The sequence below is a fragment of the Ixodes scapularis genome, unplaced genomic scaffold (genome assembly GCF_016920785.2).
Source record: "Ixodes scapularis isolate PalLabHiFi unplaced genomic scaffold, ASM1692078v2 PGA_scaffold9__187_contigs__length_104089568, whole genome shotgun sequence".
Taxonomy (NCBI): domain Eukaryota; kingdom Metazoa; phylum Arthropoda; class Arachnida; order Ixodida; family Ixodidae; genus Ixodes; species Ixodes scapularis.
In genome coordinates, this window is record NW_024609884.1 from 101,940,096 (window position 1) to 102,012,004 (window position 71,909).

Genomic DNA, 71,909 nt, shown 5'->3' on the forward strand with positions numbered 1-71,909 from the left:
CAACCTCATCTCGCAATGAATGCGAGCTGTGGCGGGACACGCAGCACGGCTGCAATGGTTACAAAACGACAGGAGGTATATTCCAGTCCAGTGATGTAGTAGTGTACAACAAACATGAATACCGATAAATAACTCAATATTTTTATCTCTCAATTTATTATTTGAAAATAAATAAAGCTGAACATTGTTTCAACTTTTTTGCATAGCTACCGTGACGCTCTGTTCCTCATGCTGCTTAGGGTGTCGCGTGATCATTTGACACGGTCCTAAGAACACTATTTATAAAATGCAGAAGCAATATGTTCATGATAGGGAAAACAGCTCACAAAACACGGACTACGAAGAGGAACAGACACGACAGGACAATGCTGTACTCGCAACTGAAGAATTTTAATAAAGGAAACAAAGACAGAAAAAAACATACACAGTATCTTAAAAGATTGCACAAAAACAAAAAAACAGTCTCGCCAACCGTGAAGCGTGTCAATAAACTACCCGTTCACTACGTGACTCATTTTTTGCCGCAGGAAAGAAATCTCTTTGGCTCACAGCGCCAATGACGGTTCGCTAACACATGAATGACCATGACACAAAATGTGGAAGGCCTCAATGATCTCTCTCGCCACCCTATCCTTGTGCGCGCCCAGAACGGTGACTCCGCCAAAGTCAGGCCGACACTTGCACGATGCAATGAATGGGCAAAGGCCCCCCAGCCATAGCTCTGAGCGAATATGAATGCTTTCGTAATTTATCATTCAGACATCTTCCTGTTTGCCCCACATAGCACCTGTTACATGACAAAGGTATCTTATATACCACACACGAAACACTAGGCACGTAGCCGGGGGGGGGGGTCCATAAGGCCTGGACCCCCCCCCCGAAATCTTCCATTTTGCTGGGACCTCCTCTCCCCCCTCCCCCTCATACAGCATCTTGTCACGGGCAAAAACAAAATCCTGGCTACGTGCCTGTGAAGCACGTACAAGTGACAAAAGGTTTTCTGTGCGCCTTGGTGCTCTTAAGAAAGCTAAGGGGGTGGAGAGGACGGGGCCGGAAAGGGAAAAGAAGCGTGTGGTAGTGTTTTCGGCGCCCCAAAAAATGGGCCAGATATGTTCCAGGATTGGTGCGGGGGTAGTTGGTCGTTCCAGCGCAAAGTGCACCAAGGCGCACAGAAAACCGTTTGTCACTTGTGTTTCGTGTGTGGTATATAAGATACCTTTGTCATGTAACAGGTGCTACGTGGGGCAAACAGGAAGATGTCTGAATGACAGATTACGAGAGCATTCATATTCGCTCGGAGCTACGGCTGGGGGGCCTTTGCCCATTCATTGCAGAGTGCAAGTGTCTGCCTGACTTTGGCAGAGTCACCGTTCTGGGCGCGCACAAGGATAGGGCGACGAGAGAGAACATTGAGGCCTTCCACATTTTGTGTCATGTTCATTCATGTTTTAGCAAACCGTCATTGGCGCTATGAGCCAAAAGATTTCCTTCCTGCGGCAAAAAATGGGTCACGTAGTGAACGGGTAGTTTATTGACACGCTTCATGGTTGGCGAGAGTGGTCTTTTGGTTTTGTGAAATCTTTTAAGATGATGTGTATGTTTTTTTCTGTCTTTGTTTCCTTTATTAAAATTCTTCAGTTGAGAGTACAGCATTGTCCTGTCGTGTCTGTTCCTCTTCATAGTCCGTGTTTTCTGAGTCGTTTTCCCTATCACGTATAACGTCAACCAACTGGCCCAGTTCACCACCTTATTACAACATTTTCCCTTCAATGCTTGAGAATAAATGCTTTGTTGTTTAAAGGACACATGCAAAGGAAAATAAATTTGTTTTTAAACAGCATAGATCGAAAAAGTGTCAGAAAACAAATTTACAACGAAGAAAAAAAGTTCTATAGCTATATTTTCGGTGCGAAACTAATTTGTAGAGTGCACTCGCGGGAGCCGCCGCTGGTCACTAGTAGACCTGTGTGCTGCCGCTGCACACCAAGTGTGCTGCACCACCAGTTGAATGAGTGTCTCCGCGCCACCGCCAGAAGGGAAGACTTCGGCGTGCCGCCGCCATCGATTTCTGATTACAGCACAGTATTACGTGGTGCTTGCGCTCTTTCAGGAGCTTCCTTTGAGCTCTAGAAGTTCTTATTAATCTTTTTTTTTTTGTTGCACTTCAAACGAAGATGAATAAGTGACTTTTAGAGACAATAGGAAGCTTCCGAAAGAGCACAAGCACCATGTGATAAATAGCGGCAAATCACATGATAAATAGCGACGACTTTTCCACGGGCGCCAACTACAAATTCGTTTCGCTTCGTAAATATAGCTCTAAAAAGCTTTTTTGTTCATTGTAAATTTGTTTTACAACTTTTCCCATCCAAGTTAAAAAAAAAAAAAATTCCCTTTGCTTTTGTTGCATGTGTACTTTACATGAATATAAGAAAATTTAACTGGCAGATACATTTTTTTTTTTACCCCATTAATATTTTGAGCCCTTCAGCAATGTCCAAGTACTTCAACAAAAACTAGTAAATTCCAATTTCCCAGAAATTCCCGAAAGATGATACCAATATTTTTTTTTTCACATTGTTGAAAATTTTTTTTCTAAAGGTCAAGTTCAAGCTTTTTTATGTAACAACAAAACAAAGCTATCTTCTAGTTACACCTTATCCCAATCTGTTTCCAGGACACCATTCACAACAGCATAAATACACGCACTAGCAAACGGGTGCAACTTTTAAGTTCAGCTCTGAATGTTAAAAAGTATAAACTTATAAATTCTTACGACTGGGATCCTCACTGGCCTCCTGGTTGTCCTGGGGCTGGTTCACTTCCTGCGCTTGCAGGGTCTCTGCCAGGTCATCCTCGTAACCTATGGCTGACGAATGGGAACTTGATGCAGCTGAATAGCATTAAGACAGTCTTACTACGGCTCTGTTGATGCAATCTTCAAGTTGTTCAACTCTGAATGTTTAAAATTACAAGCAGACTCACAGGTGACCCCCTCATTTTCCTCCTGGCTGTGCTGAGGTTGCAGCTGAGGTTGGCGTCTGCCTGCCTGGCTGGTCTTGTGCTGACCCCCCACCGAGCGGGAGCTCAATGCAGCTGAATAGCATAAAGACAGTGTCCACACCAAGCAAACATGGTTAGGCACTACAATGGTTTATCAGCACACCAATTACATTGTTTGCATAGGTGATTTATAATTTACTTAATAAAATTTTATTGAGGTGGATGGCTAGCAAAGCTGCCTAGTTTGAACCATGCAGAGCGCCTCAACCTAAGAAATATTAATAGTAACATTATATTTTTAGAGAGGTACCCTAATATCTATCATAAAGATATCCTGAGAGAACTACATTTCATAGGTCATTGAGACTGAAAGTAACTAACAGATTTCACCTCTCAAATACCCAGCACCTCCAATGAGCTTCTGAATGGCAGAGAGCCATTCAGAAGCTTATTACTTGCCACAAGCCACGTAAATGCCCAAAGCATGTTGTTCACTGAAGAAGTGTGAATAATACTGTACACAGCCTATCATTTAAATACAGATAATGGTTACTATAACTGAATGCTTACGTGGTGAAGGCATTCTGAGGGGGGGATGCGATTCGACTGCTTCCACTCCCGGCAAGGCCTCATTTGCTAGGAAAAAAAAACAATGTATCAGAACATCCCATTATTTTACCCCAAGGTATTTTCACAAAGCCTTGGAACTCAGTAATCACCCGAAAAATCTGACGTCTCTACGGTGGAGGTCCAGACGTACTGGCGAACTTTCTTGGCAGCCTTTTTGTAGGTCCCTGTAAATAAAATTTGTGTTTGAAGTATGGAGACTGAAATTGAAGAATTTCAGCTGAATATAGTTCTGCAAGACACATTTCAGCGGAAAAAAATAACTGAGTTGATAAACAAACTACGCTGACTTTACATAACAGATTTGGATAGCAAATTCTGTCACGCGTGTGTGAAACGTTCCAGCATCACAAACGTTTAGCAATACACTCACGGTGCTCTTTATCGGATATTTTTATGCATACTCTCGATAGTTAATTGTTTTAATTGTTCAAGTTTCAGATACGTTATCCAAATTTGTCTATTGGGAGCAAACTACACCTCGTGACTGCACCGATATGCAATCGGTGCTACACAATGTTAAATTCCTACTAAATTTAGCGGGGAAGCTGAATTGGTGTATACATTACATGACAAATTTTTTTTTTCTTTTTGCTAGAGAAAAATGGACTTGTGTATGTGCTGAGAAGGTGAGGGAGAGGAGGAGGCGAGAGCGTGAGGGGACGTCAAAACGCCGAGCTTTAATTCGAAGGATTAGTATGTAGAAACAAAGCTAGCTGCCTGTGTCTCCACTGCACTCGTCAGTGTAGTTTGTTTTATCATAACGAGTACTGGCTTCTGGACCATTCTTGCAATATGCCGTAGCTTGAAACAGTTATTCAGGAGCCAATGAAGTTTGTCTGCAAGCATTCACATCTTTCTAGCAGAGAATAAAATATAGTTGCAGCTTTCAAACCTAGTAGCTGCAGATAACGGCATATTTTCTCAAATTAGCTACCAAGCGAAATTGTTTCATACAACTCTGCCTGCACACCAGTACAGGTTATAAAGAAAAATACAAACTGAGTATGTGATATAAATAACATAGGAATCAGGCAAACTGATGACCTTTAAACATAAAAACCCGAATCTGGAGAAAAAAAAATAATAGGACACATGTGTTTTCTCTTTTGGTTTCGACGGTATTGAGTACCCGAGCTTGACCAAGAACTTTCAAAACTTTACACCTTAGAAATGCCTAAAAAATGTTTAAAATCACTTTAAAACTTACTAAAAAGTATTTTAGGTCCCATTGACAGTATCATGTGCTTGATGTTTAGATTCTCTTCTGGAAAAATAATGACCCACAATCACACACCTCAAAAAAAAAAAAAAAAAAGGAAAAGGCAATGGGTCTGTAAACAAATTACTTACAGTAGGTCTTAATTACAATGACAGGGAAGACCTCCCAGCCTTTGCCGACAACGCCAGGTGGAGCCTGCGCTTCAACCAGGCTTATGAGTTGGCACCCTTTCACGTGCATGGGCCAAGTGCAAAACAACTCGTCCTCCGACAGCCATCCGACTGGCACAGCTGCGAGACTGTCCTTCTCTTCAGGGAACTTCACTACTGCGAAGGGCTTGACCATCCTGTATGCAGAAGCAGCAGTTTGAAAGGGGTCAATGTTTGCTAGCTCACACATCCTATGATAATGGTACTGGAATCCAGAATAGCAAAACACCCCAAATTCTGGAGAGCTTCCTTCGAAGATGAGGGCATTACAAATACATGATGTCCTAAACTTATGGTGTTTTAACCTTTTCTTTCTGCAGAGCAGATAAGAAATTCTGGACGCAAGTAAATACCTATCTGAACAAGTTATCTTCATTATTTGCTTGTATTTAAACTTGCGACAAAGCAGCTAACCATACAAAACACCTGCTGTTAATTGTGACTTTGCCAACACCAGTGGTGGTCGAACATTATTTCTCATAATGCGTCACTTCAAGCAAAGTGTTTCTTCAGTTTACCTAGTGATAGAAAATTTCGACCACTTCGATGAGCACCTGTTTTGAGTGTAATCTGAAGTCCTCCTGAATAAGAGTCATGTAGATTGCAGAGACCTAACCTGTCACTTAAAATTTATCGGCAATGCCAGCGTTTTTCCACTGTGCTTGCCCCATCAACCCCCTCGACCTGGCTGAGCTGCAAGAATCTCTTAGTGTTATCATTCTCATATAGCTCAAGAAGCTCATATTAACTTAGGAATGCTCAAAATGCTATAAATAACCCCGCTGACTCTGAGCTAAATCCTGGTTTTGGTCGTTGTATTTTCTTTGCATTTTAAGCTATCCTGCTAAAACAACTATTCACGAGAATGGTTATATTGTAAGAGATTTCTGTAGCTCAGCCAGGTTGAAGGGAAGATTGGATGCATAGTGTAATGAATACCGACGAGAAATTTTAGAAGTGATATGAGAGATCTTTGCAATCTACACGATGCTTACCCAGAATGAGCGGATTACACTAAAAAAATTATGTAAGCATCGAATTGGTCAAAATTACCGATCACTAGGGAACACCATTCCCATGATTCCTCGAGTGCGGGCCGGGGCGCTTGGGTAATATAGCAAATGGTTTATTCCCAACTCCAGCTTGACGGTCGTCTCGCATACAAACTAATAGCGAGTTCGTTTCACAGCACTCGTGTCCACGCGTGCCCACTCGCAGCGTGGAGCGAGTTCTTTTTGGCCGGCACTTCACGAGTGGTTGCACTCTCCCGAGTTTGTTTCAGCGGCGACACCCCACGCGTGCATGCACTCGCTGCACCGAAATGCAATTCTGTCATGCCTCGCTCCGGCGAGGGTTTGTCTGCTACGATGTGTCATTTGTGCAGCAAAACCGAAAGGAAAAAAAAAGTAGATTTTCTGATAGAAATCGTGTCCTGCAGGCAACGGAATCAAACGTGAGCTTGAATTGTGAGCGTCTGCTGTTTCATAAAGGAAGCAATTGACAACCCGTGCTTTATTTACAAGTTTTTAGTCGCCCTGTTGCCGTACAGATGCTGAAATATACCGGTGTGTAAAGAAATGCTCAGAACAAACAAACGCATCAGCGGCCCCCGATATCTTTATCACCATCCATATGCGGGTGAAAAATGAAACATTTGTCGACAAAGCTATCTCAGCAGAAACCTGTCTGCCTAAGAAGCATCCGAGAAAGCTAAACATAGCGACTTTACCCGAGGCTTGGGCAACATCACCTTTAACATTTACTTAAGTTAGCTATCTTGCCCCGGCGTATTATGTTTGGGAAAGTTTTCGACAAGGCTAATATCTGATCCACCTGTACCGACGATCGAGATCGAATGTCCCACCAAATGTTTTGCTGGATATTCCAACAGACTAGTTTTAAGCCGTACCCTTTCAGTGGTTCATGCATAATAGCATGCTAAAACGAACCAAGCTTCTGCGCAGACAGCATGATCAGTTTTCTCCAGTATAAACAGTTATAAGAATTGAAAGATTGCAACCAGCTGCTTTGTAGTTGTTCGCTGATTGCGGAAATTTACGCCGGCTGTTAGCCGAGTTGCTCGAAGTCATCGCATATGTAAACTACAGGTTACAGCCACCAACGTTTACATAAAAACGTTGGCAGCGAATGCACTCTCGCATTCCCATTCATCACGTCGAACAGAAAGACGCTAGTTTCGGTTTGAAGCCTTTACTCCCTCTACAACATACAGGGTGATTCAAGGAGAGGCCAGGCTCTTTAAATCGACCACAAAATTCGGTTTCTTAACATATCGCGCTACGACTTTGTGCAGCGTTGCCCACAGATGGTGCATTTTTTTTGTAAAATTTGCAAAAAGCGAATTTACCCGAGGAAAAAGTAAAGAAAGAAAAAGGCTTAGCTCCTATGGAAATGCAGCGACGCCACCAGTCTTCAAACAACACGGCGCCGTTTCGCACGGGAGACAAGAGATGGCGCAACGAACGAGCCTACGGCGCCGAGAGCTGGCGTCTTTAGCAGACAATCTTTTTGACTCAAAAGCGGCGCACGTTCCGCAGGCGGCGACAGTCGCAGAAACAAAAACAGGTGCGGTAACAACAAGGAACTGCAGTTCCTTGTCTGCTAAAGATGCCGGCTCTCGGCGTCTATGCTCGTTCGTTGGCGGCAGTTGGCGTCGCAACCGCTTGCGCCATCTCTTGTCTCCCGTGCAAAACGCCACCGTGTTGTTTGAAGACTGGTGGCAATGCACCATCTGTGGGCAACGCTGCACAAAGTCGTAGCAAGATAGGTTAAGAAACCGAATTGTGCGGTCGATTTAAAGAGCCTGGCCTCTCCTTGAATCACCCTGTAGATGGCGACAGCATCAGTCTTCTGCACTCGGTGCAATTGGCAAGTTTGTTTGAGGTCAGTTCTCCATGCAACACTCCGCGAGTGCGATGCATTTTGGAAGAGAACTCAAACAGTGCCAATGCGTGTGAAACAAACTCGCTATAAGAACCAGAGGAGCAGGGACGACAGCAGAGATGGTGGCAGAGACTGTCGGCATGTTGGTCCATCATGCACCAACATACGAACACGCCATATTTACCGGAAAACATGAGTCTTAATATAGAAACTGTTGAGCTTGGCTTGGCAATTTTTTAAAAATCAATATTCTGATTTTTCTTGATGTGTGTCAACATCTCCACCTGTGGTAGGCTCCTGCTCTGACCGCTTCGGATTTGTAGCCGAATAACTGTAGTTTGGCTCGCTGATCAGCGAGCAGGTGCAAAGGAAGTCCTGGAAAATTTATTCCTGTCTGTTTGGCCATCTTTGAACTATTGCCCCGCCGTCTACAGTGTGTTGGAGTTGCGAATAGAATAGGCACCGAAACAAAAGCAAGGACGAGACAAGTTGAACAAAAGTTGTATGTCAAGGTTGCTGGCACAAAACAAGAGACAAGCTGAACAAAAGGTGTATGCAAAGGTTGCTTGCACCAAACAAATGCATCACAGAGCTTCACTTTCAGTGTAAATTACAATGTTGCAGCAAGATTGATCTTTACAATTTACAGTGAGACCTCGATAAAAGTGTGGCTCGTCAAAGGGGCCACATAAATTGGAATCTCCATGTATCATGCAATGATGTACTACAAAGACACTGATAAATGGCACATTTCTCAATCAAAGAGATCGTGAACCAAAATTTGGATTTCAGAAAACAATGCAGGAGCTGCAGGCGGGACGCTACAATTCCTACAACACCACTCGTAAGGTGATATACCGAATCAACGGCCATACTTTTGGGGAAAAAAAGGTAGAGATTTAACAAGGCCGACGAGGCGCGTGAGGTCAAGATATCTCGTTTCCTCCTCTCTTTGTTTCGCCCCCTCAAGGCGGCGAGGCGGACAAGGCGCGAGGCCGTTCCCTCTCCTTCTTGGCTCCTCTCGAAGAAACAAGACGTGAACATATATGTCAAATGCACCTCCCTTTTTTTTTTTGAAAAACACTGTCATCCATTTTATATATCGCTTATTAGTGATGTTTTGGTGTTTGTAGCATCCCGTTGCACACTTTTGCCGTCGTGCTTTGTGGAATCCAGATTTCTGTTCAGCATCCCTTTAAGAGTTTTAAAATATTAGCTCACCTGGGTCAAAAGAAAAATAAGATGAAATTTTTTCCTAGGGACAAACGTTCAACTAAGCTTTTTTCTGCGAAATCAAACAGAGTTGTGGGCCATATTATAGCAGAATAGATCCAGAAGAAAGGAAACAAGACAAGCTTCTCTCTCATCTCTCTCATCTTTCTTTTGCCAAAATAAACGCCAGAGTGGCTCATCATGCCATTTAATGGCTGCACTCAAAGTAGGTAAAAAAAAAAAAAAATAAAACAGTGGCCCATTGCGATGTTTGATTGCCGCACGCACACCAAGTAGTAGTTAAAAAAAACATAGCTTTGCTTTAAAATGGTTTTCATTTCAGCGTTTTTTTTTTTTTTTTTTATTTATACTTTGTTTTATACTTAGTGTGCAACGCTGTCAAAGCTACTGGCGCGAGCTTGGGGCTTGATCTCGTTGAACATTTGCACGCGTTCTCGCGCAAACAAAACCATTGACGAAGCCACGCGCTCGCGCCAGCAGCTTTGACAGCGTTGCACGCTAAGTATGAAACAGAATAGTGCAGGTGAACTGCTGCGTAATAGTCATTGTTTCAACCCTGAGACAGGGAAAGAAACGGGAAGACAAAGTAAAAGGGAGAGAATAAAGTGGACAGACAAACTCATCCTTCGATATTTAATTTAAAAGATATATATAATACTCTGAGGTCAATTAGAACTGAATCTATTACGAAACCGGTGTATGCAGTCCTTTCGAATAATCACGCAAGAAGTAGGCCTAGGACCCGCGTGTTGCATCCCGCCGAAAAACAAGCACCAGCAACAAAATAAGAAACGTGCACATACTCACGCAGGGTTCGAGGGTTGGTGCCCGGCGCCACAGCTTCAGCGTTAACGTTGAAAGTGCTATCTGAATGCTTATAAACTACAGCGGTTCGCTGAAGAAGGCAGATTACCGCAATCACTTTCCAAAAAGACAATGGACAGTTTGGACCTGTACTGCCTGTACCACTTGTGCACTGGACCAACTGGACTGCTTCAAAACCTTGCAAACAGAAAAAAAAAAAAAAAAAATAGGAGAAAACAAAAAGAGGAACCAGACCGCTGCGCCCCCTTTGGACATCGGATGCCTACATAATAAAATAAAACTTTTTAATTCCGAAAATAACTTTATATTTTAAAACAATAAAGTTTTACATGTAGAAACAGTTGTAAAATTACGTACAAGCGTGTATGCATCTCTAATTTCGCGTAATCGACACTCGGCATAGGCGCGCAGAGAGCCTAGATTGAAGAGAGGGTCCATCTCATACCATGGGGAGCGTTTTCCCCTCTCCCCGCGCCCGCCTCCCCAACAGACAAAGCTGGACACACTCTGTAATACAGGCTCTTTCAGAGAGAGCATGAGCATTTCTTGTGAGGTTGCTGTTGTCCATGTTGTCTTGACTCTGGAGAGAGAGAGGGCGGGTCGCCGCTGGCCATAGAGATCGTACATACTCCGCTGGCCGAGTGTGTTAGCACACCGCAGCTAGGGACACGGGGGCACGGGTAGCTTGCGCGGCACAGAACGCAGTCGTGTATCGCTGCTAGGCTAGCAGTCGTTTCGTCGAAACTCGTTTCGTGGACAACTTTTCATGGACACACGTTTCGACGACACGATCGTTTCATCGACACTCATTACGCGAATTGCACGCTGTAGGGACATTTCATCACGTGTGTATCACTGTATATTATATGTACTAGCGTTCCGTGTTTTCGGAGCCTTTTTTTTTCTCACAGTTTCATTTTTCTTAGATGCGGTGTTTTTGTTTAAATTGGTTTCAATCATAACCACTGTACACAAAAAACACCAAATCTGTAAAAAAAAAAAAAAAATTAACTTGTAAAAAAAATAATTCCAATTAAAAAAAAAAAAAAAAAATTCAGAAAACACGGAATCCTACTTATACACCAACTCATGTTTGGATGGATGGATGGATGAATACGGCTGAGCCCTTTGGATCGGGCGGTAGCTCCGGTTTGTTTACAAACAAACCGGAGCGCCCCTAGCGGACGTCACCGGCGCCGCGCATGCGCCGTGGATGGTGGGCAAGAAGCCCGCCGTCGCCTATAAACAAACCATTGAATTGCGTTGTTGTCGGCGTCGGTGGGAGTCCCCGTGCTCTTTTTCGCGTTGGAATTGTTGATTCTACGTCCTCCTAACAATGTCTGACTACTTGAGCGGCTTCAGCAAAACTATCGAGGCAAAACTTTGAGTGAATAATGTGACTTGCGGCGATTCATTTCACGTGGACGCCGCAGAATGGGCGCTAAAGCCTGACTCCCACGTCGAGATTCTGCTCGCTATTTTCAGTCGCGACGTCGCTCGGACTGCAAAAGCGTGGACCGTAGCTGAGATGGTGGACATCGATACTGAAAACCTCAAGTAGAATCGGGCATTACAAGTCGGTGATGGCCACTGGCAACAATGATCAACAACTTCTTGTATCTGTTTACACTTAGCCGACTTACCCCAACCAACCTTCAAAAGTGTTTTGAGGCCTGCACTTAGTTCTTATCGCAATTACCGGGTCAATGTTTGGTTTACGAGCCGCTGTCGTTTGAACGAACTGACGACAAAAAGCAGCCAAGTTTGAAAGAGCAGACGACAGTTGGAACGCACGCGCAATGGAGTACGGGCAAGAAGCACCGCGTCCCGCGTCAACAAACCATTCGAATGTCACGCTGTCGGCGTCTGTGTGAGTCTGCATACTCTTTTTCGCGTTGGAGTTGTCGATTCTACGTCCTCATCGCAATGTCTTACCACTTTAATCGCCTGAGCGAAATCATCAAGGCTCGTTACGCTGCTAAACTTTGCATAAATAATTTGACGTGCGGCGATGTATTTGCATGACCGCCGCAGAATGGACATACAAAACCATGATGAGACTCTTCTAGCTATTTTCGGTCGCGACGACCCTCGTGCTGCAAAAGTGTAGAAGGTAGCGGCGATGATCGACGTCGATACTGAAAATCGGAAGCGGGAACAGACAAAGCGTAACAAGTAGGTGATGGCCACCGGTACCAATGATCAACATCTTGTATCTACTGCTTACACCGAGCCTACTTAAGTCTTTTGAGGCCTGCAATTACTTCTTATTGCAATCACTGGGTCAAAGTTTGGTCTACGGGCCGCTTTTGTTTGAACGAGCAGACGACAAAAAGCAGACAACTTTGAGAGAGCAGACGAAAGTTCGAACGATCAGGCGGCCGTGTGAATTTGAAGACGCACTGAATCCGTGGGTGGTCCGGACAACTTGGGGGTTTTCTCTCGGTCATGTTGGAACAAAGCAAATACATCTGGCGACTACAAAGTGTGGGCCGCACACGCAATCGTAGTTCGACAGCGTCAGGTTTGCCCTTTTCACGGCTGCTATCGACGTTCTCGGACGAACGGAGGGTGCAAAAACACATGAAAACTGATCTTCAAACCTTCCCAGACTCTCTTTGTAAAGCCCCCATCGCAGCATCTTGACGAGAAGGCAGGTTTTTTGTCTCGTTCCTTCCAAAGGAACACAGGAATGCATGTCTGGCACGGCGACTTCTGCCCACCGCCCCAGACCGGAAGTGCGTCCGGCGCGCCACCACCGCGGCGTGACGTAGGAGAGTTGAGTTGGTGTATATCATCACTAGACTCGGCACCATGGGCCTCCATGGTATGGGCTGTTGCCTTTCTGCGGTGCCGCGGCTCTCCTGGGTTTATTATCCCACGCTCCCTCCTGCGATCACGCCGCTTTGCGGTGACAGCCTGCGGCAGCTCATTACAAAAATGTTAACCCACCTAACTGACCCGTACACGCTGCTTCACAGCGAGTTAATCTGATACAGCTTATTACAGAAAAAAAGCTAATCTGAGCTGTAGATGAAACATTGCGTGTTGATGAACCGATTGCCAGGGAAACGAAGCAATGAAACCGACTAACCTCCCGCTGTCACATACACAGAGCATGATTACATTCACTTGAGCGACGCTTCTAAACTATGGGTGGCGCTCTTGTAAGTTGTTTGCTCGCCTGAGACAGCTTGAACTGCTTCATGTGTGAACCACACTGCAAAAACATTGTTTAAATCGAGAGTGACAGGTGGTGGAGTCAACTTTCCGAGGGGGAAGGGGCCCGGTCAAGATGGTGACGATTGATGATGGTGTTCGCCCGATGGTAGCCCCCCGGGAAGTCGAATACGAAAAAAAACAACTAAAAGTTGTTCGATCCCGCTGGACACATTACGACGTTGGTAGGTTTACGGTGGCCAGTGTGGCCACGTTTATTTTCAAAACAAAACGACAAGTCAACGGTAATATACAAAACTTCCAAAATTAAAACCCGTACTTTAGTCCCCAGTCTCAAGAGCCGAATCCCCCCCGAGAACCCTCTCGGCAGCCCTTTTCTAGCCTCGTAGATGCCTCCTTTCTCTCCAGAGATGGACCAATCACTTCAAATTTCACCACTCCCACGTGGTACACTGTCGTCCAATGGTCGGCGAGCTGTCATCCTGTCGCTGTAACGGCCAAACCTAAATTCCTTGTAGGGTTGTTCTCTGCAATTTTTCCAGTCTGACTGGCGCCAACCGCTAAGTTATTGCATCGGGCAAAAAGCGACAATTTTACACTAAGCGGCGAAACCCTCTATATACAAGCACATTTGGCTAAAAGCCACAACCAGCTGCAAGAAGGGATCTGTCCGAGCAGACTACCGAAACCCGAGACGTTTCTTAACGACCGCGGGGAAGCCGCTCCCCACTCCCGGCCGCTCTGCCCCCCGCAAATGCTCCCTCCAAAACGCCGACACTCACAAAGAAAGCTAAAAAAAAAATATAAAACGATGCCGACGCAACTGTAGAAAGATAGACTTTTCTAAAACAAATCTTACTTATTTCTAACAGAATCCTTCGTTACTTAACAGGTGGACTCCGCAATCATGGTCCTCTAGTCAGAGCTGCGAAAGCGAGATGTGCGAACAGCTCTCAAATTCAACCGCCTGGATGCGGATACTTGACTTACTTGATGCCTTCTGTGGCGACTAACTCCAGGTGTAAATAAGAATACCAATATACGAATACTGATTTCTCAGATTTAATAATTGCGCCACGGCTGGCACGTAGGCTAAAATCAAAATTCACTGAGGTCTTAAACGTCAATTTAAAGGAAACTTGCGATCAGCATTGGAGTTACGTATAAGCACAGATATAAGCATGTCATTAAAATATCACAACCTAGCACGCACATGTGCGTTGCTGCGAGAAGCAAACAAAGCCAACGTCATGCGCACAGACTCTAAAAATAGCATTGGCTAAAATTTCGTTCCGTGCCAATGAAGCCTCACATTGAAACAGACATTTACGGAGAGTGTGACACTTTGACCGCCAATCACAGCTGTGCACGCGCTCTCTTCAGTTCTTCTGAAATGGCACGTCTCGCAACAAACACCTTAACAATTTGCGTTCCAGAAATCGTTGAATTTCGAGGCTCTTTTCTTCCTTTCCTTCATCGTCGTCTTTCTCCCTAGTCTCAAGGTTATAGTTCATCATGTTTAATATTCACCTGCTCGTTTGCGCGATAACATTCTGTTAAATAATGTTTATTTCTATATATGTGCCGTGCTCTTGTGTTTCAAGTTTTTGTACATCAGGAGGGGAAAACGCTAGGGAGAAGTTTCAGTGGTCCCACTTGCAGGGCAAAGTTCTTGCCTTTGATATCGCTCCGGCGTCTCGTGAACCTCAGGCGTGCACTCGCCATCAAAGCATGCTGGAAGGCAATTACGAGCGCATCCTATACCCTGTTTCATCTTACGACCGGGTGCAGCAAATACTACAAGCCATTGGAGACAATCCAAAGCCGTTTGAGCGTAACGTGACCTTGGAGAAGGGGCACAGCAACGCACGGAAAGCGTATCACGGACTACCTCCACAGAGTGGGATTGGATAGGACAGCTCGTAGCATCTGCTTCGCTCAGACGTAAAGTGAAACGGAGTACAGAGGCCGGTTATCCGACATCCATTCTCATCCTGTCAACGACTCTGTTTTCGTTTTTAGGGCATTATTTTCTCAGCCGTGTTGTTGTGTAGGAGCAGATGGCCCATTTAGGTAACAAGAGAAATGTGGCACTTCCTTCAGTCGCAAGGAAATACACTGCAATCTTTCGGCACATATCCAGGCTAAGCCATTGAATAGATTCATACAAAACATGAAACAAGCTTCAGGCAACAACTGCAGCAATCAGATATTACTTTAGAGGTCAAAGAACGGACTGCGAGTAGAGCTGAAAATGCCACAGCAGATGGAATTACGAATAAATGCAAGCAACAAGACACGAGAGACACGGGAGGGCAACAGGTGCCGAATGCAAATTCCCGATAAGACAAATTTGGGGGCCCTGAAAAGGACCATTTTGTTGTGTGACTTCTTCACATCTGGCAATGACGTGAACATCAGGAAGAGGCATCAGGAATCATCTGGCACAGGCACCACATGAAAGATGCCGCGGCCTGCAAAAATGCCAGAGGTGAGCCAGTTTTCTCGATGATAACTCCAGTCACAGCCGATGATGCTCCCAAGTCGCCTGACACAGACACCGCACAGAAGACGTCGCAACCTGCACTAAAGCGAGCAGTGAGCCAGTTCGTCTCGAAAAACTTCAACCGCAGCAGCCAATGGTCCCAAGACGCCTGACACAGACACCGCACAGAAGACGTCGCAACCTGCACTAAAGAGAGCAGTGAACCAGTTCGTCTCGAAAAACTTCAACCGCAGCAGCCAATGGTCCCAAGACGCCTGACACAGACACCGCACAGAAGACGTCGCAACCTGCACTAAAGCGAGCAGTGAACCAGTTCGTCTCGAAAAACTTCAACCGCAGCAGCCAATGGTCCCAAGACGCCTGACACAGACACTGCATGAAAGACGTCGCAACCTGCGCTCAAGCGAGCCAGTTCGTCTTGCTGACAAACTTCAGCAGCTGAAGATGCTATCAAGTTGTCCGACATTCAATGCAGGTGCAGAAGTGGCAGCACAATGTGTCCTTTCTTGTAGCCAATTTTCACACACTGAACTGCATGCTTCAGGTCAGCAAGGGGCCAGGTTTTAGTTGTATGCCCAAAAGAGTCACACCGCCAGATGCCTAGCTCGGACGACTTGAGGGGCACCTTGAAGAAATCTCTTGCGTTCGGCAAGATGCATCCCTTGAAGCAGTCACCCAAAATTTCCAGGACGATGATTGGAGACTTCGCGAGCATGAAGCAGTCCCCTGGCTTGACAGGATGCTGCACACTTTTGACCTGGATGTGAGAAGAGTGCCGCATTTCAGACACCCTCCTGCTAAGCTGCGAAAGTGGCTTGTTCGAGGATCGGAGCTTCTTTTTTATCTTTCCTAAGTAGCTCTCGAACGGGAAGGCGCTGAAGCCGTCGAGAGGCCCGTGGTCGAGGCATTGCTCAGCAAGGTGGCAGAGGGAATGCACATTGTACACCACCTGCTTTTCCCCATACAGTCCGCCGAACTCTTGCACAAAATACCTGAGAAGGTTTCGTGCAAACTGGTTGAGTACCACGTGGTGCTCTGGTGACACGAGCACTCTGATTGCCACATGAAAAGCCAAAAAATGTGCATAGTGCTCATCAGTGAGGAGATGTTTGAGGACCACTGGCCCGACATAAAGGAGAAAGGTGCGGAACTCGGTTGCCTTCCACCGGTCAAGCTCCTCTGTCCCCCTTGGTTTTCGCTGGAAGTGGCTTGGAAATGACTTGGCTGACTTCCGTAGATCTTCATTGAGGCGGCTCCGTTGGTCTCTGCTCAGTCTTTTGCCATGACCCAGACTGACCCAATTTCGAAGCAGTCGCTTCATGACGCCCAGGCAGACGAGGTGCATATATTCGGTCGGAAACAATGCAATCATGTCCACGTCAAGCGACGTGAAGGGAGACAGACCGGTATGATGGCGAGGATCATCCTGCGACCGAAAAGAGTCATCTGTGCGCTCGGCTGCGTGCAGGTCTGGAAATACCTGTCTTCCTTCAATGCGTTGCCCCTTCTGGTTGCAACGTTCACAAGCATGGTAGCCGGTGTGCCCGATTGTAGCCTTCACATAGCTTCTTGCAGGGGCATCGCAGATCATTGCAGTTAGTTTCACATCCACATGGACACCCTTGTGCACCATCCCACTGCAGGTCAGCTCGACGACCTCTTCCAAGAACGGATGCAGGTACTCTTGAAGGTTTGGCGGCTTTCCTGCACCACAGTAGACGCTGACCATAAACGGAACTGATGCTTGAATATTGGTGATTCGGCACAGTATGGGCCAAAAACCGATCTGGCTGCTCTTAAACAAAGGGAGACCGTCAATGTTTCCTTGCAGCTTTAGCTCCCGCGGAACAGGACCGGGCCCCAACGCTTGGCGGATGCCTTCAGCAAGTCCAAAGTGCACAAATGAGCCACTGGAATCCAGTTGAGCCTTGCGTTCTGTCTGCATGAGGGTTCTCGCGTCTTTTGGAAGGTCAGAGATGCCTCTGCGCCGGCAGAAATCCAGCACGTCGTTCACGCTTGCGTGTGTCAGGTTATGCTTCTCGGCGATGTGGGCGAATTCTTCGCGTGCCGAAAGTGAGTGTTCGGGAGGAGCACAAGAAGAGACTTGAGCGGGACTGGACTGTCCTCCGACCTGCGCAGGGTCTACGCTGGGCTCAGTTGAGGAGTCGGAGGCCACGGGGTCACCGCTAGACCGCTGCACAGCACTGTTGTCACTTGAGCTGCTCTCCGAAGTGTCCTCCTCGTCACCTGGACCAGCCTGCGTAGGTTGCAGCTCTTCGTCGCGATCAACACTGAACGACTCTTGCCTGCTGCCACCAGCGCAAGCGTCGCCTGGCAATGCTTCGCCTCGACGTTCGACACTGAACGGCTCTTGCCTGCTGCCACCAGCGCAAGCGTCGTCTGGAAATGCTTCCCCTCGACGTTCGACACTGAACGGCTCTTGCCTGCTGCCACCAGCGCAAGCGTCGTCTGGAAATGCTTCCCCTCGACGTTCGACACTGAACGGCTCTTGCCTGCTGCCACCAGCGCAAGCGTCGTCTGGAAATGCTTCCCCTCGACGTTCGACACTGAACGGCTCTTGCCTGCTGCCACCAGCGCAAGCGTCGTCTGGAAATGCTTCCCCTCGACGTTCGACACTGAACGGCTCTTGCCTGCTGCCACCAGCGCAAGCGTCGTCTGGAAATGCTTCCCCTCGACGTTCGACACTGAACGGCTCTTGCCTGCTGCCACCAGCGCAAGCGTCGTCTGGAAATGCTTCCCCTCGACGTTCGACACTGAACGGCTCTTGCCTGCTGCCACCAGCGCAAGCGTCGTCTGGAAATGCTTCCCCTCGACGTTCGACACTGAACGGCTCTTGCCTGCTGCCACCAGCGCAAGCGTCGTCTGGAAATGCTTCCCCTCGACGTTCGACACTGAACGGCTCTTGCCTGCTGCCACCAGCGCAAGCGTCGTCTGGAAATGCTTCGCCTCGACGTTCGACACTGAACGGCTCTTGCCTGCTGCCACCAGCGCAAGCGTCGTCTGGAAATGCTTCCCCTCGACGTTCGACACTGAACGGCTCTTGCCTGCTGCCACCAGCGCAAGCGTCGTCTGGAAATGCTTCCCCTCGACGTTCGACACTGAACGGCTCTTGCCTGCTGCCACCAGCGCAAGCGTCGTCTGGAAATGCTTCCCCTCGACGTCTCTTGGTGTTTGGCGGCCTCGGAGGGTCAAACGGAGGAGGCACGGTCGTCTGCCGCGAGCAGCCGAGCTCGGCCAGGATCTCGTCATAATCCTTCTTCACGACACGGTACTTAGACCACTTGGAGCTCATATCTAAACAAACGGAGCCGACGGAGCTGCCGACGCGCTGTCTACTGTAACTCTTTACACGTGGTAGAAACAATACTGGATTGTGGATTGGAATCGGATGCGTAGTTAGAGGTCTAGCCATTTTGTAGAAAGATAGCGAAATTAAAACGAAACCTCGTTGGGGATCTTGTTTGTTGGATCGTGGGTTCTTTAGTTGGAACAAAGCGTCTGGTCAAAGGATGTGCGAAATATCACACGAAAGACGATCCCAAAATTGGACGGAATACCAACAAAATTTTACGCCATTGTTTTATAGTGGTCTAGTATCGGTTTTAAATTTGACTCACAAAAACAAAACTCATCACACACGCTCGTATATATGCTACAAATATTTTTTTTTCCGTTCGTATTATATTTATTTTACGAAACGTAACATTATTTGCACTATACAATTACTTCAATTTTGCAGATGTTCAAAGATGCCGGACTGCGGCGTGGCTGACAGGCCAACGTTCATCATTTTATTCCAGTGTTCATCCAATGTTAGCAAGCCAAAGGCACATAAAAGGCCAATATTGCCCATTTTTTGCCGGTGTTCATCTAATATTCTCAAGCCAATGGAAATGACAGGCCAATATTATCCATTTTATGCCAATGTTCTTTCAATATTCACAAGCCAACGGAACTGACAGACCAATATTGCCCATTTTATGCCAGTGTTCATCCAATATTCGCAAGCCAACGGAACTGAGAGGCCAATGTTGCCCATTTTATACCAGTGTTCATCCAATATTCGCAAGCCAGTGGAACTGACAGGCGAATATTGTCCATTTTATGCCATTGTACTTCCAATATTGGTTGGTCAGTGGATAAGCTGGGCCAATATTGAAGACTCCACATAATGGCATAGCCAATATTGGGAACAGATTGGCTAAAGTGGACCATCATTGGACCTTTCTTTGCCAGTACTCTTCCAATATTGGCCCAACACCGCGTGCTGCCTGGGATGGTTTGTTCGAACCGCATATTGTGTGTCTAGAATTCCTTCAATTGTACTTTTAACCGGATTCCAAAAATCACAGTTTTTGCGAACCGATTACGAAAATCATGGTTTGTGTGAACCGGAGTTTGTCTGTCTGGAATTCCTCCAATTTGACTTTGAAGCGGACTAGGAAAATCACGGTTTGTGCGAACCGGAATCTGTCTCTCCGGAATTCTTCCAATTCGATTTTGAACCGGATTAGGAAAATCACGGTTTGAGCAAACCGGGAGTTGCCAGTCCGGAATTCCTCCAATTTGACTTTGAACCGGATTAGGAAAATCACGGTATGAGCGAACCGGAATTTGCCTCTCCGGAATTCCTCCAATTTGACTTTGAACCGGATTTTAAAATTCGCGGTTTGTGCGAACCGGAAGCCGCCTTTCCGGTCTGACTCCGGTATGATTTTAGTCCGGATTTCACTTTCCGGACTAATTTCAAACCGTTATTTTTGCTAGGGAGACTTTGACTTTACTAGGTAGTCGGCCAGATGCCGGTAATTGATCACGTTTCCAGCGAATCAGTGACTAGAGAGTTTTAACATAGCGGTGCCGCGGTGCCGTTTCTGTTGCTGCGTTGCCGGGGCAGGGCTGGGGCCGCACCGGAGAAGGAGGAGGGGCGACGTTTTTGCCGGTTATCATGTGGGTTCCGAGCTGGAACAAACACTCCCGGGCTGTAGGGCACGGAGGAAGGATGGAGCGTTTCCTTGCGGTCGGTTCGGGGTCTGCTCCCGGCGTGGCGGGGACGTTTACTGTATTGCGGTGGCGCTGTGCTGAACATTTTATATCCCTTCTTGAGCCTCTCTGCGTAGCACTCACAGTTTGCAAAGATTGCCCCTTTTTCTCATTCTTTTACCCTCTCCTATTCCCCTTTTCATCCCCTTCCCTAATCCACCAGGCAGGGACTCGCCCCATCAACGGAGGCCCACAATATCCTGGTGTCCACTCTTTCCCGTCACCCCAGATATAAACAAACTCAATTAAACATTCTGTAAACATTCTGTTGGCTTAGGCGGGCCTCCCGTTGGTGGGCGGAGGACTTTGTGCACGCCGCGGAAAGCAGACACCTGACTATGCCGGATTTAGCGTTTTTGAGTGTGCGCTTAAGTATGGAAGCACCGGCTTGCTTGTACCCCTGTTGGAAAGACCAGGACTCTCCTTTCTTGGAAGGTTGGAGGCGAACCTCCGGGAACTGCCGTTCGCCTTCCGTGGGGTCTTCCCTGTTGAATGTTAGGTGCCCAGGCGAAGCGCTGAATGCCTCGATGATAGCCTCAGAAGTTGCGTGGTTATGGTGAACGATGAGATATTCATCGACGTACCTGAACACTTCGCAGTCCAGGAATTTGGTTTGCAGATGTCGCCCGCCCGCCATTCCCACGAATGTTGTATGTTTGTCCAAAATACTAGCGTCTGTGTGCGTGTGTGTGATATTTGTGAGCTGTGCAGTCAGTAACATTTGATAATTTCATAGACAATGACACGTATATGTGATATACATTCTAATTTTATTCTTCCAAAACTCTACTGAAAGACAAATTGCCAGCAAAAAACAAAAATTTCCGCAGAGTCCGGCATCTGTGGTCATTAAAACAAAATTTAGCCTGTCTAAACATAATTTCAAAATTTCTTTTATTAGATTATATAGATTACTATAAAAATATTGATGATCGGTCTGTAATAGTTTTGGATCGAGCGGGAATCAAAGGTGCACAGGCGACGATCATCAAAACCCCGCCGTGTTTTCTCACTCATTTGGGATTTAATTATATAAAATTAACTACGAACTTTCAAGCAAGAAGTGCTGTCTTTCGTGCAGTATACACTGCAGCATATAATGCACTTAAAAATACGAGTGGACCGCTTGATCAAATTGTCATATGCATTGGATGGTCAAATACATTGGAGTAGGACCCACACCCTGGCAGCGCCCTACTCCCCAACCCGCAGTTTCTTTCAACGTTACTATATCACTTTGTGGTTGTCAAACTCTTCCGCGAACCGCCGCTAGACGTGGTCCCTTTCAGTTTCCGCTCACCGTGTGGCGCGCTTGTCGCGATTTGCCTAAAGCTCCTCGTTTCGCTTGCGTGTGTCTAGCAAGTAGCGTCAAATGCGCCAGTGCACGAGGCCCGTGTCTCGAGCCGCCCTTGGAAGCAAATGGCGGCGCACCACTGGAATGAGCGGCCCTTGGAAGCGAATAGCGGCGGAGCACCCGCTCGTGGCATGTGTTTGGCGCGTTTCCACAACAATGGTTCGCGGTACTTGTTCAAATGGCCTGTATCAAGAGACTTTAGGTTGGCCCGGTTTCGGATTGGCTTATCTGACGCTCATCACAGCACGGTGCACGGCCGCTTGGTGCTCCGCGGGACAACCCTTGCAAGGTTTCAGCTTTTCTATGTACAGTCGCCAAATTCTTTAATAATATCACGCGAGCGTCGACCGCCGGGACGGCCAGTGCCGTGCCGCGGAAAAATGCGACGTCACCGGAGAGATTAAGCGCGTGCGCACAAAGCCCTTGCGGGTGGGAGCGTCGTCTGCTAGGCTATTCCGTTCATCGCACACAGCTCCTGCTCCGCAGCAAAGGAGGGCAGGGCGCCTGCAATGTCGAAGTGCATCGCCGATGCGTTCCTCTTCATGGAATGCGTTCACAATTCTATTGACTTTAGCCTGTGTAACCCCGACTGTTGTTGCTATATCCCTTTGCGCCATGCCGCCCATTGACATTCTCTCAACACGTTCCCGTGTTTCTATGGGCACTCGAGGAGGCATAAAAATGTGCGCGCGCCCGCTGGTTAAAGAAAAGTGTGACTACTCTGCTACATAGGCTAGATGACAACAGCAACAACGCAGTTCATAAAAAAATCACAACATCACCACGTGGTGAATGATGTTGATTGGGGCGAAGCTCTGGTGGTGCTGATGATACCGATTTTATTGTTCATAGGTGGTGCTGATGGTGCTGATTTTTTTTTATTGCTCATAGGTAGTGCTAAGTTCCGGGTTGCGTTTGGCAACCCCAGCTCTTGAGTTACTACCACAACCCAGAGCCCCCTATTCGTCCCGCAGTCGTGGCCGAGTGGTTAACGCGATGGACTAGGAATCCATTGGGGTCTCCCCGCACAGGTTCGAATCCTGTCGACTGCGCAAACATTTTTTAAGAAGACAGATGGGATGGCAATCGATGTGAGCACGGACGCCGGACGGACCAGGCAGATCCTAAGGAGCTTCGCCCCTAAAAAACACCAAGCTTAAACTTTGTTTATACTCCGTTTTACTTTGTGTTGTGCCGCAGCCGACGCTACGAGCCACCTTGGCCAGTCCATCGCTAAAAGTGTGTCACGTGGCGTTCCTGTTGTGCACAACTGCACGTGGAAGCACGATGTCACGTGGCAGGGTGACAGCGCTGGATTGGTTTTGATGGCTTGTAGCATTGGCTGCGGTATATATTTTAATGCATCGTTGCATTCAGCTTGTCGCGTCATCGTATTTTTCTTTTTTTTGGTTCTGAAAAAGTAAAGGGAAATAAAAAATAATAAAAAAAAAACAAAAAACCTAAACTAAACGAGATGACGCGCGGTTTCTTTCACGCCTGAGCAGTGTCACGGTATCACGCAAGCAAGCACTGTTCATATCTTCGCTTAAAGGCGGTCAGCTATGCCAGCAGATAAGGAGCAGTGGCTGTGTGCAGTGAACAGAATAGTCTAGCAGACGACGCTGGCAACGGAGAGAGCTTTGTGCCCACGAGCCTAATCTCTCCCGTGACGCTGCATTTCTCAGCGGCACAGCGCTGGCCGTCCCGGCGGTCGACGCTCGCGTGATATTCAAAACAATTGCGCGACTGTATACTGGAAAGCATTTCAAGTCATCAATTCCCTTTAACTCCACAGCCAAGTTCCTTGCGCACAGGCTTGACGGCACAACCCGACCCCTAACACCGACAGACAAACTAAGGCCGCTTAAAGGGGTACGGAAACAAAAATTGAAATATTCAGATTTCGTTCGGAAATGAGTCAAGCATGACGTATAATAACCGTAAATGATAATCGCGCGTTTGTATTTTGAACGATTTGCCATATTTTTCGTTCCAAACGGTGCACTCGAGCAAGCGCTCGAAGAGAAGCGAACGGACAGCGCAATGCGTCATGGGATATCCGGCGCAAACAAAAACAGAAAGAAAAGATTTCCCGCGTTCGTGGAGTAGCAAGGCAGGCGTGGTTATGAGCTTTGCCCTTGGTGGCGTTGTCAGCGTTGTGATGGTGACGCGGTCTACGAAAACTCCCTATTAGCGTCAGCGCGTTACAACCGAGCCGCTCGAAGTGCCCGTGGGGTGACGAGCGTGTGGCTGGCCCAAGGAGCACGTAGCTTCCACAACACTGTCAGCTTAGGGCTGAACGAGGTGGGGAAAGCAACTTTTGTTCGAGTTTTGAGCGACGTGCTAATCTTCTAGGGGGAGAATGGCTATGTCCGGTTGCACGAACGGGGGTCCGAGAAAGACGGGAGTCCTTCCTTTCCGTCTTCTTGAACCGTTTGGTACAATGCGCGACTCGTGAGTTGAGGAGGAAAGCTAAGAAGGAAAATGTTGAAATACCAAAGAGCGGCGCTGCTCCGAAGGAAACTGCTACGTCACGACTACGTAGCAGTTTCCACAACGTTGCTAGACTACCTCCCAAATAGGCTCCGCATGCATCCACCAGGTGCACATTGAAGATCGTTTATTTAGCTTTAAAATTAGTTTTCTTATGCTTTTCAACGGAAGACTGGTGTTTTTGAGGTTAGGGTGCAACATGCAACACATTAAAGCCAGAAAATGAGCGCTGAAATTTCGTTTCCCTACCCCTTTAAGACTGTCACAGCTTTCATGACTCGAGGAACAGCATTTCTCATTTCGAGTCTTTGCATGACGATTCTGGCATCAATAACTTCCGTAGACCAACATTGTATCGGTTGGCCCGCTTGAGCTATGAGAAAAAGCTCGGCGTATAGTGGTGGGGCGCTGTCGGGTAACACGCTGCCGTCCGCGGAACAGCTTCTTTCGTCAAAATCGTCGAGGTTGGGGTCTGTGCCTGCTTGGTTACCTTTGCCTTGTCGCTTTCGGCGCTTTGTTTACGGGGGCGGTCACTGAGTAGATGGCTTACTTTTCCATGTCCGTTTTGATAAGTACTTGGGGCAATTGAGAACAAACGAGGCCCGGTGTCGTCTTCCAGGGCCCCCTTGTCACGTGGGATCACGACCACGTCACCAGGAATGCTGTGCACGAAGTTCTTCGTGATGTCATCCTCACAGAAATGCAGATCGCAAACCGAAGAAGAGCTTGAAAGCTCATTGTCCTCTGTTGGAATAGCACGCTGCCACTTCCGAAGGGCTTCAGGGTCGTTGGTGGTCTGAAGAAATACCTCTTTTCGACCGCGCTAGCAGATCCCGCGGAATCGTAACCGCTTTTTATCCTGGCATAAAGCAACGCGGCATTTTTTTTTGTATAACCTGACTGGCATGGAACACCAGCACATTACAGAAGTTCTCGATGGGAATGGCACAAACTTGGTCCCATCTGACCGAAACGTGCAAACAGCGGGCGGCGAGTCTTGCGATCGGGCGGGCAGGAAGGCAAACTCAGTCGCGCGCGCCCCTCGCAGCGCACCACGGAAAGGGTACACACGCCAGAGCTTGACAACTGAAATCTAGTAACGTTGTTTTTTCAGTTTCCACAGACCTTCAGGAGGCGCGGCTAGGCTCAGCATGTGTCGACGGCCACGCGCTCCACTGTTCGCATTTCGTTCCAGTGCAATAGTGTATGAAAATTGAGTAGTCCTGTGTCAATCTAAAGTACAGTCATAGCGGTATCTGCGAGGCGTCACGGTGAAATCGGGGAGTTTGATATTAAAGGAGCTGTGCAACAATTTCAGTGCTTTGCTTAAATAGCTTAGGAGGTGGTGCCTTGAGCATTCTGAAGTAAAGAACGAAAAACAGCTTTTGCCTGCATTTCCAAGTTTTTATATTAAAAATTTACAAGGATTGAGGTTTTCGGCATTTCTCAACTCCTTCACCTTCTTCCGAGTCACGTGCGCTGTGACGTGAATTGGGGACGCGTGGGGGTTCCGGTGAAGCTATCTCTCTAGAGCCATCAGTCCACAGCGAGAACTCAGCCGCTCGCGACCACATGACCACGTGCTTGCACAGCGGGATCAACATGGCGAGAGGAGGAAAGTCTCGTGTCAGGGTCCGGCCATCCCCCATCTCCGTCTGGCTCTGCCCCCTTTCCCCTCCGGCTTCTGGCAACTGTTCGCGGTAGCGGGGCGCAAGCCCCCGCGGTTGTTGCCGCGTGGGAAGTCAACCTCCACCTGCTCGTAGTGCGCCCTGCCAGCTTCATTGCTGCAACGGAGGCTCTGGCGAAAACCCCCCATCTGGGATAGGGAACCCTAGCACTGGGGTTCCTTATGTAGACGGGGGGGGGGGGGGGGGGACAAAAAGGGCCTGGAAACCCTAGCTTACCCCAATGGAGGACGGAGCCCCTGAGGCGGGGAGCGCAGCGTGTGACGTGAGACGTGTGACGTGGGGACGACGTGAGCCCGCCTGACGTGGAACGACCCAGATGTGTGGACGCATGACGTGTGACGACCTGAACTGAAAAGGGATGGAAGTGTGACGTGAAGCGTGTTGACATCTGGGGAGTAGGACGTGGAGTGGGTGACGTCAGTCGGGACGTGTGTCGCAGTACGTGTGACGCTGCGTTGTGATTCGAGACGAGGCATCCATACAAGGGGAAGACTGTGATAAAGGTGGTGCCCCTCGTACCTTCCCAGGTAGGGAGGCGCCCCCGCAGGATGGCGGGGGTTTGTCTCCAGGGGAGCCGAGGGATATAAAAGTGATCACTGTGACGGGGCTGGGTGGTTCATGGTTGCCATTCAGTGACCGTCGGACCCGCTGTGAGACGCACTCGTGTCTTAGTAGCGGAGCCGGACAGTGAGTCGAGCACGTGGGTACTTTTAGTACCTGTTGGTTTTCCCGGGCCGTTCCACTGGCTGTTACAATAGTTGATTACATTTATCCCCACTTAACTCCAATTGGCTTTTCCTGAAAATTACCATTTGATCACATGATCCATTTAATTTTTATTAGAATGGGCTTTAAGTCTGCGGTGCCTCACGGCGGGTGCGGACACAGGGGACTATCATTTTACATTCTTTTATCGAGCCCCGACTTCAAATATGTTCGCGGTAGCAGATAGAGCTGACGGTTTTGTTGACCTCGGATAGATGGTGCCACTAAAACTCCGTATAATAAAAGTTTTGTCGAGGATACCAGGTTTTTGACGCATTTATATTTATGTTGGAACGACAAGATTTATAGAAAAATTACCTTTTATCGAGCAGGTATTTGCACCAACTTCCTATCTTTTTACACGTCCTCCATTGACGTCATGCTGCGTGGTTCTCATGGCCGCCCGCTCGGCGGCAGCAGGTCGGGAAATATTCCAATTTTTACCTCGCGATTCCGCGGCGGAATCGCAACATTTTGAAGGAAGGAGACGTGTTTTCTGTCGTTTGTGACAAGATAAACAATGTCAAAAGTAGAAGATGCAAATCGTTAAAATCAGTGCACAGCTCCTTTAAACCAAACACCTTTTTGTGAAGAGGGTATGGAGGCTCTCGGTTAGATAACAAAGGTTTCTCAAAGATTTGCCGCTGTGCGACCCGCGTCCGCCATGTTTACGCTCCCACCGCCCTCTCTTTTTCGTCGTTCCAAGCGCTTGCGTGCCTAGTCTCCTTCCGCTCTCGCGGGGTGGCGGTCCCGTCGTGTCTGTCTACTTTTTGCCGGGTGGCGGTCCCGTCTTGAGTGTCTAGTTTCTTCCGGAGCCTCGGAGAGGGTCGTGTGCTGAACAGCTTCGCTGGTCATTCCCCTTCACAGAGTGGAATGGCTCATGATTAAACTGTCCCACGTTTCTGTATGAGAGTCACGCTGCCATGCCACGCAACCATACGAGTCAACTGGACCGTTGTGTTTCTTCGTAGGGACCAGGTCTTCTTTCTCCAGTGAATCTTCAGCAGGGCGCTTGGAGCTCCGATTAGGTCGGTGCCTCAGGATAGGTTGTCAAATGTCTAGTTATAGAAGCGGCACCTTCGCCAATGATGTCCCCTGCTGAGGAAATGTCTGCACATGACAGAGGGTATTTTCTTATGATCAATTGTGCCACATACTTCACAGCTGCCATCCCAGGCAACGGGTTGTGTTTCGCTATGGATGTACCAACAATCTTCACTAACTGGCGCTTCATTTATGGGTCAGGTCTTTCCTCTTCCCAGTGTTTTAGGAGTTCAGGTGGGAGTTGGGACGAAATGGTTTGGAAGTCTAGGACCCATTTATGCACGTGCTTCTCGATGCTGCCGCAGCGGCAGGTTTTACAGTTAACGGCGATGGCTCTGCCTGCACCAGACTTGAAATAACGCCGTTAGGGCCCGGGGGCTTGTCAGGTGCACTGGTTTTCAATCCCCGAAGGAGCTTCCGCACACGGAACATCTTGAAATGTGGTTTAAGGTCATCGCCCTCAAGGTAATTCAGTTCCTTTGCATGCACATAACCCTCGGACTCTAGGTAAGCAGCGAGGCTTAGAAGCTCTTCTTCGGGAAGCTTGGGGACTAATCTTAGTACTGTCGATGCAATTGGCTCAATTTTCTGGCAAAGGAAGAAAAGAAGAAATAAAGATTTAACTTTGTTTATTTGAAACTTCTGCACGAAATAACACACAAATTATTGGTGAATTATTGACATCAATACTGCTAGAGGGCCCAAATATACTATGCAACAGAACACCCCAATGCTATCAAACATAAAGAATGATATCAACATCATGGTTTACAGTCAGAACAATCCTGGGTGCGCAGGCATACACATTTAAGGAACTCCTATGAACAATTTGGCGAACACTGCATCCTTATTCATGAATGTGACTACCTTAAGCCCTCTACTACCCCATTCTTCAATTTCGCAAGGTCTGCCAATAAAACCAATGCACTTTTCAGCAGACACGCATCATGTTTTCTTCACTTCCCTTAAGCAATCACATTCACAACGCAGGATCACAGATACTGCTTCATACATGGTACCCTTGTAGGTCACCTGAATGCTCAGTGCAGCTGACTCTGGCGCTGAGAATCCAGAACGAAGTGCATGGACAATTTTGGTATCAATGAGGTCCGACGGAAACGCCAAGCAGTTTTCTTGAATGAGATCATCGGTCAATATATTTCCTGCCCTGCAGTATGCCTGAAGTATTTTGTGCTTAGTGGACGTTGTTAAAGTGAAGTTCTTAACATTTTGAGAGCTTCGGATAATGCACTTGAAATGTAAATGTTTACTTTCAAATCGTAGTGTCGCGCAGTCAGCCAAGGAACCGTAACGGTAGCAAAAATTAGAGTAGTGACACAGAAAATTATGTTTAGGTCTTAGCGGTAGCCCTGCTAAGAGCCTGACTCTTCTAGTGGTATATTCGCCCATTAGAGCCGTGATATACCCAACTTAAGTAACATGGGGTCGGGGAGACATGGCAATAATAACAATCAACTTTAACATCAAATATATATTCCATACCTTTTCAGAATCAAGTACCTTGTCTTGAATGAGAATGGCGAGCAGCCTTATGAGGTTACATATTTCATTTGATTAGCCGCGCACCTTACAACTCTTGTCATTCGCAAGACCGGCCGGCCTACTTGCAGCATCACGACCACTCACGATATGTTCTTGATTCTTTCATTCAGCTTTCCGATTGTAAACCATTTTCTTTTATGAACAATTGATACTGAACAACCAGAGACAAATCAAATGGGGCGATTTCTTCAAACATGGCATAAGCAATACATAGTGGCAATTCAGAAGTGACATGGAATGACTGCAAGGCATTACAAGCTGAATCAAATTTAACGCCTTCAGCCAAATCATGATGTCCCCGCTCAGCCATGCTCACGTGATTAGTATGCGTATCACGCAACCGTTGCACTCCCATTGAATTAGGGTTTTTTTCAAAGTCCACCTTTCTAACCTCACAGTAGCGAAAAAAGTACTTGGACGTAAAAAAGTTTTCTGTGAAGCCAACAATTCCATGGCTTCCCAAATTTTCTCGCTAAGTAGAGACTAAGGCACACTTAAAGTGTTCATTTCCCTCATCAATTCCCTTGTCTTCGAGTTTCTTAAATGCAGTGACAGCGGTCTTCATCACAGCATCATGACCAAGCTTCACAAGTATCGATTCATAGCAGACCACCACTTACTGAATGTTATGCACCTTTCTGCTGAAATTTGCTGGAAGGTTGGCAACAGTGTAATACATGCCAAGGGGCTTGAGCTTCTTTCTTGCTCACCCGAGTGGATGTGAAGTCTCAAATGTGTCCTGAAACAGGAGCAGCTGAATAGCTCTTTTGTTCTAAGTACGCAGACTCTTTGCAAAGACTTCCATCTCTAAAGCTAAACAAATACTGACTGTCATGGACAGCGTCTTGGATTGCTGCTTCTCGCACAGTGACATCTTCAAACTGGGCACAAAAGACTGCTTAATAAGAACATAGTGAAAGCTTCGTTGATTTTTGAACTTCTCCTCAACTGGCTCTATCATTTTAAATTCTGGAAAACTCCTGTCTTACCTATAATGTTCGCAGGACACCGTCAATTGGATTGAAAGGTGCTTCTTCACTACTTAACTGTAACCAAATCTTGGCATTTACCTCCTGTTCTTGAAACACCCGACCAATCACTTGGAGCCTGCAATCTTGTGAGAGTGAATTTATCGATTGGATTTGACTGCTGATATTTTGCGCCACGGATGACTGTACAAGGTGCAAAGATTCCGATTTAATTAAAAACAGTGATGCTTTCTTTGTTTGCAAAGGCACAGAAACTGAGCTGGCTACTTCTGAAGATGATGGTTCGTCAATGGCAGAAAGTACTTCTGCACTGACATCATTTGACAGGTGCTCTCCTTCACATTGTACTTGATGCATGCTGCTACCATGGCAGCGACTCACATGAAATATTAAAGACTTGGCATTTGAAAACACTTTGTCACAGTTAACAAAACAACACGGTGTAGCAACGCCAGAAGAAATGTGTTACTTCACAAGGCTCACGACTTCTTTTCTCAGGAGGAACTGAGCATTACAGAATGTGCGGGTTCACGTAAAATTGGCTCTAGTGGCTGAAGTTGAAATATCATCATCCCGAGCATGACTGCGAGACACGTGCTCCCGTAGAACATTAAATGTTGTGAATTTTTTAAATCATTTCTGGCTCACACATGGGATGTTAATGTTGTGAATATTTGAATGAATTTGGTAGTGTTTTTCATATTTGTACAAGTTATGTAAAGGGGTCAGGCAAGCATGACAAAAAACAAACAAGCATATAATACAGCAGAGTCCACCGGAACAAACATCAAGTGCGGAAGGGTGCACCTGGGCCGACGGTTTGGTGACGTTTGTGTCACATGTGGAGAGGTTCTCGCCTGTGCGTTAGAGAATAAATTATAAGAACACAAGCCCTAAACAAGTACCTATAGTCGGTGACAGGTCAAGAACGAAGTGGCAGCTCCTCCAGCGTTCGCTCTGCTCAAGTGGAAAGAAGTGGGAGGAGCTGCCACTTCCTTCTTGACCTGTCACCGACTATAGATTAATTTTACAAACTATGCTTAGCAGTCTGGCAAGTGAAAAAGAAAAAAAAAATCAGTGTCCTCAGGATAGTTGATTGCACACCTTGCCAGACGGTGCATGTCTGTGCAGTGTGCATAGCTTCTATCCTGGGCACCAGCGATTCGGGTCATTAGTAGACATGTTCTAACGAAGCACGTATCCTAACTTCACAATATATGCTTAGCGATTTGATAAGTAAAAAGTGAAAATACAACAGGGTCCGCAGGATAGTTGATTTCTTAACTTGCCTGACGGTGACTTGAGACTACGGCGGAAAAAGTGCCATGACTACGGTGGCGCCTGGGCAAAATACATGCAAATATGTATCGAAATACAGATACAAAAAACTTTGTCAAAAATTATTTAATTACAAATGTAATTACATTAAAAAAAACATTTAAGTACAAGATACAAATACAACCAAATGTAGGTCTCCTCCAAATACTTTTCGAAATACATTCCTCAAAATTTGCGTCAGCGACTTCAGGGCACCTGCAACGGGTTACCGGGTATCTTATTTTAATTTTGCATCGCACATTTGGAAGTTAGTGTGCGAATCTCTAGCAACGTGATAGAAATATAATCACAAAAATGTAATCAGCTTGGACGTAATAGGTGAAAAAAGTACAGAGCTTCAAGCAGCTTTTTTTGTTGATTACATTTTGGTATAGACCAAAAAAGCACCGAGACGACCAAGACGCGCAGCACTAGCTAGAGACTTTTTTATTGTTGCCACTCGCACCAGTTACGAGAATCTGGACGACCCGCGCATTCAGAATGTTTCAGGCAAAAACATGGATGGAAATCAGGCTGGAAAGCATCACAAGTTGTCACAGACACTTATTTAGCCAGTCTGCCTGTGAACGTCGATTTCGTCCTGGACTAGCACCGTAATCACAGTCACTAAACGCTTGTGCTTGATTGAGAGACACTGCATTCGGTGCAGAACGTAGTTTTCTTCCTGCTCTGGACACGTCTTAGGATGAGCGAAATGAGTCGTGACAATAATCTTGAGGGATGTATTTTCGCCCACAAAATTGTATTTAATTACAATTGTATTTGAAATATCCACGTTTTAGTATTTAAATACACACGTCAAATACATTACCCAATTTGTAATTAAATACAAATGCACAATACACAAAGTATTTGAAATACCTATTTAAAATACTTGTATTTGAAATACCTATTTAAAATACTTGTATTTGAAATACTGCCCATCCCTGATATATATATATATTGTGGGTCGCTCTACTATACTGCTGCCCAATCGGTCCCTGCCTGGTCCGCCCTCCCAAGAAGTCACACGAGCAAGGATTGATTCAAATCGTTTTACTGTTCGGCGTCTTGGTTCTGGGCCTGGTAGTCGCTGTCGTTGTCCTGACCGTGCCTGGCGGAATCCTTGTGCACTCTGCCACGCGCACCGGGCCGCCGGCCACCGCTCCTGCCCCCTCGCGCGCCGTCGTCCTCCTCGGCTTCCCACACTTCCCCCCCCCTCAAGGCCCGGTCTTCGGGGGGCCCCGGGTGCTCACTGGTTTTGGCCGAGGCGTTGTTCCACCTCGGCCATGATGGCGTCGTCGGAAGTCGAGGGGGACGGAGGGGGCTGGTGGACGACACTGGCCCGATGGCTTGGGCCGCAAGATGTGGTGGCGGCCGATGTTGTGGGGGCCGTCGTGGTGGCGGGTTCGATAACAGCGGCTGCGGCAGCCGGTGCGGCGGCACGGTTTTCGGGAGGCCGGGCTGGCTGGACGGAGGCCAAGGCAGCGGGAGCCAGGAGGTCCGGGCGGCTTGCCCTCAGGGTCTGGACCGCTGCCGCCACGTTGTCCGGGAGGGGTTGTGCCTTCAGCAGGTCAGAAGGGAGTCGACCTGCTTCGTGGATTTCCAGATGTATTATTGGGACCCCGCACAGCCAGCAGGTGTCAGGCGCTCCCAAGACCCGTGGCGCCGCCGGCTGCGTGTGGCCACGGAACGGGAGTGGGACTTGGTGGTCGGGCTGGCCAGGCGTTGGTCTGGGTTGATGCTTCCAACGCCGGCGGGAAACGAAGTGGACCGCCCCTCCTTCCTCCCACGCCGTCCACGTGGCCGCGGTGTGGCAGGGGGGCCGACTCCAGGCAGGTCCCCCGGTCGTAGACGGACCCGCTCCGTGGTGCGGGGGCTCCGTCGCGGACGGCCCTGCCTGGTGCCGCGATGTTGCTGCGGACGGCCCTGCCCCGTGCCGCGCAGGCCTGCCGGCTGCCGGGCTCGCGGTACCTGCGGAGCCCGGGCGGCGCTGGCCCGCTCCGCCGTTCGGCCATCCCCGGTGTTGACGCCTCCCTGGGCGGCCGCCCCGAGGGTTTGGTCGACCGGACCACTGGGGTCCAGCCGGCCCGGGGCCTGGCCCGTCCGGTGGGCCTCGTGGGTATGGACCCCTGGGGCGGTTTCTCCAAGGAGGCATCCTGTGTAGAAAGAACACTGTCAGACACCGGAAAATCATCACTTTCTGTGGCCGAATGTGGCGGCGGCGGTAGTTTTCATTTACTATGTTCCCCATCGCGACGGTAATACCCCTTCAAGTCCGCGATGTGAACTGGACCCGACTCCTCATTTGTATCACACCGAGTGAGTTTATAAGTAAGCCGTGACATTCGCGTCTTTACCTCATAGGGCCCTTCCCATCTATGAGCAAGCGATGCGGCGAAACCGCTAGCTGCGTTACTCAGAGGGTGTGTTCTTCTCAGGACCAAGTCACCAACCTTGAATTCCAAGTGCCTATGGCTCCTGTCATACTGCGCCGCTTGCTCGATCCTTGCGGCATCAAGATTCTCTCTAGCATCGTGCAGCGCCCCAGACAAGCGGTTCGTTAGCTGTTCCGCATACCTAGAGAGCGGGCGTCCTGGTGTTCCTTGGTTGCTCCGTAACTCGTTCTCCAGCGGAGACGGGATCTCTTTACCCAGGTTCAGAAACGCTGGCGTGAAACCAGTCGATCTGTTCACAGTATTCCGGATGGCAAAACCGATCTCAGCGATGTGCTCATCCCAGTCTCGGTGTCTCTCCGTTAGCGCGATCAGCATGCTTTTGATATTCCGATTCACACGCTCAGTGATATTGGCTTGGGGATGGTACGGTGTTGTCCTCTTGTGCTTTATGTTCAGCGCCAAGCAGGAGTCCACGAACACTTTACTAGTAAAATAACTAGCGTTATCACTAATGAGACACCTGGTTGTGCCGAAGCGCAGGAAAGTATCTAGTAACTTTTCCCAGATCCGCTCTGAAACCAGCTTCCTCAGTGGGTACAGCTCTGCCCACTTTGAGAAATGATCGGTGATAACCAAGAGGTACTGGTTTCCCCGCGGACTTCTCGGCAGTGGGCCGATGATGTCGCAAGCGACGATCTCCCACGGGTAGTGACTCTCCACCGACTGCATCAAGCCCGGAGGCTTGCCCCCTCTGGGCTTCGCTTTCTGGCAGGCTGGACAGCTGCGGGCGTATCGGAGTGCGTCTTGCCTCATCCCCGGCCAGGTCGCGGCGCGGCATAGGCTAACTTATGAAAAGTCTTGCTGCCACTGCCATGACCTGCCAGAGCCGAGTCGTGGAAGTACCCGATAAACCTCTTCCTGGGAATCACCACCCTGAAGGGAGACTCATTACCCTCCCCTTCATCGATCGTTGGGATGTAGCGAAGCAATAAGCCGTCTTCGCCCAGCAGATATGAATCAAATTGATCATTAACTCGACCGCCAGCCTTCCCGGTGTCAACCGCAATTTCAGCCAGTTTACCCAACACCCGCTGGCAAAAACCATCTGCTTTCTGGGCCTCGACAAGCTCTTCCTTGCTGACCACTTCACCCCAAGCGACGATCCTTTGCTCCTTCGTGCCGCGCGCTAAGGCTGCTACGAGTGCCGGTTGCTTCGCCTCCTCCCAACCGTCCGTGAGGGACCTCGCCCCTGCATCCGGAGACATTCTCCTGTTCTTCCCACGCTTCTCGCTAGACTCTGGTTGCGTCACCTCCTCCCAACCACCATCCTGGGGCGCCCGAGAGAGCGCATCCGCGACCTTGTTGGTCGATCCATTTCGGTACTCAACCGTGTACGAGTAGCGCTGCAAGGTTAGTACCCAGCGGGCCAGCCTTCCCGCGGGCTCTTTTAGCCTTTGAATCCAGGTAAGTGCTGCGTGATCAGTCTGAATAACGAAAGTCGTTCCGTCTAAATAGAGGTCGAACTTCTTCAGAGCAAACATGACGGCCAACCCCTCCTTTTCCGTCACGCTGTAGTTGCGTTCCGACGGTGTGAGCGTTCGACTAGCGAATGCCACAGGGCGCAACTGTCCATCGTGCTCCTGTAGCAATACTGCTCCGACACCGTAGTCGCTCGCATCTGTCTGCACAACAAAATGTCGATTAAGATCTGGTAACCGAAGGCTAGCGGTGCTTGCTATTGCCCTCGCGAGAGACGAGAAGGCAGCACCCTGCTCTGGACGCCAGACCCACCTCGAGCCTTTCCGGAGCAGCAGATTCAATGGCCGCGCCAGCTCCGCGCACATCGGGATGAACTGCCGGTAAAAGCCAACCATCCCCAGAAACCTTTGAAGGCTCTTTACATCGTGCGGTGGTGGATAATCGAGAATGGCCCTCAATTTCTCATCGTTCGGCTTCAAGGTACCATTGTCTACGACAAAGCCTTAAAGATTTACCTTTGAGGCGGCCAGTTGCACCTTTTTGGATTAATTGTTAGACCGGCCTCACTCATTCGCCTTAAGACGATCTCGAGATGAGTTAGGTGCTCTTTGAACGACTTGGAGAATACCACAACGTCATCCATGTAGGCCATGGCGAAGTTAAATTTCGCATCGCCCAGCACGATGTCCATGAGCCGTTGGAAACTCGACGGCGAGTTCGACAACCCAAACGGAAGACGCGTAAACTCAAATAACCCCCTGTAACAGGGGAACGCCGTCTTTTGGACATCGTCTGGCGCCACCTGGATCTGGAGAAAGCCCCTGCTACAATCCAGCGTGGTGAAAACACTCGCGCCTCCAAGCGAATACATTATAGACTCAATAGAGGGAAAAGGATACGCGTCCCTTCTAGTGACCTCATTAAGTCTTCGGTAATCAACGCAAAGGCGCGCGGTGCCGTCTTTCTTTGGCGCCAAAACTACTGGAAACGCCCAGGGACTCTGCGATGGCCGCACCGCCCCTGTGTCCAGCATCTCGTCGAGAGCTGCGTCTAGGAGGGCCCGTTTATGTACGCTTAGTGGTCTAGGATTACACCTCCACGGCCTGGCCTCTCCTGTATCTATCTTATGTTGTAAAACAGTCGTAAGCCCCGGTCTCTCGGTAAACATAGCTGCGTGTTGGGACAAGGCGTTCGCTAGCATCCGCCGTTGGTCGGCGGGCCCATCGAAAGACGCAATTATCATTTCGACGTTCCCGGGCACGACTCGCGCAGCTAATACCTGCTCCTGGCGTGACGCAGCGAGCGAACGTTCCATTCCCTGCACCAGAGATGATGGGGCAACAAAGGGAATAAGAGGAGAAAACGCACTATAACGATACCCGTTGTTCCTCAAGTCCAGGATTATGCCCTCACGACAGACGAAGTCCTGCCCCAAAATAACAGGAATCGACATACCGGGCAAGTAAACGAAACGTTGCCTCCTTCGTCTGCCGTCAAGGCCAAGGTGAAGGCGCATCGCCCCTTGCGCTTCGGCCAATCCTGTCGCTAAACGCAGCGGAGTTACAAGTTCCCGCGCGCAAAGGTTCCTGTTACGGCAGTCCTCGTACACATTATCGTCAATTAGAGAAAGGGTAGAACCGGTGTCAATTAGTGCCGAATATTCTCTACCACCGATCTCTACACGCACGTACGGGCCCTTCTCAGGTGTCGTGCTCTGAGCCCGACACGCCGACGGGGCCATCGCCACGCGGTCGCCGGCCACAATTTCCGCCCTGTCGGCACACTGATACTGGCCTCGGCAGCGGCCGGCAACCTCGACTCAGAGGACCTGATTAGTGGCGCCGGCCTGTGGCGTTTCCCTGGGAACCCTGAGAACCAGACGCTACCCACGTGCAATGCCGCCTGATGTGCCCAAGACGGTGACAGTTGTAACACCTGACTTGTGGCCGGTCGTTACGCGAAACCTGTCCATCGTTACTCTCACGCGACACTTCATCTGTGGCAAACCGCGGTGAGTCATGATTCCCGCGACTGTCGTGACCAGTCGCGCCTCTGCGGTGGTTGACCACTGCGCCACCCCTACGGGTCTGAACTCGGGCCGAGTTTGCGTTGGCTGCCCTGCGCCTTTGCTCGTAAGCGAAGGGGTCCAAAGCCCGGGGCGTTATAGTTACCCCGTGACCGCGCTCCGCAACGGCCGTATACGCTGTCCGCGACTCAATGTGAGTGTCTGCGGCGCGTCCTGCCCACGCGCATCTTGGCTCTAGGGACTCCTCGGCCCTCGGAGGGGGGCGGTACTGCAGCTCAGCGAGCAAGCCCGCTTGGACCGTTCGCGCCTCTCTGGCAAGTGCCTCCAGATCCGCGAAATCCCGTCCGCGCAGATAGGCTTTGAATCTAGGGTGACATTGCCGTATCGCTCTAGCTACCTTCTCTGCGTCGGACGTGGATGGCTCGGCCCTCGAGTAGAGCTCCTGGAGCGCGCGAACGTACTCCACGAGGCTCTCGTCGGGTTGCTGAGTGCGATTAGCTAGTTCGTCCCTAATCCGCATCTCGTAATCAGGGGGCAAAAATTCCTCCCTAAACCGCGTCCGGAAGTCCGCCATCGATAGAAACGGTTGTTGCAACCGTCTCCAGCGCGACGCGTCGCCCGTTAACGCGATTGGCACGATCTGCACCAAGGCTGTTTCGTCTGATGCTCCCAACGCGGCTAGATACGCGTCCAAGTCCTGTAAGAAATCGTGGACCGATTTCCCGTCGGAATATCCCGCGTAGGTCGGCGTCGGTACGGACAACCGCGGTCAGGGCAGAGACATAGGCGCGGCACTCGCGACTCCTGGAGTCGTCGCGATTTGTCGCGAGAACGTCTCCATCATCGCCGTCATGGCGCGCATAAACTCGCCGACGTCTGCCGCGCCTCCAGCTGGAGCTGGTGGTAAAATCCCAGCATCTGGAGATGCTCGCGTACTAGAGCCTTCTCCGGCCCCCGCAGCGTCAGTCGGTTCCTGAGTTCCGCTCTCAGACGAGTCGTCCTCGTCCCTATTGGGGGTCGACCTCGTCTTGGGGGGCATCGTTAGCGTTTACCCTTCTACACCACGCTGAACGCTCAATAGATCTGTGTGACTCCCCGGGACGAACAGAACAAGCAGCAGACCAATCGGGCCCCACGTTGGAAGCGCCAGTTGTGTGGGTCGCTCTACTATTCTGCTGCCCAATCGGTCCCTGCCTGGTCCACCCTCCCAAGAAGTCACACGAGCAAGGATTGATTCAAATCGTTTTACTGTTCGGCGTCTTGGTTCTGGGCCTGGTAGTCGCTGTCGTTGTCCTGACCGTGCCTGGCGGAATCCTCGTGCCCTCTGTCACGCGCACCGGGCCGCCGGCCACCGCTCCTGCCCCCTCGCGCGCCGTCGTCCTCCTCGGCTTCCCACAATATATATATATATATATATATATATATATATATATATATATATATATGGGTGATTTCATCTCAAATCGTGCAGGCAAAAAGGGTCGAATTTTTAATTTCGCTGAAAAAAAAAAATTTTATGAAGTCGTCTCTAAAAACGCAGCAGCCACAAACCGCAAGTTCGTCAGGTTTTTTGTTCTCGACTTACGAATTTTAAAAGAGGCCGCGGCGGAAAACAGTGTTTTTCACGTGCGTCGTGGGTCGGATGTTTCGCTCGATCTCCCGCCGTGGATTTTCAGTCCACATTATATTATATTTTTTTCATGCACTCTGTGGATACATTTAAAAAGCTCTAATACCATAAAATAATTTTAGGCGTTTTGCTTTTTTTTTTTTGTAAAAATGTCAAAAACGTCCCCTCGGTCAATTGTTGACGAACTTTGACAATTAAATACTGGTGATCTACTTGGGTTACATTAATATTTTTGATGTCCACGGAGAGCCCAAAACACGCTCTTTATATATATTATAAAATGACTCGGGCTGTATGAAGCATCCTTTGCGGGACGTTTACGTTAAAGGGATACTGAAGCGAAACTTGAAATACACCTATTATGGTCAGAGATAGGTTCAATATGATCAATGATATCCGTAAATCATAATCGCGCGTTTGTATGTGGAACGGATGGCTACATTTTTCACCCTGAGGGGCCCGATTGGGCGCGCGCTCAAAAATCAGCCATCGGAGAGCGCGATGCGTTTTGGGATATTGGGCGCATTCGTGACGTCACTTGTGCCAGACGGGAAAGGCTACGGCGTGGATGTTGTGGTTACGAGCGTTGCCACTTGGTGGCGCGTCGACGATTTACGACCTGTGACAACGCGGCCGTTTGAGATGTGCAAGGGCTGCACGCACGCTGCACCACGGCAAGTCGGCAACCACGGCACAGTGACAAAACCAGCTCTGAGGCCGGATTTTCAAAGCGAACTCACGACGAAAAAAGTGCGTACGACAAATTTGAGAAAAAACCCGTATTCTCGAAACGAAATTGTCGTAACTTTTGCGCAAGTTACGACAGAATCCTATGACAGCACCGGAGCTGTCTTACGCACTTTTTACGATCAAATCAATATGGCCGACAACGTCGCTCAGTTACTTGTTAGCGACGACCAACGGACATATATTTTTCTATGTGCTCTTCTCGTGCGTCCCGACTTCAATCAGCAAGAAAAAAGGAAGGAATACTTGAAACAGACCACGACGATCAAGAACGCAGGATCCACAAACACCCGAGAAGAGCTACAACTGCCACGATTCTACCGACCAAGCGAGCTCGGCAGAATACAGTAGGCCTAGCAGCAACACCGACTCGGCGCACCGTAGCTCCGGCGGTCCTTGGCCAAGACCGTCTGCCCATGATCGGCTGGCCTGCTGAACGGAATATGCCCACGCGACCCTTGTTGACCCTTCCGGATGAATAGTGTGATCCCTGAACTAAAATTCAGAGGTCAATCTTTTCCCCTTGTCATCTCGATCTCCTTGTTTTCCGAGACAGCGGTGACGAACGCTGTTGTCGAAAAGGGACTCTCATTGAATCTATCTGCTTGTTTTGTGTGATATAGAGCTCAAATAAACGCCATACGGATTACCTTTGCAACACGGTATGTACGCTTGGTTATTAGTACGCCATTTTTATTCTAACACGACGCTACGTCACTGTGTGGGAGCTACGCGACGTCGGTCCCACCTTTCTTTGCCGAGTGTCATGTCAGTATCGAGTTGCAATCGTAAAAGATCGGTCCAGAAGCGCTTACCGAAACGCGGTCTAACAGAGCGAATCCAGCACTTCGATCAAACGCGCGTGTTCGCACCGAGTGTGAACAGATATTTGCGTGGCTCTTGCTGACACTCTCGCAGTTCAAACATATTTTTTTAACGTCGGCTCGCAGCTCGCGACTCGCAGCAACTAATACCGGCCGTGCCAGAAGCATGCTCGGGTCGTGTCGTGCAAAGAGCCGCAACGAGAACGAGCTCACTGTGGCCAACTACGCTTTGGCTTTATCCGCCAAGGCTTTGCAAACGCGTTCAGGCCTAGGCTAATTCTGCCGGCACGCCGTATTGCCGCAGAACGGCGCTGCTCCTATGCCACAAGTGATGTGACCAGAACTTTCCCCCCATTAACCAGATGTGAATTTGAAATCGTTTAATTAGGTTTAAAATTAGTTCTCCTGTGTTTTACAGCGCAATATTGATGTTTCCAAAGTGGTGCCTGTCCCTAGCCCGTATTTATACAGAAAGATCGGCGCTAAAATTTCGTTTCCGTATCCCTTTAATGTTATGCGAAAACCGAAAAGTATCATTTTTGAAATCGATTTCCCCCCCCCCCCCCCCCCAAAAAAAAAAGCGTTTTTTATTTTTTTTATTTATTGTTAGAATGTAGGTATGATAGTTGTCTACACGAAAAGCAAGTCGAGAAAGTGAGTATTTCGTTTGTATCTTCTATATTTAAACATCAATATCGTACGAAAACGTGTTTTTACGGCTCGAAACGTACTTGCAAATTGCGCGTGTTCACGAACTTAGAGATATTTTTGACTTTTATCGACGTTCCCACATAAAAATGAAGTACAGTAGTTCCACCCTGTTATATTTATTGATTTTTTTAAATTTTATTATAGGCGGAAAGAAACATTGGTGGAGTTGAAAGGAGAAAGCAACACTTGTTAACAGACCAGCAGGCGTCGTAAATTTTTAATGTGTAGAAATCGGCAGACGTCGTATTGATTCGGGGCCTTCATTGGCCTATATGAACGTCCCGCCCTTTTGGAACCAGAAGATCACCACGACCTTTCGCGCTCGTTGTGTAAGATAGGACGGCCCGCGACAGTAATGCGAGCACCGCACCCTGTGTCACGAGGAGTGAAATGGTACGAATGTGTCGACGCGGCGAACACTGACGGCCACCCAGGAAGAGTCAGTCAGTCAGAGGATTGCAAAAGGGAAAGCAAAGGAAGTGTTGCCTGAAAGGATGAGAACATCACGGCCTTACAATATCGACGGTCAACAACAGTTCTGCCGGCCAAAACAACGCCGCGTGCGCGCTAAAACCGGCGGCGCGGGACAAGAATCCCGCCGACGCACATACGAAGATGGGCCGGTTCCGTTATGGATGTGGGGAAATTTTGAAACCAGCCTTCCGTGCACGCGTGAAGCGATACCGCGGACTTGCCCAAGCTTCGAGCGCCCCTGGAAATGGCCGTGCACGCTCTATCTCTCTCCACGGAGATCCGATAGCACCGAAGGGTTATCTCTTTTGGAAACAGCAAAGCCCGGAGACACATTAAAAACGAGCGTGTTGGTGAATATACTTGTGTTTATTCTGCCCGGAGACTAGTTGGGCCGAAGTCAGCCTCCTAGTCAACTATAACCGTCTGTGAAGAATGGCCTTCTCTCGAGATGAAAAGTTAGCGCCGGCTGACGTGTTCTTTTGAAAAAAGGAGGGAGAAAGAGAAAGTTTGAGTAACTGCAGAAACTACCTCGAAAGCTCCTCTCCCGATATGAAGCTTCAGGCATAGTCTCGGTTACCTTCTCGCGCATCGCTGCTCGAATCTATTCTTCACTTTGTTCCGCACAGTCACTGTTCCGCACAGCCGCCGTGGATGTGCGTAATAGAGTGAAGAATAGATTTGAGCCTCATCTGCACGCCGTCATCCTGCCAGGCTTCAGAGTCGTGGGACTGGACTCGGGGTCGGTCAGTTAAGACTTTTTTTTTTTTTTTTTTATTTCGTGTGTATTTCTTCGCCCCGCTGAACTTTGTTTCTCGAGTGAGGTTTTGGTGAGCGTTTTTTTATGTTTTCTTACTAACTGTTTGTTAGCATTGTTTAGTTTTTGGGTTTATTTCGTCATGGCGTGCCGGCCTGACGGTGCTGTAGAGAGCGTGTTCGCACGCATTCGGTTGTGGCCCGTTTAGGGAATGCCCGGAGGAGTTGGTTTTTGTTGTTGCCATGTGATGCTGAACGTTATCGTCTTTATTAAACTTTTTTTTTTTTACCTTTACGTGTCGTTGACTTTTTTGTCTGACTCTCTACCTGCCGTGGACGTATCGCCTTGCCACCGCTCGAACCTAAATCTTTTATTTTTTTTAACTCAATTTTCGTTAACATCGGAGTTGGGTGATTTTATTCCTATTTATTTACTTTTGTTCCCTACCCCTCTCCGCGACACTCCCTCCGTGTGTTTCAGACCGTTTCTGTGTCATCACTTTTGTGTATTAGGGAAGTGTAAGGATATTCCTTGGTGATCTGTGCGATGTGGGGTGACAAACCCTAGCGTTTGGTATCGGAAAGAACTGTTTATAATATATCCATAATGTGACTTTCTATGTCTCAGTAATATGACAGCTAATAGCTAGTCATGCTAGTTTACAGTGAAAGGTTTATAAATCGAAACAATACAACGTCTGTGCCTCTTGGATATTGAAGGTCTACACTCTAAGAAAAAAATGGAGGAAAAAAGTAGCAACGGCGCGTCTTCCTCCCTTCTACTGACGCGCCCCCAAGCGGACACGAGAAAAGGGGAGGAACGAAACGTTTTTCTCCTTCTCCAGGCAGACGGGAGAAAGCTTCCGCCCTCCCGACTCATCTTATTTCGGTTTCGTTTTTCGAGCAGGTCGCGCACGTTGCTTAATAAATAGCTGTTGAGTTGATTGAGCTTCAGCGGCAGCGAAGGCCGCCTGTAATTCCGTCTTCTAGTATAAACGTGCAGAACGTTTCGGTTGCATTGACGTTTTTATCACTAATTTTATCAAATGAGCAAACGAAGCCGCTAGAAACAGCGAAGTTCAGGAGCAGTGCCAGCAGCACCACGTACACTGGGCATAGAGGTGGCCGTCTCCGGATTGCGGGACTCACGCGGCACGGAACTACAGTAGCGAAACCACGCGGAACTGTGTCGACGTTTTCGACGTTATAGAAATCGCAGGAACTGCGTCCAAGACAGGCAGAGACAGGCAGGTTTTGCTGCCGGCTGCCTGGGTGCCTTCCGTGCTGAGTTCGGTTCTGTTTTGCGATGCCGAGTGCAACCGGCGTTCAACGTGGTTCTGTATTTGTGCGTGTCAGTAACGTAGCAGCAACATCGTGATGGCAGTGTTGTGGGTTGTGAACAGAAGACTGGAATTATCGCCGATGTGACCGTGTGTTCGCGTATCAGTGGTGTAACAACAAGATGAGATCGCAAACCGTCGGGCATTGATGCCGCTGGTCGGGCCGTGATCGGAGAGGGCGGGGTGTCGCAGGTTGACATTCCGCTTTACCTTAAAAAGTTGAATACCACTTGAGGGATTAGGTGCAATCGATCGACGTGCGGATAGCCATGTTGGAACGCTGGTCTGAATAGTAAGCTCCTATCGTACAGTGGCCAATGTGACTGCCGGTTGTCTCGTCCCCGAGAGCGATTGCGCTCTGGGGAAGGGACAACAGTACGAAATCGTGACGGAAGTACGTATATTTACTGTGTGGAATTTCAGCATTAAAAACAATAGTAGGTAAAATCGAAAAAAAAGCTACCCTTTATTTTGCTGTTTAAATATACTACGGTTGCTGGAGAAACTGCCCTCCAAATGGCGCGCTGGGATGAGCGCTAGAAGTTTTCGAGCTCGCCATGGCGTAGCTCCGTCCACTTAACACCTGCCGCAAGTCGCGGCTTTCCCTATTGGAAAAACGTACAAGAAACAAACCTGCTGCTTGTACAGTTCTGGTTTGACACCACATAATTTCTTTGTGTTATGAATGCAGCTAGTTTGGTTTGGCGTTCTGCATAACTGGAGATACCGGCACCGCTATGGCTCCGGGTCTGTCTATACTGGCAGCCACTTTGCTTGCCGATATGATTCGGTGTGGCTGGTATGATTTTGCGTCCGATGACGTAGGTGACTGCCGTCTTTCCAAAAAAACGCTTATACCACAGGACCACCGGTATAACCAAATCATACATGCAGAAAGACGACCGCCATCTTCCAACAAAAACGTCCATCGTTCACCACCGCTATCGTTACATACACCATACATGTCGAAAAAGAACATAAGCCACGTTTACACGAATGCGACTTAGTCGCATTGAATCCAGTTGCCGCATTCAATATGCGGTCATGTAAACGGCATAATGCGCAAAGCGTATCGCATTTTGGAACGGGGAGGATTATCGGAAGGCGCTCGCTGCGGGAGCGAGTGAACAGCTGAGAACATGGCGGCGGCCAACCTCGTCGGCGGCGCGGAGAGCGGTCCCGCAATTTTTTTCCCGAGAACGCAAGCTTTTATTGCGATCATAAGTAAGCGGAATATAGCGGAACTGCTCGGTGAGGGCGGCCCCGTCCAAACCTTTGCGAAGTACGACTTGCGCGTCCGAAGGGGTCACAAAGGCTTCAGTGCAAGCACGAATGACACCGAGAGCTCCGAGCACTGTAGAGCACTGCATGGTAGCGCAGACGAGCAGCTCCTACCTCGGTGCAGTTCCTGACTCCGCAAGAGCCTCTCGGACTCGGGGTCCGGTTGGTCCGGTCGCGATCGGCGAGGTCTAGCGCGGCGAAACGCGGAGGCTTCCTCAAAGCGTGCACACACACGTCGCCTCTCGTTCAGAGTGAACAGGCGGCCCGGCCTGGAGTCCTAAACGCCTTCCGTCTCCCAACTTCTTCCACAGCACCGAAGACAGCGGGCACGATCTTTACGTTCACTGAATGCGTCGAAAGGCCTCCACGTGCGATGCACCGGAAAACGTGGTGCGGCTGGTGCCGGAACGGAAGTGCATAACTTCGAGCTTTGAGTCAACGTGCACGGCAACAAACCGATCGTGACACCAAGCCGCGGATATTGCATCGCCGGTCGACAGCGGCAAACGGCCCGTTGCTCGTATCGTGGGCCGTGACTCGTACTCGGCCAACTTGGCGTCTTTTCGTGGCCCCTCGCGTCGTCGCAACCAGCCACAAACCCGACAAACCCACCAGCCCGAAACCGTAGCGACCGTAGCCTGCGTTGGAGAAAAGCGAAACCGAAACTTAAAGCTTCCGCCCAGTGGCTTCCGCTGCCGCGGCTTTTCTAACTTCGCGGCTTCCACTTCCGGTCGTCGCGGAGATAGCGAAGGTAGAGCGGTGTGGGGGGTCGTTGGCTCGTTTACGGTTACGGGACAGATGTTTTGCGGTCCGTTTCTACTGCGTCTCTGGCTCTCAACTGGACGGCGCCTCTTATAGTTCAACCAGGCGTGGTCAGCCTGCGTCAGGCCGGCTCGACTCGTCCGATCGCCGGACCGCAGGCGACTTCCAAGTACGGCCGTTAGGCCTAGGATCCGAAGGCCTAGGATCCGTGAAGCGGTAAGCTAATCTCGTCGCGTTTTCGTTCTACTTTTAAATTACGTTAGGTGCGCTACAGTATAAGCATGCGTGCCAAGTGTTCGTGACAATTTTGAACTAGAATAATTGTGCTTCATTGCGGTCATTTGCCGAAAATGTAAATCGAGCAATGAACGAGGAGCCATGCTTGAAAACGGTGTATGTACGATGTTAACTTCTACCTGGGCGGCTAAAAAAAAAAAAAGTCAAGACTGGTTACGGTTGGATGCGAGGCTGGTCCCAATGCGATGGTAAGCACTTAGAGCGCCTTTCTGAACGGCATGTTAGCAATATAGCGATCAACGAGACGAGCGACGACGAGAAGCTACGAGTGCCGGCGCCGAGCGACGAAGATTTCTCACTCTCGCTGCTTGCGCCGCTCGGTTCTTGGGCTTCTAGAAAACGTCGCTCATCGCCTTGGTCGCTCGCCGCCTTGGTCGCTCGCACCAATCGCTTTCATAATGTGTGTCTCGTCGCGCGGCTGACTGCCGTGTTTATCCAAATATAAGTCGACATTTTTTTTTTTTTCGGAAATTGTGATTAAAGAATTTCGACACCTGCATTCGCGACCAAATTTTGCGACCCTACCGGAGGCATGAAGCTATCGAGTCACCGAGCCGGCGTTGTAGAGCCGCGCCGCTTCTTGTTTCAAAAAGCTTTTGGTTGCCGAAATGGCTCGCCGCCCGCGGTGGCCGGTGCCGATATCGCGTGCACCCCTCGGGCGTCGGATTTCGACATCGCGCCTCTAGCGTTCCCCTTGCTGGGCAACGGGTAAGGAGAGGAACGCGATGCGCCATGCACTTTACCCTCCATCCTCGCAAACGCGCACAAAAAAAAAAAAAAAGAAAAGATGTTATTTTTGTTAGTCGCTTGAGGCGGCTCGGCTCGCGTGTTGCTCATGGCGACACGGCGGCTTTGCTTGCGTCTTTGTAGTTTGTCTTCCATCGCTTCGCACCTTTTTTCGTGTCTTGTCGTCATTTTACAACGGTGTCGGTGAAGTATTGCTGCGAATTTGCGAGGATGTCTACCCAGCTGACGAAGCTTCGGACGATGATAACATGTCCAGAAGTTCTGACGGTGATGAAGTTTTTGGCATCGCCCCGTGATTTAGCTGAGAATGATGTAAATAAAGGTTTTTTTCCTTTCTTTTGCCCAAAATTTCCCCTGTTCTTAAAAATAAAAAAAAAGGTCGACCTATATTTGAATTTTTTTTTTGTTCTTGGTGGATTCAATAAATAGGGTTCGACCTATTTTCGAGTTAATACGGTAACTTTAATTTTTATTTTGGGTTACGTCGGACGCAACTCGAATGCTTGACAGTTACGTTGGGCGTAACTTTAATTTTTATTTCGGGTTCCGTCGGACGTAACGTTAGACACTCCGTTACACTTAAGGAAAATAGGGGCTGCTGGTTCATCATATAAATCAACCATTTGTGTTTAATTAAAATGCATCACTGACCTCAAAAAAAAAAAAAAACTGCTATCCTAGAGTTTATGCTATAGGAATGTAGCGCTTCAGATAAATTTGTTAATTTTTACTTTTAGTCCCTGCCCCCTCCAGATACAACATCTGGCCTAAAGCAGTGTTCCGGATCTCCTTCCAAGACCTGAGGCGGGTCGTCATTCAATCCATGAGTCGGCGGCGTCTCATGGGCGTGTTGCTGGTGCTTACTGGATGGTGCTACCGAGGGAAAAGTGGTCATGCTTGGGAAAGGCAAGTATGGCCGCCGTAAGTATATATATTGTCTTTACCTTTGCTCGAATCCACTTTTAAGAAATGCACAGTTCGCATGTGTGCATCTCTCAATGTTTCCACAGTCGGCTGTTTTTTTTTTTTTGAGTGCTCCAACTCTGTCAGCGCTAGTTTCTCTAGATCATGCAAATGGGATGCAACACTAAACCACATATGTTCTCGCAACAAACAGTGGTGTGCAGAAGCACAGTGGAATTTACTCTAGCTTTATAATGCAGCACAAAATAGTTGACTCCAAGTATAGCCACTTTTGTGACTCCGTTTAACCAAAAGCTCTGCCGAAACAAACTTGCCGCCTTATAGGTAGTGCAAAAGAACCTCGCGTGCCTAACCTGGAGAAGGGCATTTTTTTTCATAGGTCAATTTTTTCTTAAACCAATACCTTCAGCCTCCTTGAAATGTTAACATCATGTGACACACGGAAGAACAGTAAACTCTTTAATGTTGGCGAACCTTTATTTTCGCGGCCTTTAATTTTGCAGAATTCAGTGGCTGCGATTATGTCCTCTGTGACCGATTCGAGAAGAAATAGGGGCCACGAAGATAAGGGGGTTTTACTGTACATCGGAGGAAAGAGGAAGTCACTTGTGTTTCTATGCAGGAGTAAAACCAACAACAACAATCATGGTGTCGACACTTTGTAAGCCTATCTGTGTCTATTGAATGATATCAATTTTGTTTTAGTTCGTTAAACATTGTTGCCTGTACATTGTGGGATGTCGTCTTCAACACGAGCAGTGGTTTTCTTCTCAAGCAGGCAGCATGGATGCGTGCCGCAGCACAACATAGTTCATTTGCAGGTGGTACCGCAGGTTGAAGGATGGTTGGCACAATATGGGGGAATCACAATTCAATGTTCTACCTCGGGCGTAGACAAGATTTGCTTATTCTAAATCATTTTGTCTAAAAATCTGGGATTTGAGGTGAATGTACCCGCATGGTTGGAAGGGCCAGACAAGCCTTGTGAGTGCTTCATTTTCTAGCGTATCAGTCCTGAACCCACTCACGCACCACATGTGTAGATGTTCCGATAGGTGGGAGCACTTATTTGGAAAATGGTGAATGGCAACTGTTATCTTTATCAGACTTCTGTATTATGGTCAAAGTTGGACTGCATATTTGCAATACTTTTTCTCACCAAAAAATATGTCATACTAAAATATGTAGAATAGCCGATGACAAAAAGAGAATGCCTGGGCGTCCTCCAGCACGTGCTCGTGCTTTTCACCCCACTTTGGACAGATGTGCTTGCTCCAGGCTCATGAGGCGCTGAAACGTCATCGAAGGTAGCAGACGGGCTGGAGGTGGAACAACGGAGACTTCTCCCTGCCTTTCTCATGCTGTCAGTGAGCGTGTACCTCTATAGTCTAACTTAGCTTAACCTGCACAGAGCTGAGGAGAATAGGCTTGGCGAGTGCCCTTACTGCATATGTATTTGTACAGCTGAGGCACTTTCTGAATCAAGAACATTGTGTATCTTACCTTCGAAAACACATCATTTTGGGGGTGCAAAAGGAATTGTAAGGCATATCTTTGTTTGTATTGTCCTATTACGCATCGCAGGCACGTAGCCAGGGGGAGGCTTATGAGGCCCGGCCCCCCCCCTCCCCCCCGATATCTTCTATTTTGCATGGGTCCTCCTCTCCCCCCTCCCCCTCATACAGCGTTTTGTTATGAGGGGGCCCCCCCTGAAACAAAATCCTGGTTACGTGCCTGACGCATCGACTCCAACTTAATGCGGAGTTGACCCACCCTGTTGATAAATTTAATGCCTGCCAGGTAATTTGTTTTGCATTCAGTTAATATATCAGTATTCAGTTAGGTATCCCAAGTCATTAGTCGTTGAGATGCAGTCTCTCTGCAAGTCAGTCATGTTTAACATTCATAAAACTGCTTGTCAAATAATGGCACTGTCGAGGACATGTACTCGGCTCGAGCAATCGCTGTGCACAAGCTGGTCGTGTGGATGCAGACAGCAAACATCCCGGTTGAAACGTCCTTCCTCGCAATGTAGCTCAAGACTAGGTCAGGGCCCCACTCACAAACGTCTATACTTTGCATCTCTTTAAGCTGGACCACTTTTGACACTACAAGGCATTGCAGCAAAAACAGTGTGAGACATGATCATAAGCTCGACGTACCATGGCATCCAACTAGAAGGTCACATGGCTTGCAGCTTCTGCCGTAATTAACTTTAAACTGAGATAGTTTGGAATAATGCTCCCAGTTTTTAGTGTTGCCCGGCACGGTTAACAATTTGGTGATATAGTGCTGCATTGAAAAATCTGCATTCGTGACTGTATCACCTTATGAATGCATACTAGCTATTAAACTCTCCATTCTGCAGAGAAATGAAATGCACTTTGCTTCTGATTGCAGCTACTTCTGGAACTTCATGGTATGAAGCACGTTATGGCTGCAAGCTCTGACCGATCTTGTTCTCTGGTCTGCGCAGGCCCATTGCGGGGAGTCACTCCGAAAGCCTCACCAGAGGTGCCTGCCCGTGGTCGTTCTAAATTTTTTTGTTGTAGGTATGCATCCTTTCTGTCTTTCCCTAATGTACTCAGGCGTTTTCTTTTCATTGTCGCAGATTTGCCTCAAAATTGGTTCAGCACAAAAATGGATGCTGTACAACTGTATCCCGCATATTTTGTTCAAGATAACTTTTCTTTGCGAAAGTTAGAATTTTTTTTATGAAGGTTAGTCTTTTTTGTGTTTATTCACAAATTTATTTGAGTTTCCATGGGCAGCACTAAAATGTTATGCCAAGGGCAAGCACAAGTTCACTGCTCTAACTTGTTCTCAACTTATTGCAAGAAATTTTGTTGATATCGTGAAACCTCTTTCCAGCACTTGCTTTGCAGCATGGAAACAAATTATACATGGGACATACTCTTCTTTAGACTGCTTGTTCATTCTGCAGGTCTGGCTTCTATAGATGTCGTGCTACTGGAGAGCAGGCGAATTCAGTTGTTGGTTTTGCCATTGCTTTTTTTTAGCCGTTGTCTTAATAGTTCTTGTAAATTTAAAAATTTTCCTAAAAAGCAAGTCGGCAAGAATATCTATTTTGACTAGTTAGCTGGAAATAATGATCTAGTACCCTTTAGTCAGTAAAATAAATAGTGTGTGCCGCTGTTAGTGTCAAGTAGAGATGCACACTTTTTAGGCATTTTGCGCAGAGTGGTACCCATTTTTATTGGTTAGCCTCTTGGTGCGCCAACTACACTCTTTCTATCCAGACACCTGCCCTTTGCTTTTATTTGGCAGGCTCTGGCAATAAAATAATATAGTGTTATTCCTCGGTGGCTTAAAAACCTAAGAAAGAAGTTTCTCCATGTTTAAACGCAAACTTTTATAAAGGCAAAAATGAATTGAGCCAGTAGCAGACGACACATAGCCTCAGCAGTGCTCCGCGCCAACAGCGTTGCGTCAAAATATCGGTCCTCTCCTTTTTGCTGCCTTCTCTCTCTTTCCTTCGGCGCTCTCCTCCCTTTCCTCCTCTCCGGCACCTTTGTCACCACACCCACTGGCTAAACTCTCCCACTGTACGGCTCTGCATTGCAGTAGTAGGTTTTTTTTATAGTCTTTAGAGTTAAATGTGAATATTTGACAGAAATCTCCCAGGTTGGGGTGAAAGAGGGTTAAATGAATGCATTTGATCATTCGCCTTAATTCGGTACCCATCATTTCAAGGCCTGTGTGGCCTTGTCCTGGGGTGTGTCTATGACTGTGGTTGTGAAGGAGCAATTTTTTAATAGGTACAAGTACAAAGTATAAAAACAAAAGGATCTATGTGCTGATCATGAAAGAATATGCTAGCCATTCTAATGTAGCTCTGCCAAGTACTTGATTGTGATTTGTTTTTATTTCCAGCTACTTGGTTGCCTCAAGATCTGGAGATCCCAGTGGCCACAAGCTTGGACTCAATCTTCTTCTGTGGTCCGGCCAGGACCATGGGGGAGGTAATCCCAGCAACAAGAGCATCACAGTGTCTATCTGCCTGTGACTTTCCATTAGCATCACGACAAGGGAGTCCTCATGCCACCAAGTGTTAGGTATGCTACTCGAAATAAGCATTCTTACCTATTCTTAAGTGAAACAGCAAAAGCACTACTAAGCCTAAAATGCAAAAAACATTCAAATCTCGGGTTGGATGGAGTGCCAATTACAAAAAGGCGTCTGCAGACATGATTCACATGTGAACTTAAAGCCCACGGATGTAGGTTCGACGGAGTCACAGAAATAACTTCCCGCAGATGGCTTCGCTAGTGCCATACCCAAACAAATTCTTAAAATAATCATTGTGTTACGTTGGTGTCATTAATCTTATGTACCTACCCCACCCAGCAGTCGGGAGATGTGAAGTATAAAAAAAATGGGAACTTGCACATTGTCAGCTCTGCAAAGATAATATATTGAACCGAGCAAGCACGTTCAACTTAAGAAAGCAATTCAGTGCAGGCCTAGTTTTAAGCTTCACATATTTGTTATTGCCCTTCATAATGAAGCAAAAACCGCTTAAGTTGTGGCCCACTACAGGCTTTCTATTAGTGTTAAAAAGTGTTATGGCAGTTTAAACAGCTCGCTCCAAATATTTTCTTGAAATGCATAGGTTTATGGAAATTATTATGTGGATGTTTGCAGACAGTCATGGTGAGACCAATCTTTAGTGCCAAGTGTTCCACTTATTCAGAGTTGGTTGAGTCTGTAAATATTGTAGGTCGCAAATTAAATTTTTATGGTATGCAATGGGCACAATCATCCGTAATGACTAGCTCTACCTAGGGGAACTTTATACGTTTACTACGGCAAGATGGTTTCACAAAACTAAGTATTTAGTTTATTCAACTCCTGCACTAACCTTATCTCTAGAAACTTTTTATATTCTTTACGATGCTGAGTTAGGATTCTGGAAGTAGTTTTTCTAGAACTACGCTAGACATTTCCAGTTCATAATTTTTCTCGCGAAGAATTCAAGAGAGCCAAACCCTGTAATATACGGATGGAACTCGCAGAATGATGCGACTGGCAGTTTGAAACATTCGGCACTGTAACAGTAACAATGACATGTCACTTGCCTATGTAATGCTCATTGTCGCAGATCAAACTGCTTTTTCCGTCTGCACTCATTTTCAGTGGACTCCCCTAGTAAAAAAAATCATTTGTATGAGAAATTTCTTGTGTCCAATAAACACATATGAATCATACAAGATATATAAGAACATATAAGAACCATATAAGAATTATATGAGAACTATATAAGAATTATATAGGATATATAAGAACCCCATCAGAAACATATAAGAAGCTTCTCACAAGTTTCTTATATGGTGCTTGTATGTTCTTATATATCTTATAGAGTTCTTATGTAGTTCTCATATAATTCTTATACGGTTCTTATATGTTCTTATATATCTTGTATGATTCATATGTGTTTATTGGACACAGAAATTTCTCATACAAATGATAATTTTCAATAGGGTCATTCAGCGAACTCGCACCCGAGACTGCAGCGCTGGGTTCTGCGAAGTAATTTGCATGAATATAGATGCAACAGGTTTCTTTGAGTGTGTGTCTAACACGTATTCTTCATATTGAATCTGCTACTGTATTCATGACCATGTCCTTAATTGTATCCACATTCCAGCTTATTTTTATTTTGACATTTGAGTTTTCTTCAGTACTTTTCTCAACATCTGTGCTTGTTGAGCCGTACTCAAGACCATTAATCTTGTCTTTCACTATTACATTAATATATAAAACTGTTGATGCCGAGTGAGAATTCAAGGTCCCGAATCTGTCGTGCGAGTTAAATAAGAACCAATAAAAAGCTCTACAAAGGAAATTTTGTTAAAGGAGGCTGTATGACCATTAAAATAGCACATGCCATGCTAAACAAAAAAATACAAATTCTTGTTGGGTATGCAAGGATGACACTGCTGTTTCTGATGTGTCACAAAAAAATCAGTGCCATACAGTGTTCCTTACCCTGTTGGAAAATTTCGATGATGGAAAGATGATGGAAAAGGCTCATACAAGCGTAACCGTAATATTGGACATCCTATACAAGCGAAAAGGCAGCTCCATTATAGTGGATTACGGCGGAACGATAAAGGTAGGCGGAACCATACAAGCGTGTCGTATTATGGGACATTCTATACCGGCGTAGTGGATTATGGCGGAACCATGTAGGCGGACGGAACCTTACATGCATAACGTAATATGGGACATCCTATACCAGCGAAAAGGCGATACCGGCATGGTGGAGCCATATGGCTCCAACGTGGTGGTTTCGCCTTTTCACTGTTGTACAGATTTTGAGTCGGGGCTCTTGTAAAAAATTTAAGAAAAACGTGTCCCCTGCCCGCTCCCGCTTTCGCACCGCAGGCTTAACCCAATTCCAATAAAAATGAATAGGATCATGTGATCAAGTGAAAATTTCAGGAAAAAGCCAATTGGAATTAAGGGGTTATAAATGAAACCAACTATTGTATTGTACAGCCAGTGGAACGGCCCGGGAAAACCAGTGGTACTAAAAGTACCCACTTGCTCGACTCACTGTCCGGCTCCGCTACTAAGACACGAGTGCGTCTCACAGCGGGTCCGACGGTCACTGAATGGCAACCATGAACCATCCAGCCCCGCCGATCAGTGATCACTTTTATATCCCTCGGCTCCCCTGGAGATCACCCCCGCCTCCATGCGGGGGCACCTCCCTACGTGGGAAGTTACGAGGGGCACCACCTTTATGATAGCTTCCCCTGGTATGGACCCCGCCTCAGGGGCTCCGCTTCCATGGGGTAAGCTAGGGTTCCCCAGGCCCTTTTTGTCCCCCCCGTCCACATGCAGAACCCCAGTGCTAGGGTTCCCCATCCCAGGTGGGGGGGTTTTCGCCAGAGCCTCCGTTGCAGCAATAAAGCTGGCAGGGCGCACCACGAGCAGGTGGAGGTTGACTTCCCACGCGGCAACAACCGCGGGGGCTTGCGCCCCTCACTGTTGTACAGGGCGATTTAGTTTTAAGCTTTACATATATGTCTAGAAAGGTCGTGAAAGCTAAATTAATGCGATTTGTGCAGGCGAGTTATACGGCCAGGCGTACATAGTATAGGGACCTAGTCGTAACGATCAGTCAGATAATTAAATACAATTTGTTAATTAACTTTTTAATTAGTGAAAATGAAAATATGGTTTCTATTAGAAACTTGCTGAGTCACTGAAAACCACAAAATCAACTCTTTTTAGAAGGATATAATGCAGGGGTAGCATTTTATGCGTTCAGTAAAAATGCTTTATTTGGACGAGTTTCTAGGTTTCAGTTTCTTATCAGAGCTCATCTTTGCGCCCACGGTTCTGTTCCCCAGGGGCTTAGACGCGCAACACACGTGCACTTTGCTTCCCTCCATCCTACGAGGGAGGCGAGGGGGCGGCTTCGCACTGCGGCCACCGGGCAGCAGGACCGTAGGTGCAAAGATGCGCTCTGGTAAGAAACCGAAGTCTGGAAACGCGTCCAAATTGACCATTTTTTTAGAACACCATAAAATGCTGCTCTTGTCTTATATCTTCACAAAGAAAATTGATTTAGTGTGTTTTGATGATGCTTAGCAAGTTTCTAATTGGAACCATGGGTCTATTTTCACCGATTAAAAATTTCAGGAACATACTATACTTAGGAGAGGCTGAAGCGGGTTTGTATTTGAGAAAACACTTTTAAATCTTCTTCATTTGACCTCCAGAATCTCAAATATCAAAATTATTTCCTAATTTAATTAATTGAGGCTGCATAGAGTCACTTTTAAAGCGCTGTGAAAGCACTTCCCTAGAGAGCGACGTCACAAGAGCAGCTTTCAAAATCTTTGTTCACGCATCTTCAGCGCCTATCAAAGCTATGCACGCACATGCTATTTTTTAAAAGGGCAGAATGTGTCGCGATTGGTGCCAATGCGGGAGAATATACCTAGAAAACTTGCGATTGGACGCGCGGCCCATAAGCGACACACGCTTGGCGGCCGAAGGGTGTTCTTACGATGTCACTATTGGTAGGATGTTTTTTTGTGTTTTCTCACGTTTAGTTATATCTTTGTGGAAAACGAACGGGATATTCAGATTCGCGGGATAAAACTACGCTAGAATGAACCTCCATCTAGTTTTCTCAAAGAAGTCTGGCACATCTTTGTAATAAGCCGACTGATCATTACAAATTAGCCTTTTATACTATGCCGCCCTGGCCATATAACTCACGTGCACAGACTGCGTAAATGTAGCTTTTACGGCTTTTTTAAAACAAATCTGTAAAACATACAAAAAAACACTGTGTAGAATGTCCCCCAATACGATACGATTGTATGGTTCCTTTCCCGCTTGCATTGTTCAAGAAAGACTTATGGATATCCAGCGTTTCATTGGAACGCTGGATGTCAGCGAGTCTCTACATCAGTGAGTGGTTTCAAACAAGCATGATGTTTGCACACCAGTAAGCTCTTATCCGAGGCTCACCAGGAGCATTAAGAGCAGAGGCAAAATGTCGTGACCTGGTAAATTTGGTTGCAGGTATTTATTTTTAGAAGAACTGCATGCAGCAAAGCTTAACTTTGCTCAAAAGAAGATAATTAAAAATTCAATACTGAACAATGGTGTCCCTTGAGCTGTCAGACCAAACTCCCACTCTTGCCACTCAGGAGTTCCTAACTTGTGCATAGAGGAGCAGCACAACCCAGATTTGTGCTGCAAGCGCACCTGCAATATAAAAGTAGAAAAAATATGAGATGAAATATGAGACGTTTACAATTCTCTGTAATGTGAAAATACAGTACAGATCTTGAAGAGGAAGATGGGAGGGTAGGCCCCTCCTTCCCCTCCCCTCCTCCTCTTCTGCTCCCTCCCATTTAGGGGGAAATTTCCCTGAATTTAGCGGGAAACTTTCCCCACTAAATTTAGCGGGTTAAGTTTCCCACTAAATTTAGCGCGGAAATTGATGTCACATGACCTCAACACAAATGCAGCTTTTCCGCTAAAAGTAGCGGGGAAAATGACGTTGCATGACCGTGTCACGTCATCCATAAAAAAATTATGTTTCTCAGCTAGACTTAGCGGAAATATTAACATCACATGACCACAACATTAATTCAATTTCCTGCCAAGTTTTGTTGGGCGGTTACGCCGACAGCGACGCCGCGAAACGCGGAAACGGGTGCTAAGAGCTGCGCTAAAAACTAAATTCATCAGGTGAAATAAAGTGAACATTAGAGATACTGTAAGAAAAAGAAGAGAATCTAAGATACCGTTCTCAGATCCTTCCTTTTGTCCGTTCTAAATGTTTTGATTTCAAGAAATGTTTATCTCTTTATTTATCCCCAGAGAACCCCTCCCAGTTTCAGCATGAATGCAATAAATCAATGCAGACTAGACCTTGTAAACTATAATGCTCATGAAAATGAATGTTTGCCACATAGTCATGTATGAGTCAGTGGCTCAGATCTCTAAATACATTTGTATTGAGGAACATTCTTGAATAAAACTTCTGGGCTTCGAATTCAACAGTTTGTACTTCCATAAGGAACACTGTATGGCACTGATTTTTTTTTTTGTGACACATCAGAAACAGCACTGTCATCCTTGCATACCTAACAAGAATTTGTATTTTTTTTTATCATGGCATGTGCTATTCTAATGCCCATACAGCCTCTTTTAACAAAATTTCCTTTGTAGAGCTTTTTATTGGTTCTTATTTAGCTCGCACGACAGATTCGGTGCCTTGAATTCTCACTCGGCATCAACAGTTTTATATATTAATGTAACAGCGAAAGACAAGATGTATGGGCTTGAGTACGGCTCAACAAGCACAGATGTTGAGAAAAGTACTGAAGAAAACTCAAATGTCAAAATACAAATAAGCTGGAATGTGGATACAATTATGGACATGGTCATGAATACAGTTAGCAGATTCAATATGAAGAATATGTGTTAGACGCACGCTCAAAGAAACCTGTTGTATCTATATTCATTCAAATTACTTTGCAGAACCCAGCGCTGCAGTCTCAGGTGGGAGTTCGCTGAATGAGTCTACTGAAAATGAGTGTAGACGGAAAAAGCAGTTTGATCTGCGATAATGAGCATTACATAAGTGACATGTCATTATTACTGTTACAGTGCCGAATGTTCACAACTGTCAGTCGCATCATTCTGTGAGTTCCCTCCATACATTACAGGGTTTGGCTCTCTCGAATGCTTTGCGAGAAAAATGACGAACTGGAAATATCTAGAGTAGTAGAAAAACTATTTCCAGAATCTTATCTCAGCATCGCAAAGAATATAAAAAGTTTCTAAAGACAAGGTTAGTGCAGGAGTAGAATAAACTAAATACTTTGTTTTTCGAAACCATCTTGCCGTAGTAAACGTACGAAGTTCCCCTAGGTAGAGCTAGTCATTACGGATGATTGTGCCCATTGCGTACCATAAAAATTTAATTTGCGACATACAATATTTACAGACTCAACCAACTCTGAATAAGTGGACCACTTGGCATTAAAGATTGGCCTCACCATGACTGTCTGCCAACATCTACATAATAATTTCCATGAACCTATGTACTTCAAGAAAAGATTTGGTGCGAACTTCCATCGTAAACCGGAGACACGGAAAAATAAAAAAACGGACAAAACAACAACAAGTCTCAAACACAGCTTCTGAGAGAGAAGCTGTGTTTGAGACTTGTTGTTTTGTCCGTTTTTTTATTTTTCCGTGTCTCCGGTTTACGATGGAAGTTCTTCACCAGCTCGCCTGTGCTTTTACCCTTTCTTCATTTGGTGCGAGCTGCTTAAAACACAATAGCACTTTTTAACAAGTGCTGATTGTTGGGCAAGTTGGTACGGTACGTTAGAAAACATGATTGCGCTTTGAAGACGGGGACATAGGAAGGACAGACACCACAGAGTGCTAACTTTCAACTGATTTAATTCAAGAACCTCAGCGTAGAAACACACTGCGTCACCGCACCACATCTCAGCCAATCCGTGGCAGGGCCACGGATTGGTTGAGATTGGTGCGGTGACACAGTCCGTTTCTACGCTGAGGTTCTTGAATTAAATCAGTTGAAAGTTAGCGCTCTGTTGTGTCTGTCCTTCCTATGTCCCCGTCTTCCAAGCGCAATCATGTTTTCTACCGCACTTTTTAACAATAATAGAAAGCCTGTAGTGAGCCACAACTTAAGCAGTTTTCACTTCATTATGAAGAGCAATTACACATATATGAACCATGAATATAGGCCTGCACTGAATTTTTTTCTTAAGCTGAACGTGCTATGCTCTGTTTACTATATAAATCTTTGCAGAGCTGACAATGTGCAAGTTCCTGTTTTTTTATATTTCACATGTCCCGACTGCTGGGTGTGGTAGGGACATAAGATTGATGACACCAACGAAACACAATGATTATTTTAAGAATTTGTTTGGGTATAGCACGAGCAAGGCGATCTGCGGGAAGTTATTTCTGTGACACCGTCGAACCTACATTCGCGGGCTTTAAGTTCACATGTTAATCATGTCTGCAGACTCCTTTTTGTAATTGGAACTCCATCCAACCCAAAATTTGAATATGTTTTTTTGCATTTTAGGCTTAGTAGTGCTTTTGCTATTCTATTAATAGGTAAGAAAAATGCTTATTTCAAGTGGCATACCTAACACCTGGTGGCACGAGGACTCCCCTGTCGTGACGCTGATCTTAAGTCACAGGCAGGGAGATACTGCGACGCTCGTTGCTGGGATTACCTCCCCCATGGTCCTGGCCAGACCACAGAAAAAGATTGAGTCCAAGCTTGTGGCCACTAGGATCTCCAGATCTTGAGGCACCCAAGTAGCTGAAAATAAAAACAAATCACAATCAAGTACTTGGCAGAGCTACATTAGAATGGCTAGCATATTCTTTCGTGATCAGCAGATAGATCCTCTTATTTTAGTCATAGTCACCCCCCAGGACAAGGCCACGTAGGCGTTATAATGATGGGTACCGAATTAAGGCGAATGATCAAATGCATTCTTTTAACCCTCTTTCGCCCCAACCTGAGAGACTTCTGTCAAATATTTACATTCAACTGTAAAGACTATAAATAAAACCACTACTGCAATGCAGAGCCGTATAGTGGGAGAGTTTAGCCAGTGGGTGTGGCAACGAAGTCGCCGGAAAGGAGGAAAGGGAGGAGAACGCCGAAGGAGGGAGAGAGAAGGCAGCAAAAAGTAGATGACCGCCATTTTGACGCAAAGCTGTCGGCACGGAGCACTGTTGAAGCTATGCGTCGTCTGCTACGGGCTTATTTCTTTTTTTTTTGCCTGAATAAAAGTGCGTTCAAACATGGATGAACTTCTTTCTTTATGTTTTTAAGTCACCGAGGAATAACACTATATCATCTTATTGCCAGAGCCTGCCAAATAAAAGGAAAGAACCGAAATTTGAATATCGATCCCATGCCGGGCGAATGAATTAAAATGGCGGCCCTCCCCGCTAAGCTGGGAGCAGCCTAGAGTTCACGCGCATGCGCTCACGCCTCTCGCTCTGTGCCGCGGGCTGATTAGCTCACTCGGAAGGGAGACTTTACGGCAGCGAAATCATGTGCTGCCAGACTCTCCCCATATATGACTCTGCTACAATGGAAAGATTTTCCTACCCTCGTGCTCAGCGAGTGTCGACTGAGGATACAACTCCAGTTCATACACTCGCTGAACATGATGGTAGAGATTACCAGCAGAGGGCAGGTGTCTGGATAGAAAGAGTTTAGTTGGCGCACCAAGAGGTTAACGAATAAAAATGGGTACTACTCTGAACAAAATGCCAAAAAAGCGTGGATCTCGGCTTGACACTAACAGTGGCACACAGTATCGATTTTACTGACAAAGGGGTACTAAATCACTATTTTCAGCTACCTAATCAAACTAAATATTCTTCCCGGCTTGCTTTTTGGGAAAATCTCTAAATTTACAAGAACTATTAAGACAACAGCTAAAAAAAAATAATGGCAAAACCAACAATCGAATTCACCTGCTCTCCAGTAGCACGACATCTATGGCAGGCAGACCTGCAGAATGAGCAAGCAGTTTAAAAACAGAGTATGTCCTATTTATAATTTTTTTTTCATGCTGCAAAGCAAGCGCTAGAAGGAGGTTTGACGACATTAACGAAATTTCTTGCAATCAGTTGAGAACAAGTTAGAGCGGTGAACTTGTCTTTGCCCCTGGCATAACGTTTTAGTGTTGCCCATGAAAACTCACATAAATTTGTAAATAAAAACAAAAAAGACTAACGTTCATAAAAAAATCTGTAACTTTGGCAAAGAAAAGTTACCTTGAACAAAATATGTGCGATACAGTTGTACAGCGTCAATTTGTGTGCTTAACCAATTTTGAGGCAAATCGGCGACAATGAAAAGACGACGTTTGAGTACAATTAAGGGAAAGACAGAAAGGACGCATACCTACAACAAAAAAAATTTAGAACAACCACGGGCAGGAAACTCTGGTGAGGCTCTCGGAGCGACTCCCTGCAATGGGCCTGCGCAGACCACAGAACAAGATCGGTCAGAGCTTGCAGCCATAAGGTGCTTCATACCATGAAGTTACAGAAGCGAGTGCAATTGGAAGCAAAGTGCATTTCATTTCTCTGCAGAACGAAGAGTTTAATAGCTAGTATGCATTCATAAGGTGATACAGTCATGAATGCACAGACTTTTCAATGCAGCACTATATCACCAACTTGTTAACCATGCCGGGCAACACTAAAAGCCGAGAGCATTATTCCAAACTATCTCAGCTTATAGTTAACCACGACAGAAGCTTCAAGCCATCCTTGCAAATTCAGTGCACAAAGCAAGCTATGTGACCTTCTAGTTGGACGCCATGGTACGTCCAGCTTATAATCATGTGTCATGCTGTTTTTGCTGCAATGGTTTGTAGTGTCAAAAGTGGTCTAGCCTAAAGAGATGCAAAGTATAGACGTTTGTGAGTGGGGCCCTCACCTAGTCTGCAGCTACATTGCGAAATAGGACGTTCCAACCGGGATGTTTGCTGCCTGTAACCACACTACCAGGTTGTGCCCAGCGATTGTTCGAGCTGAGTACATGTCCTCGACAGTGCCATTATTTGACAAGCATTTTTATGAATGTTAAACATGACTGACTTACAGAGAGACTCCACCTCAACGACTAATGACTTGGGATACCTAACTGAATACTGATATATTAACTAAATGCAAAACAATTACCTGGCAGGCATTAAATTTTTCAAAGGGTTGGGTCGACTCCGCATTAAGTTGAAAGAGTCGATGCGTAATAGGACAATACAAACAAAAATGTGCCTTAGAATTCCTTTTGCACCCCCAAAATGATGTTTTTGAAGGTAAGGTACACAATGTTCTTGATTCAGAAAGTGCCTCAGCTGTACAAATGCATATGCAATAAGGGTACTTGCCAAGGCTATTCTACTCAGCTCTGTGCAGGTTAAGCAAAGTTTAGAGTATAGAAGTACACACTCACTGACACCATGAGAAAGGCAGGGAGAAGTCTCCGTTGTTCCACCTCCAGCCCGTCTGCTACCTTCGATGACGTTTCAGCGCCTGATGAGCCTGGAGTGAGCACATCTGTCCAAAGCGGGGTGAAAAGCACAAGCACGTGCTGGGGGACGCCCAGCCATTCTCTTTTTGTCATCGGATATACTACATATTTTAGTAAGACATATTTTTAAGTGAGAAAAAGTATTGCAAATATCCAGTCCACTTAAAGATAACAACAGTTGCCATTCACCATTTTCCAAATAAGTGCTCCCACCTATCGGAACATCTACACATGTGGTGCGTGAGTGGGTTCAGGACTGAGAGGCTAGAAAACGAAGCGCTCACAAGGCTTGTCTGGCACTTCCAACCACGCGGATAAATTCGTCGCAAATCCCCAATTTCTAGACAAAATGATTTAGAATGAGCAAATCTTGTCTACGCCCGAGGTAAAACATTGAATTGTGATTCCCCCATATTATCTGAGCCATCCTTCAAACTGCGGTACCACCTGCAAATAAGCTATGTTGTGCTGCGGCACGCGTCCATGCTGCCTGTTTCAGAGGAAAACCACTGCTCGTGTTGAAGACGACATCCCACAATGTACAGACAACAATGTTTAACAAACTAAAATAAAATTGATAACATTCAATAGACACAGATGTACAGTAAAACCCCCTTATCTTCGTGGCCCCTATTTCTTCTCAAATCGGTCACAGAGGACATAAGCGCAGCCACTGAATTCCGCAAAATTAAAGGCTGCGAAAATTAAAGGTTCGCCAACATTAAGGGGTTTACTGTTCTTCCGTGTGTCACATGATGTTAACATTTCAAGGAGGCTGAAGGTATTGGTTTAAGAAAAAATTGAACTATGAAAATAAATGCCCTTCTCCAGGTTAGGCATGCAAGGTTCTTTTGCACTACCTATAAGGTGGCAAGTTTGTTTCGGCAGAGCTTTTGGTAAAACGGAGTCACAAAAGTAGCTATACTTGGCGACAACTATTTCGTACTGCATTATAAAGCTAGAGTAGATTCCACAGTGCTTCAGCACAGCACTATTTGTTGCGAGAGCATATGTGGTTTAGTGTTGCCTCCCATTTGCATGATCTAGAGAAACTAGCGCTGACAGAGTTGGAGCACTCCAAATAATAACAGCCGACTGTAGAAGCATTGAGAGATGCACACATGCGAACTGTGCATTTCTTAAAAGTGGATTCGAGCAAAGGTAAAAACAATTGTATACTTACGACGGCCATACTTGCCTTTCCGAAGCACGACCACTTTTCCTAGGTAGCACCATCCAGTAAGAAGCACCAGCAACACGCCCATGAGACGCCGCCGACTCCTGGATTGAATGACGACCCGCCTGAGGTCTTGGAAGGAGATCCGGAACACTGCTTTAGGCCAGATGTTGTATCTGGTGGGGCAGGGACTAAAAGTAAAAATTAACAAATTTATCTGAAGCGCTACATTCCTATAGGATGGCAGTGTTTTTTTTAGGCCAGTGATGCGTTTTAATTAAACACAAATGGTTGGTTTATATGATGAACCAGCAGCCCCTATTTTGCTTAGATGTAACGCACAGTCGAACGTTACGTCCGACGGAACCCGAAATAAAAATTAGTTACACCCAACGTAACTGTCAGGCATTCGAGTTACGTACGACGTAACTCGAAATAAAAATTAAAGTTGCCGTATTTACTCGAAAATTGGTCGAACTCTATTTGTTGGACCCACCGAAAATAAAATAAAAAAAAAATATTTCAAATATAGGTCGACCTTTTTTTTTATTTTTAAGAACAGGGGAAATTTTGGGCAAAAGAAACAAACCTTTATTTACATCACTCTCAGCTAAATCACGGGGCGATGCCAAAAACTTCATCACCGTCAGAACTTCTCGACATGCCATCGTCGTCCGATGCTTCGTCAGCTTGGCAGACATCGTCGCAAATTCGCAACAATACTTCACTGACACCGTTGTAAATTGACAACAAGAAACGAAAGAAGGTGCGAAGCGACAAAAGACAAACTACAAAGACGCAAGCAAAGCCGCCGTTTCGCCATGAGCAACACGCGAGCCGAGCCGCAGCAAGCAACTAACAAAAGTAACCTTTTTTTCTTTTTTTGTGCGCGTTTGCGAGGATGGAGGGCAAAGTGCATGGCGCATCGCGTTCATCTCCTTCCCCATTGCCCAGCAAGGGGAACGCTAGAGGCGCGATGGCGAAATCTAACACCCGAAGGGTGCGCGCGATAGCGACACCGGCCACCGCGGTTGTTTTTGGTTGTTTACCAAAAGCTTTTTGAAACAAGAAGCGGCGCGGCTCTACGGCAACGCCGGCTCGGTGACCCGATAGCTTCATGCCTCCGGTACGGTCGCAAAATTTGGTCGCGAATGTAGGTCAAAATTCTTTAGTCACGATTTCCGGGAAAAAAAAGTGAAAAAAGAAAAGGTCGACTTATATTCGATTAAACACGGTAGTCAGCCGCGCGACGAGACACACATTATGAAAGCGATTGGTGCGAGCGACCAAGGCGATGAGCGACGTTTTCTAGAAGCCCAAGAACCGAGCGGCGCAAGCGGCGAGAGTGAGAAATCTTCGTCGCTCGGCGCCGGCACTCGTAGCTTTTCGCCGTCGCTCGTCTCGTTCATCGCTATGTTGCTTACATGCCGTTCAGAAAGGCGCTCTAAGTGCTTACTATTGCATTGGGACCAGTCTCACATCCAACCGTAACCATTCTTGACATTTTTTTAAAGCCGCCGAGGTAGAAGTTAACCATCGTACATGCATCGTTTTTAAGCATGGCTCCTCGTTCATTGCTCGATTTATGTTTTCCGTAAATGACAAACCGCAATAAAGCACAATTATTCTAGTTCAAAATTGTTACGAACACTTGGCACGTATGCTTACGCTGTAGTGCACCTAACGTAATTTAAAAGTAGAACGAAAACGGGACGAGATTCGCTTACCGCTTCACGGAGACAGACGCCTTCGGATCCTAGGCCTCACGGCCGAACCGGCCGAACTGGGAAGTCGCCTGCGGTCCGGCGATCGGACGAGTCGAGCCGGCCTGACCCAGGCTGACCACGCCTGGTTGAACTATGAGAGGCGCCGTCGAGTTGAGAGCCAGAGACGCAGTAGAAACGAACCGTAAAACCTCTGTCCCCCAAAACGCAGAACGAGCCAGCGACGCCAAAACCGCCAAAACCACTACGTCGCCATCTCCGCGTCTCCGCGACGACCGGAAGCGTGGAAGCCGGGAAGTTAGAAAAGGCGCGACAGCGGAAGCCACTGGGCGGAAGCTTTACGTTTCGGTTTCGCTTTTCTCCGACGCCGGGTTTGTGGCTGGTTGCGACGACGCGAGGGGCCACGAAAAGACGCCGAGTTGGCCGAGTACGAGTCACGGCCCACGATACGAGCAACGGGCCGTTTGCCGCTGTCGACCGGCGATGCGGTATCCGCGGCTTGGTGTCACGATCGGTTTGTTGCCGTGCACGCTGACTCAAAGCTCGAAGTTACGCAGTTCCGTTCCGGCACCAGCCGCACCACGTTTTCCGGTGCATTGCACGTGGAGGCCTTTCGACGCATTCAGCATTCAGTGACCGTAAAGATGGTGCCCGCTGTTTTCCGTGCTGTGGAAGAAAATGCGAGACGGAAGGAGCTTCGAAACTAAGGCCTTTAGGACTCCAGGCCGGGCCGCCGGTTCACTCTGAGCGAGAGGCGACGTGTGTGCGCACGCTTTCAGGAAGCCTCCGCGTTTCGCCGCGCCAGAACTCGCCGATCACGACCGGACCCCGAGTCCGAGAGGCTCTTGCGCAGCCAGGAACGGCACCGAGGTAGGAGCCGCTCGTTCTGCGCTACCATGCAGTGCTCAACAGTGCTCGGGGCTCTCGGTGTCGTTCGTGCTTGCACCGATGTCTTTGTGACCCCTTCGGACGCGCCAGTCGTACTTCGCAAAGGTTTGGACGGGGCCGCCCACACCGAGCAGCTCCGCTATATTCCGCTTAGTTATGATCACTATAAAAGCTTGCGTTTGTCCTCGGGAAAAAAATTGCGGGACCGCTCTCCGCGCCGCCGACGAGATTGGCCGCCGCCATGTTCTCAGCTGTTCACTCGCTCCCGCAGCGAGCGCCTTCCGATAATCCTCCCCGTTCCAAAATGCGATGCGATTTCCGTTTACATGGGCTGAATGAATGCGCACTCGACATCTCGATCCACCTCTGTCTAGCGACTTTAATGCGATGCGCTTTGCGCATTATGCCGTTTACATGACCGCATACGGAATGCGGCAACTGGATTCAATACGACTAAGTCGCATTCATGTAAACGCGGCTAATGTTCTTTTTCGACATGTATGGTGTATGTAACGATACCGGTGGTAGACGATGGACGTTATTTTGGAAGATAGCGGTCGTCTCTCTGCATGTATGATTTTTTTATAACGGTGGTCGTGTGGTATAAGCGTTTTTGTTGGAAAGACGGCGGTCGCCTACGTCATCGGACGTAAAATCATACCAGCACACCGCATCATATCGGCAAGCAAACTGGCTGCCAGTATAGACAGACCCGGAGCCATAGCGGTGCCGGTATCTCCAGATATGCAGAACGCCAAACCAAACTAGCTGCATACATAATAACAAGAAATTACTTTGGTGTCATACCCGAACTGTACAAGCATCAGGTTTGTTTCTTGTGCGTTTTTCCAATAGGGTATGGAAGTACAAACTGTCGAATTCAAAGCCCAGAAGTTTTATTCAAGAATGTTCCTCAATACAAATGCATTTAGAGATCTGAGCCACTGGCTCATACATGACTATGTGGCGAACATTCATTTTCATGTGCATTATAGTTTAGAAGGTCTAGTCTGCATTGATTTATTGCATTCATGCTGAAACTGGGAGGGGTTCTCTGGGTATGAATAAAGGTACAAACATTTTTTGAAATCAAAACATTTGAGAACGGACAAAAGGAAGGGTCTGAGAACGGTATCTTAGATTCTCTTCTCTTTTTCTTATCTCTAATTTTCACCTTATTTCACCTGATGCATTTAGTTTTTTTAGCGCAGCTCTTAGCACCTGTTTCCGCGTTTCGCGGCGTCGCCCTCGGCGTAACCGCCCAACTAAACTTGGCAGGAAGTTGAATTAATGTTGCGGTCATGTGACGTTAATATTTCCGCTAAGTCTAGCTGAGAAACTAAATTTTTTATGGATGACATGACACGGTCATGCAACGTCATTTTCCCCGCTACTTTTAGCGGGAAAACTGCATTTGTGTTGAGGTCGTGTGACATCAATTTCCGCGCTAAATTTTGTGTAAAACTTAACCCGCTAAATTTAGTGGGCAAATTTTCCCGCTAAATTCAGGGAAAGTTTTCGCTAAATGGGAGGGAGCAGAAGAGTAGGACGGTTAGGGGGTGGGGGTCATACCCTCCCATCCTCCTCTTCAAGATCTGTGCTCTAATTTCACATTACAGAGAATTGTAAACGTCTCATATTTCATCTCATGTTCAACTTTTATATTGCAGGTGCGCTTGCAGCACAAATCTGGGTTGTGCTGATCTTCTACGCACAAGTTGGGAACTCCTGAGTGGCAAGAGTGGGAGTTTGGTCTGACAGCTCAAGGGACACCATTGTTCAGTATTGAATTTTTAATTATCTTCTTTTGAGCAAAGTTAAGCTTTGCTGCTTGCAGTTCTTCTAAAAATAAATACCTGCAACCAAATTTACCACGTCACGACATTTTCCTCTGCTCTTAGTGCTCCTGGTGAGCCTCGGATAAGAGCTTACTGGTGTGCAAACATCGTGCTTGTTTGAAACCACTCACTGATGTAGACTCGCTGACATCCAGCATTCCAATGATACGCTGGATGTCCACAGGTCTTTCTTGAACAATGCAAGCGTCAAAAGAACCATACAATCGTATCGTATTGGGGGACATTCTAGAGAGTGTTTTTAGGTATGTTTTACAGATTTTTTAAAAAAAAGCCGTAAAAGCTACATTTACGCGGTCTGTGCACGTGAGTTATATGGCCAGAGCGGCATAGTATAAAAGGCTAATTTGTTATGATCAGTCAGCTTATTAGAGAGATGTGCCAGTCTTCTTTCAGAAAACTAGATGGAGGTTCATTCTAGCATAGTTTTATCTCGCGAATCTGAATATCCCGTTCGTTTTCCACAAAGATATGACTAAACGTGAGAAAACAAAAAACATCCTACCAATAGTGACATCGTAAGAAGACCTTTCGGCCGCCAAGCGTGTCGCTTAAGGGCCGCGCGTCCAATCTCAAGTTTTCTAGGTATATTCTCCCGCATTGGCACCAGTCGCGACACATTTTTCTGCCCTTTTAAAAAATAGCACGTGCGTGCATATCTTTGATAGGTGCTGAAGATGCATGAGCAAAAATTTCGAAAGCCACTTTTGTGACGTCGCTCTCCAGGGAAGTGCTTTCACAGCGCTTTAAAAATGACTCTATGCAGCCTCGATTCATAAAATTACCAAATAATTTTGATATTTGAGATTCTGGAGGTCATATGAAGAAGATTTAAAAGTGTTTTCTCAAATACAAAACCGCTTCAGCCTCTCTCTAGGTATAGTATGTTCCTGAAATTTTTAATCAGTGAAAATAGACCCATGGTTCCAATTAGAAACTTGCTAAGCATCATCAAAACACACTAAATCAACTTTCTTTGTGAAGATATAAAACAAGAGCAGCATTTTATGGCGTTCTAAAAAAATGGTCAATTTGGACGCGTTTCCAGACTTTGGTTTCTTACCAGAGCGCATCTTTGCACCTGCGGTCCTGCTGCCCGGTGGCCACAGTGCGAAGCCGCCCCTCGCCTCCCTCGTAGGATGGAGGGAAGCAAGGCGCACGTGCGTTGCGTGTCTAACGGGGAGCAGGACCTTGGGCGCAGAGATGAGCTCTGATAAGAAACTGAAACCTAGAAACTCGTCCAAATGAAGCGTTTTTACAGAACGCGTAAAAGGCTACCCCTGCATTATACCCTATTGGAAAAACGTACAAGAAACAAACCTGCTGCTTGTACAGTTCTGGTATGACACCACATAATTTCTTGTTATTATGCATGCAGCTAGTTTGGTTTGGCGTTCTGCATAACTGGAGATACCGGCAACGCTATGGCTCCGGGTCTGTCTATACTGGCAGCCAGTTTGCTTACCGATATGATTCGGTGTGGCTGGTATGATTTTGCGTCCGATGACGTAGGCGACCGTCATCTTTCCAACAAACGCTTATACCACAGGACCACCGGTATAACCAAATCATACATGCAGAAAGACGACCGCCATCTTCCAACAAAACGTGCATCGTTCACCACCGGTATCGTTACATACACCATACATGTCGAAAAAGAACATAAGCCGCGTTTACATCAATGCGACTTGGTCACGTTGAATCCAGTTGCCGCATTCAATATGCGGGCATGTGAACGGCATAATGCGCATAGCATTTTGGAACGGGGAGGATTATCGCAAGGCGCTCGCTGCGGGAGCGTGTGAACAGCTCAGACCATGGCGGCGGCCAACCTCGTCCGTTGCGCGGAGAGCGGTCCCGCAATTTTTTTTCCCGAGAACAAACACAAGCTTTTATTGCGATCATAAGTAAGCGGAATATAGCGGAGCTGCTCGGTGAGGGCGGCCCCGTCCAAACCTTTGCGAAGTACGACTTGCGCGTCCGAAGGGGTCACAAAGGCTTCAGTGCAAGCACGAATGACACCGAGAGCTCCGAGCACTGCATGGTAGAGCAGAACGAGCAGGTCCTACCTCGGTGCCGTTCCTGGCTGCGCAAGAGCCTCTCGGACTCGGCGTCCGGTTGGTCCGGTCGCGATCGGCGAGGTCTGGCGCGGCGAAACACGGAGCCTTCCTCAAAGCGTGCACAGACACGTCGCCTCTCGTTCAGAGTGAACCGGCGGCCCGGCCTGGAGTCCTAAACGCCTTGGTTTTGATGCTTCTTCCGTCTCCCAACTTCTTCCACAGCACCGAAGACAGCGGGCACGATCTTTACGTTCACTGAATGCGTCGAAAGGCCACCACGTGCGATGCACCGGAAAACGTGGTGCGGCTGGTGCCGGAACGGAACTGCATAACTTCGATCTTTGAATCGACGTGCACGGCAACAAACCGATCGTGACACCAAGCCGCGGATACCGCATCGCCGGTCGACAGCGGCAAACGGCCCGTTGCTCGTATCGTGGGCCGTGACTCGTACTCGGACAACTCGGCGTCTTTTCGTGGCCCCTCGCGTCGTCGCAACCAGCCGCAAAGCCACCAGCCCGCAACCGTAGCGACCGTAGCCGGCGTTGGAGAAAAACGAAACCGAAACGTAAAGCTTCCGCCCAGTGGCTTTCGCTGCCGCGACTTTTCTAACTTTGCGGCTTCCACTTCCGGTCGTCGCGGAGATGGCGAACAATGGCGAAGATAGAGCGGTGTGGTTCGTTGGCTCGTTTACGGTTACGGGACAGATGTTTTGCGGTCCGTTTCTACTGCGTCTCTGTCTCTAAACTCGACGGCGCCTCTCATAGTTCAACCAGGTGTGGTCAGCCTGGGTCAGCGCGGTCGGCTTGCCTCGTCCGATCGCCGGACCGCTGGGGACTTCCGAGTTCTTTAGGCCTGGGATCCGAAGGCGTCTGTCTCCGTGAAACGGTAAGCGAATCTCGTCCCGTTTTCGTTCTACTTTTAAATTACGTTAGGTGCGCTACAGTGTAAGCATGCGTTCCAAGTGTTCGTGACAATTTTGAACTAGAATAATTGTGCTTCATTGCGGTTTGTCATTTACCGAAAATGTAAATCGAGCAATGAACGAGGAGCCATGCTTGAAAACGGTGTGTACGATGTTAACTTCTACCTGGGCGGCTAAAAAAAGAAAAAGTCAAGACTGGTTACGGTTTGATGTGGGGCTGGTCCCAATGCAGTGGTAAGCACTTAGAGCGCCTTTCTGAACGGCGTGTAAGCAGTATAGCGATAA

The 71,909-nt window shown here is 47.3% G+C and overlaps 2 protein-coding genes, 1 non-coding gene and 1 pseudogene across 3 annotated transcripts in view; 1 reads left to right on the plus strand and 3 right to left on the minus strand.

The window, feature by feature from the left end:
* LOC120844164 overlaps positions 1–10,064 on the minus strand; it is a 15,614-nt gene extending 5,550 nt beyond the window's left edge. Inside the window, exons 1-5 of the mRNA XM_042287477.1 lie at positions 10,002–10,064; positions 4,984–5,198; positions 3,723–3,797; positions 2,986–3,144; positions 2,777–2,863 (exon numbers count right to left, since the gene is read on the minus strand). Coding sequence (XP_042143411.1) covers positions 2,777–2,863; positions 2,986–3,144; positions 3,723–3,797; positions 4,984–5,197 — 535 coding nt within the window. The 5' untranslated portion in view covers position 5,198; positions 10,002–10,064. The remainder of the gene's footprint in view (positions 1–2,776; positions 2,864–2,985; positions 3,145–3,722; positions 3,798–4,983; positions 5,199–10,001) is intronic.
* Positions 10,065–16,073: 6,009 nt separating this feature from the next.
* Positions 16,074–17,054, minus strand: LOC121047582. Its single transcript, XM_040502923.1, has one exon. The coding sequence runs from the start codon at positions 17,052–17,054 to the stop codon at positions 16,176–16,178; it is 879 nt and encodes a 292-aa protein (XP_040358857.1). The 3' UTR covers positions 16,074–16,175.
* A 6,043-nt stretch (positions 17,055–23,097) lies between these two features.
* On the plus strand, positions 23,098–23,179 carry Trnap-agg. Its single transcript has one exon. It is a non-coding gene; the product is annotated as a tRNA-Pro (tRNA).
* Positions 23,180–33,188: 10,009 nt separating this feature from the next.
* LOC115316916 lies at positions 33,189–39,246 on the minus strand (annotated as a pseudogene).
* Between the last annotated feature and the right edge of the window lie 32,663 nt (positions 39,247–71,909).

Excerpts from the sequence above, each read along its gene's own strand:
- LOC121047582 (XM_040502923.1), bottom strand. The coding sequence starts at position 17,054 with ATGCACCTCGTCTGCCTGGGCGTCATGAAGCGACTGCTTCGAAATTGG.